At 37.0% G+C, this 72,089-nt stretch overlaps 3 protein-coding genes and 3 long non-coding RNA genes across 6 annotated transcripts in view; 3 read left to right on the top strand and 3 right to left on the bottom strand.

The window, feature by feature from the left end:
* LOC103930329 (ER lumen protein-retaining receptor erd-2.2) overlaps positions 1-290 on the top strand; it is a 2,625-nt gene extending 2,335 nt beyond the window's left edge. The window contains exon 6 of the mRNA XM_009339654.3: positions 1-290. This exon is cut by the window's left edge and continues 75 nt beyond it. The gene's annotated coding sequence lies outside the window, so the exon portion shown is untranslated.
* Positions 291-36,349: 36,059 nt separating this feature from the next.
* Positions 36,350-40,486, top strand: LOC103930328 (5'-methylthioadenosine/S-adenosylhomocysteine nucleosidase). Its single transcript, XM_009339653.3, has 8 exons — positions 36,350-36,518; positions 36,635-36,698; positions 37,170-37,261; positions 38,092-38,198; positions 38,502-38,576; positions 39,517-39,591; positions 39,851-39,943; positions 40,098-40,486. The coding sequence occupies exons 1-8, from the start codon at positions 36,425-36,427 to the stop codon at positions 40,293-40,295; spliced, it is 798 nt and encodes a 265-aa protein (XP_009337928.2). The 5' UTR covers positions 36,350-36,424; the 3' UTR covers positions 40,296-40,486.
* A 1,089-nt stretch (positions 40,487-41,575) lies between these two features.
* LOC125472421 lies at positions 41,576-41,903 on the bottom strand. Its single transcript, XR_007254370.1, has 3 exons — positions 41,855-41,903; positions 41,718-41,774; positions 41,576-41,632 (listed from the first exon to the last, which is right to left on the bottom strand). It is a non-coding gene; the product is annotated as an uncharacterized LOC125472421 (long non-coding RNA).
* Positions 41,904-41,999: 96 nt separating this feature from the next.
* Positions 42,000-42,509, bottom strand: LOC125472604. Its single transcript, XR_007254513.1, has 3 exons — positions 42,302-42,509; positions 42,146-42,232; positions 42,000-42,039 (listed from the first exon to the last, which is right to left on the bottom strand). It is a non-coding gene; the product is annotated as an uncharacterized LOC125472604 (long non-coding RNA).
* Positions 42,510-45,588: 3,079 nt separating this feature from the next.
* LOC125472347 lies at positions 45,589-46,090 on the bottom strand. Its single transcript, XR_007254280.1, has 2 exons — positions 45,945-46,090; positions 45,589-45,787 (listed from the first exon to the last, which is right to left on the bottom strand). It is a non-coding gene; the product is annotated as an uncharacterized LOC125472347 (long non-coding RNA).
* Positions 46,091-60,287: 14,197 nt separating this feature from the next.
* On the top strand, positions 60,288-60,722 carry LOC125472423. Its single transcript, XM_048573839.1, has one exon. The coding sequence runs from the start codon at positions 60,288-60,290 to the stop codon at positions 60,720-60,722; it is 435 nt and encodes a 144-aa protein (XP_048429796.1).
* The last annotated feature ends 11,367 nt before the right edge of the window (positions 60,723-72,089 follow it).

Here is a 72,089-nt window from a genome sequence, read left to right as displayed (position 1 = left end):
CGAGCACACTGCCGTCAAAGACGTTAAAGTAGCTAGGCAATGTGGCTGGTGAAATTGTTGTTTTAAGTTCCCCTTTTTAGCTCTCCACAAAGGTTCTAAGTTCTCTCTTTTTATGAAAAAAAAAAATCATGACTGGGGATGGAGTGGGTTGTTTGTAAAGTCGGAGATGGAGTGGATTTAATTTAATATTTATAATTTAGACATGAATTTTTAGAAATCGGTTCATGGTTTTTTTATCGAGTGCTAACATTTTGCTAAAAGTTTACTATATGTTAGACTTGTTTCTTTCACCTGATGACATTGTTTTACAATATAACAATGGATAAAAGTCGCAACACAACCCAGGATCATTCCCCATCCACCATCCCCTTCCCCTTCGTTTGTCGTCATCTTGCTCTCTTCAACGATGTGCTCAAGCACATACACTGGTGTTACTGTTACGGTTGCCATAATCAGCCAGAGCGCATCTGCCCGCGTTTAGCCTCTCCGGTGACAATTCTCCGTCCGGTCCAAGATTGCTGGTACTTATGGATGGACAGCCCAAAACATCTTCATGTACTCCTCGTTGAACACTAACCGATGTTGGTACAATGATGATATGTACATTTTGGCAACAATGGCCAAACAAATTCTCTACATCGATGACTCAAAGGCCGGGAGGGGAAGAAAAGTTGTTCAAAAGATTGATCATAAAGGGGTGTGATATTCTGGAACGAGATCTTGATGACGGCAATGACGACAACTTTGTTGGCCAATAACTCGAAACTTTGACAGAAATTGGTCTAGAAACACTCCGGGATACAAATCTTGTCCAAAAACTATTTCATGTAGTTGGAGTTGCTAAAATCGAAATACTGATAGAGTCAATTACAATTGACATCGGTGATCTGCTAAGATACAATGCACCTGAGGGCCGGAATGATGATCTTGATGTACCAACCGACGAGAAGGAATGGGATACCGAATATGATGAAGGCGACGATAGTGATAATATTGATGATAGTTCCGACAAGGATTAATGTAAACTTGTGAATTAAATTCAATTTATATTCTACTTATTCTATTTTATTTTTTACGTAAATAAAATTTAACTTATTACATTTGTAATAACATGAGGGATAAATGAAAAAATTAAATAGAACTTGCACGACGAATAAATACAATTCGTCTCGCAAAGCGATTTTGCGCGACTAATAGGACTTATTTGTCGCGCAAAAATACTTTACAAGATGAACTTTATATATTCATCACGCAATTGTTATTAATTCTGACTGGCCGCCAAAATTGGGCACGTATTAAAATTTTCGAACCTCCGTGACGAACTTTTAATTGTTTCGTCGAACGAGTCCTTTTTGCGCAATGAAATTACTATATTCAACGCGCAAAAAGTTTTAAATTTAAATTGAAATGAAAGCTTGGGCAAGCGAATTAATTTTAATTTTGGAACTTACACGACGAATAATCATTATTTCATCGTGCAAAGGTTTCGTTATTTCATATTAAAGAGGCGGTGTTTTTAAATTTTCATCAAATGTTGCGCTTCATTGTACAAAGTGTATCGTATTAATCTTACAAAGGGTCCTCTTTCTTCCATTTTCTGCAAACACTCCGTCTTTGTTGCGCTCTCTCTCAAAAACACCTCTCTCTCTCTCACGCACTCTCTCTCCAAACCTCTCTCTCACGACCCCCTTTGTTTTGGGAATCCTCTGCCCCATCTTCGCCGCTGCACCACCACCTCCAATTTATAAATCCTAATTAAGGTAATTTCAATTTGTTTTTTAGTTTCTAATTTGATTTGTTGTTTTAGGGGTTAGGGGATGTATGGATTAGGGGATTACGGGATTAGGAATTTAGGGATTAGGGTTTGGGGTGAGGGTCAGATTCGACGATGGGTTAGGGTCAGGGTTGGTGTAACAACCCGTACCTAATTATTACGATTTTATAAAGTGAATTTATGAAAATGCCCTTCAAGGCAAATGCGTTGCTTTTGTTGACTGCCTTGTCGAGTTACGTAAGATTCATTTTCTTGGCGTATCCTCGTAGTACTCGTCGCTACGGACATATGGGCGCAAACGGATTGTGATTTGGAGTTATAACAAAGGAGATATTAACATTTAAAGTAGGGGGCATTTTAGTAAATTGGTTATTTTCTAGAAAGCTCCAGATTTTTGGAGCTTAATCTGGACATCCATGTGTGTGGCCTAGATTTAAAGAAAGGAAAGTTGGGCAGTGGAGATGAAATATAAAGGAGAGAAAGGAGGGAGGAACCGGACCAATGAGAAAGAAGAGAAAGAGAGAGTGACCAATGGGAAGAGAGAGCAAGGAAGGGAAAGGAGAGAGGGGAAAAGGAGAGGAACCGGCCAGGTTCCCTTCGATCGGCGACACAAGTTGTAACAGGTGGGTTCTCCAATGAATTTCACCATTTTTCTGATGAAATGGGCCAATTCATGATTTCCAATCATCAATTCTACTCTTCCTCTACCATTTCCACTTCAAATTTGAGAGGATTGGGTTTGGAATTGAAAGGTTTTGCACTAGTGGGTGCGACGGCTATGGGGTGGTGATCCACCAAATCCGAAGGTACCTCAGCCAACCACCACCATCAATTGACTTCCCTTGAGGCTTGGAACAAAGCCCATGCATTGGTTGGGGCGTCAGAGTTGTTTTGGGAGTTGTATCAAGAACACCAAATTTAAGGGTTTCCGGCAGGTTTTCATGAAATTGAGGCTTTTGCTGGCCAAATTGGCCTTAGTCATAGGTATGAAAGTTGCTCCACTCATTGAGATCTTCATTCCTGTAAAGTTTGAGAATTTTTAGAAATAGTAGAATTTTCCAATGAGTCGGGGCGGCCGACCGCCACTTGTGGTGGCGCGTGGACCAAGACATCCCCTAACCTTCCTAGGCTAAATTTTAATACCTTGATTCCATTGGTGAAGTCCGATTAATGAATTTCCGTCATTTGAACGTAGTTTCATAAAGGTCCGCCGCTTGATTATTATAGTAATCGATGATCCGACTGTTGGATCGTCACCAAAATTTGATACGTTATAATACGTAATATTTGAGGATATTAGAAACTTACGGATAGGGAATCTGATGTACAGATCTTCCCGAATAGGATATGTAAGTTATATGTTCTATTGATGAGAATTCTAAGACATGATTTGATAATTGTTTTAGGCGCCGATCATTCGTGACGCTCTGATGTTTGTGTTAGGGAGTTGTAGTGCGGACTCCAGGTGAGTGGGCTTTTGGTTTTCTATAAATACGTATATATATGTTTTCCATTTTTCCCAGAAATTGTTTTAAGTGGATTTACGTTTTAAGTGCCATGTCATGCTTGCATTTCATTTTATTATATGCATTGGTATGTATATGCATATTATTGTATGATGCTACGGAGGCTAGGTAAGTTTCAGGTGAGTACTGTATGATGTTAGTGGTTGCATTGGTTATGGTTATACATAGAGGCATGTAGAGCTCATTATCCTGCATCCTGGTGTTAGTGCTCCCGCCCGTGGGCAGGGCATAGTCCTTCATGTGATGTTCACCTCCCGCACTGCACGCTCACCTTGGATCCAAGTTTGGTGCACAGCTTTGTCATACGTACCACATTAGGTGGTTTCGACTCGTAGGTGATCCGCGATTATTCGCACAGCCTTCACGTGATTGTAGCACTTGAGCGTACTTATTTACACCCAGCCTTGTCATACAGACCACAATAGGTGGTTCCGACTCGTGTGCAGGCATATTTAATGAGCTATAGGTTTAGCCGTACAAGTCACGTTAGGTGACTCCGGTTGGCATATCATTTTACATTGATTTATTTCACCTAGCTTACTTATTTTATTGCTGAGATACTTAACATGGCATATACTCGGTTTTCACTAATCTCGAGCATGCTTTCTATATATGTATGTATTATTATTTTCTGAGAAATTATGCGGGTTTTACGGCGAGGGGCTATAACGTTTTCAAAAGGTTTTTATTAAAAACTTTATTTTCAGGCCCACTCACCCTTGTTTTTGCGCCCCTCTAGGTTTTAGTTGTTGAAAGTTCGTATTGATGAGGATTTGTGGCGAATCTCAGTATAGGTGGCTACCTCTGAGGTATGATCCTTACCCACACTATTGTACTTTACTTATGCTTTGACGTCGCGTGTGAAATGGGTTCATCCCCGCTCACGACGCACTTTTGTCTCTAGGCACTTTTAGGTTTAAATTTATTCACATTTTCCACATCATTATACTTTATGGCTTCGTCATCTTCCTAGTGTCGGTTAGCACAGCTCGATTTGGAGTCCTAGTGGACATTCTGGGTCGGGGTGTGTCAGTTGGGGTTGGGGTTGGGATTGGGATCTAGGATGGGTTTCTGGTTTTTTTTTTTCTCTATTTTTGCAATATTTTTTTTTTTTTGCGTTTTTTAATTTTTGTTAATTATTTTAATTTAGTAATTGTTAATTTTCTTATTCTTGGTTTAGGAATTTTGTTTTATTTAATAAATTTAAGATTATGATCTTAGTATTAGGGTTAATTTAATAAATTTAGGATTAAGATTTTAGTTTTAGGGTTAATTTCAAAAATTTAGGATTAACATTTTAGTTTTAGGGTTAATTTCATAAATTTAGGATTATCATTTTAGTTTTAGGGTTAATTTGAAAAGTTTAGGAATAAGATTTTAGTTTTAGGTTAATTTAATAAATTTGGGATTAAGATTTTAGTATTAGGATTATTTATCCTTCCAATCTCAACCGTTTGTGTCATCTTTACGGACCAGAATAATCTCACAATGCCCTAGGCACTTACCCTATCTAATCTCAATTGGTTTTTACTTTCACTTTTGGTGTCGTTTATCCTCACTATTGTCCCTCACAACTGTAAATCTTCAAACTCTCTTCACCAGGAAACTCCCCACCATGCTTGGAAACAACTCCTCATTCCATCACTTTGGTGCTTAATCACCTCTCCCTCGTCGTAAGACTTGTTCCCAAATTGCTACAGATGCCTTTCATAAACCCTCTGTTGAAGCAATTCCAACCTTTCTCACCACTTGCTGCGAAAAAAATTTCTTCAAAATTGTGGCTGCTTGGAAAGTTGTTCCTAAGTGTAGGATCATTTGGGATGATCTACTTGTTCATGATGCCATCCTCTCTGACGACCTTATGACCCACTATAACTTGCACAAGGTAAACTTACCTCCTTTTGTCTTCAATCTGTCAATGGTCCCAAGAGTTTTATGTTAATGTCCTTTCAAGTTTTTTGAGTCTGGTGGCCAAGTTTAGGTGCTTAGAATGTATGTTCCATTTGGTTCCTTGGTTATATGTGAGGTCCTAGGTCTTGAACCCTTATCCACTGCTGATATGTGTAATTTTGACCTCATCACTTATCATTACGACATGAAAACTTGTCATCGTGAAGCTTATCTAAATGCATCCATTCTTTTTCAAAAGGTCAAGTGTCTAAGTCTCGCCTCAAGCTTTTCTATAGGAATTGGTCTGATTTTCTTTGGAGAAACATTTTGGGTACTTCCAATAATGGAAATTCCACTTTAGAGTCAGTCAAAGTGTTGCACGCAATGTTGAGTTTGTGAGATGTTCCATTTAGGTATTTAATCTTTAGGTCTATTCTATCTAAAATCAAGTGTCCTAGTAAGCAACAAAGAGGCTTTACAATTCACTTGTGTCTTATTACTGTATTGTGTCATCGTATTGGTGTTCCATCTCATCTCAATGATGTTTGTCCCAGGTCCACAAAGGATTTAGACAAAGGTCCTATTGCCATGAGCAACGTGATGTGTGCCATTGCCTATGGTGATCCTCGTCCACCTCTTCCACCTAATGCCGCTTAGGGAAGAAAGATTGCCCATCTTGAGTCCGAGCTTAATTTACTTCAAAAACAATTTGTTGAGTTTTAATCATCAACGGGTCAAACTGCATCCTCACCTCACATGAGTCACTTATCTCTTGCACAGTCCTATAAGTCGTACTTCTCAATCATCAATGAGACCACCCTCTTTTGTGCCTAAGCCTTTTGTGTGCCCTTCTAAGTTTGTACATCAACGTCATGCGGCCCCATCATCGACTTCTTATTTCTTTATTGCCACATCTAGTCATTCTGGTGTTGTTGATGCAAAAATGGTTGGCATCTATGCTGCCAAGAGTAAGGGGATCTCTCGTGAGGTTCATCAATTTCCCTCTCCTCCTATCCCCAAGGCAAGGCATATAAGGTTTACCTATTATGATAACGAAGATGATTTTGTTGATCCTGCCAAAACTTCCTCCTTTGAAGGTATCATTAAGAAACTGGTGCATCAAGATGGCCCTTCTCAATATGAGGAGCTCTAGGTTTATGGGGGAGCAAGTTTGTGAATGTAGGTTTTTAAGAGAGCACATATTATGTGGGAGGTCATTTACAACTAAGTTGTTTTTTAAACAATGGTGTTTAAATTTCAAGTTGAAACTCTCATTTTGTAAGTTATTGGGTGTGCTACTCTCAGTTTAGCTCTATTTTTCTGGACAAGTTACTTGCTTTTCTTATTTTGGTATCGAGAATTGTACCTTGTGCTTAATCTTCATTGTTATGTTATGTTTTTGTTGATGGTTCTTATAAACTTCTGTTTATTGTGGATATCATGTACTTAACAACACTGGATAAATGATTAAATCCTTTGTCTCTGCCATGACAAAATGGGGGAGAAAAAATTAACATTAAAATTGTGTTGCATTGTTACAATTTACATTCCTTGCAAATGCTTTACCCATGATAACTTTTCACTTGTTCTTGTCAAGAGTGCTTTTATGCATGATTCATTCTTTGGGTTCTCTTTTACGCAGGATTCATTCTTTGGGTTCTCTCTTGAGTGAGGTTGAGTAAACTTAGTTATAGAGTTTGGATTATTTTGTCAAGAAAAGTCAAAGAGGGAGATTGTGAAGTCTAGAATTATTGTTTGGCTTCCCTTGTCATATCTTGTGAAATGCTACTTTTGGGATTATGTTGTTGGAAACATTTTCTCAAGAGCTTAAATTCTCACATTAAAGGTTTGTTCAATCATATGCATTTCATGGTAATTTTTCTAGTACATTCTGTTTAGTGGTTCTGTCTCGTCAAAACTTTTCGTTGCTTTCACGCGAGATAGGCACACACTTTAAGACAACACACATGTGCCATCTAACAACTTTTTCCCAAGAGTGTTTCTCAACCTTAAAACTTTCCCAATTATGTTTGCACTTGACACGTGTCTTCTTTGTTCCCCTTGTTTGAAACATCAAGCATTCTTTAAAAGCTCAATCTAGGGTTTCATTTTTAGAAAAAAGTTGTTTTAGTTTTGAGCAGCCTCTTGTGTTCATCATCAAAAACCCTAGCCACAAAATCACATTCATCCACTAAACACCCAAATCGTTGCATATTAGGGTAGCATTGTCTTTGTGATTTTGTTTTAAGTTTGTGGTCAAGTTTTTCCAAGTTTCAAATCTTTAAACTGACATCTTTTTACATTCACGTCAGTTTTATCTTTCAAGTGTTTGACTGGTGAAATTGACTAGACATTGAATCTAAATTTACATCAACTTTATCATAACTTCATTTGCATAAGTGGATTTGATTTCGATGCCACAAGGTGAAGAGTTCAGGAGAAGTTGCCACTTCGTAAAGACCGAAAGAATCCATCTTGTGTAAGGTAAGGTTGCATAAAGGCACAAACTGCTCTGTAGATTAGGATCTGGGAATTGATCTTGTGTGGTTAATTTGTAATAATCTTGTTTACACTAGTGGATTGGACTCAGTGGAGAGTCCCCGGTTTTTCAACCCAAATATGAGTTTTTCAGGTCAAAAACATCCTGTGTTGATTATTGCTTTTCTTGGATTTATATTTGACTTCTTGTATATGATACATAATCACCTTGACATGCACATAGACTTCTCCATGCAACTAAGCTTAACAAGTTTGCGTTTACACTGAATTAGACCTTAGTTAACTAGGAACATTTCAATAAACCTAGTTTTTAAACTGACTAATTCCGCTGCTGGTTAACTGACAAACCTAATCTTAACTATGAGTCGAACTACAATTTGGGTAGTATTGTTGACTAGTCAGTCAAGTATATATAAAATTTGGGTAAATTACACAAAACTACCTCAACTATGAGTCAAACTACAATCTCATACCTCATGTTATAAAAATTACAATGTCATACTTCATCTTACGAATTTGTTGCAGTGTCAGACATCTATCAGTTTTTTGTTACTTTATCTATTAAATGTTGATGTGGCTTACGGCGGGTCCCACTTTTTAGCCATAATTGGATTACAAAACCAATTAAATATTAAAAAGTCAAAGAAAATTATTTAAATATTTTATTAAAAATGTGGAACACACCCTTTACACACCTATCACCATCACCAAATTAATCTCTGTAACCAATTTCAAACAAAAAGCCCCAATTCCACCCAAACCTAACCCTAAGTTTCAAATTCTTAGCCTTAATGATCCTCACAACAATGTCCACACCACCACCACCGCTATCACCCACAGCCTCAGTCTCCACCACCATCGCTGTTGCCCATGGCCTTAGTCTCTGCCTTGCCCCCAGTCCTAAATTTTGAATTCGCCTGTTTCAGAGAAAGCTTTGGGTTTTGCTCAAGGGTTTGTGGGTTTTGGCTCAAGGGACGGGAGGCAATTGCGTTGGGGTTTTGGGGTCGAAGGGAGAATGGGTTCGATCGGGTTTCTAGGGTTTGGTTTGGGGTTTGGGAGAAGAGGTGGGGACAAATTGGTTTGGGGTCTAGGAAAGTAGCTTGAATGAGAGAACCATTTGGGATTGGAGGCAAGAGAAGAGTTCGAGCTGGGTAGTGCGTTAAGAAAGGGTGGTGATTAGTTGGTGAGGGTTACGGTGGGGAGTGGTTTTGATTTCGGATTGGGGGGTGATGAGTGCGGGGAAGAAGTGAAAGGGTGATAAGGGGTGGTCCCACATTTGGTTATAAAATATTTAAATTATTTGATTTTTAATTCTTTAATATTTAGTTAATTTTTTAATCTAGTTGGACTATGAAGTGGGCCCCGTCCCATGCCATGTCAACATTTAATAGAGAAATTGACAAAAAAACTAACAAAGGTCTGACATTGCAACAAATTCGTAAGATGAGGTATGACATTGTAATTTTTAATATATGAGGTATGAGATTGTAGTTCAACCATAGTCAAGATAGTTTTGTGTAATTTATCCATAAAATTTTAATTGCAGGTTAGTCCACTTGATACCAATTTCATCCACCACTCAGGCTCACGACGTTTGTTTTATAGGATGAAGAAGCAATGTCAGGTAAACATATATTTATTTTAATTTTTAATACATTTTAATCTTTAATACACAACTAATAACATATTTCTTAATATTTTTCAATTGCAGGTGAGGTGGTTGAAGTTTTCTAAGATTGACATATTCAATGAGCTTGCCGAGCCGGCGGAGTAACTTGTGAGTTCATATTAATCTTTGAGTGGGGTGCAGCACCCTTTTAGGGTTAGATAAGGCTTCTAGAAATCATGTTTTTAGGTCCACTTGCAGCTAGGATTAAGGTGGAACAAGATTAGGTTAGGATAGGATAAGATAAGATAAGGTTTTGGATAATGTTGGATAAGGTTTTGGATAATGTTTCCTCTTTTGAGCTAATTCCTTATCCACTTTGTCTTGAGTTTAATTTCTTCATCTTCTTATTAGATTTCTAGCCTTTTGAACTCCAAATTCGTCCATCCATGTTGGCCCATATACAAGCTATCCATTTAGTGCCCAAAACTGCTCCTAAATGCACCAAAATGCACTTTCTTGGTACTTTAACCCTTTGGACCTACAAACACACGAAAATGAGTTGAAATACTACATTAACTAAGAAATAATAACACAAATGCACAAGAATAAGCTATCTAAGTCGCCTAAATATGCTCCTATCATCTACTCTATCAATGGCGTCACATCGCAAACCATAGGAACAGTGAAATTGATCGTTCAAGTGAAACCATACAACTTGGTGACCTTCCAAGTCTTAGACTGCGCATGTCCTTACAACGCCATTCTTGATAGAAATTGGTTGCACAACATGGGAACCATCCACCCAACCAACCACTAACTACCTCATTATCTAGCCCCAATTGAAATTTACAAGAGGCAGAACACCGTGAAATGCATAAAAGCTGAATCGTCAAGAAAAAAGACCCCCACCATTGAGAGGTAGGTTCCTCACATACATATCCATATCACCTAAACAAATACAATCCAAACTACACAGGTTTGATTCCCTTTCAGGGATATATATCTCCATGGAAAATTCATTTCCTTAACATCACATCATAGGCTTATCGTCAAAGATTATCCCTGATGTAATTCTTATGTTATATCCAAAGGTGTTTCCAATTGCATGCTGGGGACCAAGTCCCTAAAGAACTTTCATTTAAAATTCACTAGGGACAAATGAGCAATTCGAACTGAGGGTACAATTCCCTCTCAACGTCACATTGCAAGGCATCAAAACCCTTAAATGAGGGGCAAGAAAAGGTATCATCTATCTAGGCCTGTTACTTAGCCAACTTTGAAATGACTTTTGAAGAGGTACCATCACTAAACACATGGCTGATTGGTTCTAGTGCAAGTGGGAGATTATTGGAAATGTACCCCAAATCCAATCATAAGATGATTCATTACAAACATTTCACATGTTAAACTAAACTAGTTTAATGTGAGTGCAAAGTTATTGTTTAAAGCCGTCTCATTAAATGTTATACATTTAAATGATAAGCCTAATGAATATGTAATTAAGAGAATATGATCTAAAGCAGTTAGATTCACAAAACCTTACTCTTTCATGCACATATGCCAAATGTTCTTGATCATAGGATTGACAAATGTGCATTGACAATTCGGGTAGATCAATAGTGGAAGAGGACAAGTGTGGAGTTATCACACTGTGTGTTGCGGAAGACTTTTGTTTTTAGCTCGTTAAAGCGAGCTTGCATTGGTTGGAACCCATAGGGTAACACTAACTTGATCATGACTTTGTGTATCATGTGCTTATAAGTTGTTGCGGCGCATTGTACGTCGTTTGATGTGAGTTCATAGGAAGAACTTAAGGAATTAGGTAGAGAATTCCACCTTGCCCTTTGAGTGGTAAAATGATGATAATGTTTTTCATGTAGCTTAGAATTGTGTTCCGCAAAATTTTACATAAATCTGACATATGTATCTTTACAATGGCTATCAGGTCCACATTTGCTGCTTTCAGAATTAGCCAAATCCGGCTGCGTTATTCCGTCCATTGTGTGCTAAGTGAATCATTCCAAACTAAGCATTTAGTCGTAGCTTGTATTGGGAATAGCATCTTGTTTTGATCCGATTTATGGATCCTTTTGCATGGACACGCTTCGAGCCTTTCCTAGGAGGAGCTTTCATGTGCTCCTTGATGTGAAATATTCTAACACTCAAATTAAAACCCTATGACTGTAGTATATGAAAGTAGGGATCGTTTTAGGCCGGGGATTAGAAGGGATGCTAATCAACACAATTAAGACTCAAAAACACTAAACTAGACTCTATAGACTCTAAACTAACTTAAAACACTCAAAACAGCAACAAACACTCAAAAAGACTCAATTTTAGACCTAACAAGTGTTTTGGACGAAAATAAACCTTAACTTGACTCAAAAGACTCAAAGAAAACAGATTTTGACGCAAATAACAAGACTAAATGAAAGGGGGATTGCTTTTGACGAATTTAAAACTTAAAACAAAAACTTTGTAGAAAACACTTTGTAAAAAACGAAATTAGGTGAATTAAATTGGTGAAAGGCTAGTGAGAAGGTCCTTCTCCACACATGATATATGCATATAAACCAATTTCCAGTTATTTTTCCTTTAGATTATGAATGACAACGCCCTAAGTTAGTTGCATCACACAACTAACCATCAGATTTTCCTTATTTCATTGAATTAGATGGAATACGCATCTAAACCAAATTATCTTTCTCAAGTTCCTTATATGAAACGCATAATAAAGATATATATCAAAAGTCATTAAGTTTTGTGAAAATCATAAGCATTGACAAGACATTCATCACCATGAAACGCATGAGACTCATACCAAGAATTTACTCAACACGATTGTGACTAGCAACCTCCACTACTTGTGAATATAAGCGAATAACTATTACGTGAAACCCCCTTATACTCTAGCATCAAATTCATGCATGCAAATTAAGACCCACGTACATAAACAAGTTTTAATAACTTAGATAAGCAAATCACATTCATGCCTTAAAAAACAATAACTGGATGGAATCAATTCATATAAAACATATAATCATGGCTTCGAATTCACCTCCAACTAAAAAGAAATTAGTTCCATATGTTTGCAAAACAAAAATAATTAAACTTAAACATTAAAAGCAAAGATAGAATACACCTAGAAACAATCCACACTCCAATGGCAGATTTCGAACCCTCTTTGGATGGCAGATTGCACAAGTCTTCTTCTCCTTCCTTCCTTGCTTAAGGCACTAGGGTGATATGATGTGAATTATGGTGTTTGATGGCTGAAAGTATGAATGAATGAATGAGTGAATGGATGCCCTGAATGGTGTGGCATAGGGTTGTATTTATAGGGCTTAAACCTTAGGGAAATCAGATTAGGGTGTGGTAGAAATTAGGTGCAAAAAGGTTTGCACAATCCTAGGGTAAAAGGACTAGGATTCCACGGCAAAGACCAAGGAAGAAAGCGAAAAGGATTGCAGATTCTAGAGCTTCTAGAATAGGGGAAGGCGCCACTTTTGTAGGAATTCTAGAAACAATGTGTTTTGTGGTAGAAATTGGACTTCTAGAAACAATGTTTTTTGTGGCAGAAATTGGACTTCTAGAAGGTATAGGGGGTGTGGCACCTTTGTAGGAATAGATAGGATGTTCTAGAATCTGATTTATGTATTTAAATGTACATCTAATCCCTTCTAAATAGCTAAAACTATGGCACAAACTGATTTGGATAAGATAAGATAGGATAGGATAAGGTTGGTTAAGATAAGGTAAGATAAGGTTGGATAAGGTTCCTTATTTCTTGCTATTTCCTTATCTTCTTTGCATTTGAACTTCTTTCTCCAGATTTGTAGCCTTTCCTAGCCTCTCTTGACTTCAATTTCGTCCATCCATTTTGCTCCATAGTTAAGCTATCCAATCCATGCCCAAAACTGCTCCAAATAGTTTCAAAATGCACTTTCTTGCTCCTTTTGCCTTCAGGACTTAAAAACATACGAAAATAGCTTAAAAGACTTTAATAAGTAGTAATTAACTATCTAAATGCAAGGAAACATAGCTAAGTAGCATAAATATGCTCCTATCAAATCCCCCCACACTTAGCTTTTGCTAGTCCTCTAGCAAAACGAAATAAACAAAACAAACAAGACACAATCTAGACCTTCCAACAATTGCCTCAGGGATTTCCAATGCAACATGACATATTAAAGATTACTACTCCCATAGATTTTACCTATCCCTACCCTTTAGCATATACTTAACCATAGTCACTACTTACTAGCTCCCATTTAATCAATTTAAAACAACATTTTGAATGTAGTAACATGCCTTAGAGAATTCGCTCAATTCCTCACTGGATACACTCTATTTTCACACAGATTTTCTGACTACACTCCCTACACTAAGTATACGTGAGAAGATTGATGTAAACATGTAAACTAGCACTCACATAAATTATAATCAAAGAAGGCAATTTCTGGAATTATTAACATGAATATATATGATCTCATGAATGGAATGTCACTACTTAGACGCGAGAACCAGGGATACCATATGCTTGTACCAATTTTAAACTCCACATATTGAAGCACATAACAATCAAGATCGAAGTCAAAGGATTGTAACGGGGCTAAGGTATTGGCTGACAAAGAAAGGTAAGGATAAATAAAAGTTCTTAAAGTAACAGTAAGCAAAGTAATGAAATAAACACTTAGAATTCACTTTTGAATGCAAAAATCAATTTTGAACACCAAGGGAAGATTCACACAACACTTAGGGTCAAATTCAAACTTTTGGACCCTTTCTTCAACAATCAATACTTGTGAGTTCATTCTCACTTATTTTCAACTCTTTTTCCTTTATTTTCTTCAACTTTTGCTTCTTCTTTTTTCACGTTTTTTTTTTCCATGCCCTATTCTTTTTCTTTGGCACATAAATCATCCAGCCCCCTAGATTCCCACAAAAATCCTTCCCCCACACTTGTTTTTCTGCAAGTTTTATATGGAAAGGAATTCCCTCTAAGTCATGCTTTACTATACTTTAAGAACAAGGGTATGGATAGTCCTATTCTAGGTTAGGTAAGGATAATGTGGGCTAACAAAGACAATAGGCTAACAAAGGCCCAAAGGGGTTAACATACAATACATATGCAAAGGGTAAGGCTTTTTGGCTCTGGTTTTAACTAAACAACTTCATCTTGTTTTATGTTATGCACTCAATTTTATGCTTTGAATGAAATGCCCATGAGTTCTAGTATTTGGAACTATAGTGATGAAACGCATTCTAAGTAGCAACCAATCAAAGAAATAATGAGATCATGCAACGACTTTAGAAAACAAGGAATCACAAATTTATAACTCTCCAAAGAATGTTTAGGCTTAAGTCTCTCAGGGTTGTAGCGTTAGTTTGAGTTTCTTCCTTCAAGCATATTACAAAAACTGATTTTTTTTTTCTTTGTGATTACATGTGAATTCGTAAATGTCAGCTACAACTAAGCATAAACCAAAGAGTATATCAAACTTCCATCCATGTTTGTAACTTACTTTAATAGTCATGCAATTAAAAACCAAATCCTCATCATTGTGTTGGAAGGTACCCTAAGACACAAACAAACACACAAAAACGACTCTTTTTGGGTTTTCTAAACAAGTTTTAATAACTTAGATAAGCAAATCACATTCATGCCTTAAAAAACAATAACTGGATGGAATCAATTCATATAAAACATATAATCATGGCTTCGAATTCACCTCCAACTAAAAAGAAATTAGTTCCACATGTTTGCAAAACAAAGATAATTAAACTTAAACATTAAAAACAAAGATAGAATACACCTAGAAACAATCCACACTCTAATGGCAGATTTCGAACCCTACTTGGATGGCAGATTGCACAAGTCTTCTTCTCCTTCCTTCCTTGCTTGCGGCACTAGGGTGATATGATGTGAATTATGGTGTTTGATGGATGAAAGTATGAATGAATGATGATGCGTTACGAATGTGACACATAAATTAAACCCTATTTGTGACAATTGTAGTAATGATGTAAGTAGGGATCGTTCTAACCGGGGATTAACTAGGGGTGCTAAACACTTGACTCAAATAAATAAAACTCATCTTTAAACACTTAATTCACTTAACGAAAACTCAAAATAAGTCCACAAGACTCCAAATACTTAAAAACACAAAATAAGATAGATTAAGACTAACAAAATATGGGGGGGGGGGGATTGAGGTTTTGACGAAATTAAACTAAAATGCACAGATTGTAATTAAGGGCAGAATGTAAATATGAATGTGATGAAAATATGGATGAATGCTAGCTAGAAGGTTCTTCTCCACACATGTTACACTTGCATACAAGATGATTTTCGGTTGGTCTTTCGATGAATTATGAAACTCAACACCCCGGGTTAATTAGGTCTGCTTAAATTAACCGTCAAGTTTTCCTTAAGTTAATGAATTGGATGATTGCATACGACAACCCAAAGCATTCCCCACAAGTTCCCTACATGAATTGCATAATAGAGATACAAGCAAGAATCATTAAGGTCTTTGAAAACCATAAGTGTTGACGAGGCACTTGTTACTATGAATTGCATGAAACTTATGCCAAGAATTTACTTAACGCGATTGTTTATAAGCAACCTCCACTACTTGTGAATATAAGTTCATAACTATTAGGTGAAACTCACTTATATTCTAGCGTCATATTCATGCATGAAAATTAAGCGTGCACTCTCAATAAACATACATAAATAGGTTATCAATCAAATAGTTAAACAAATTGAATCCACAACTCATGAATTTCCAACCAAAGGTAATCAATTCATATTGCAAGCGTAAACATGGTTTCGAATCACCCCCTAGCTATGGGGGGTTTAGTTCCTCATACGTACAAAACAAAGATACGTAAATTTAATCATTGAAATCAAGGAAAAGAAAACACCTAAAAATTCCAACAACTCAAACTTGAATTGTATGAACGTTTAGGCCCTTCTCCTCATCTTTGTTGCGGCACAAGGTCTAAGGATAGGTTTTGGATTGGTGTTTGTATGGAGGAATGGTTGGGTAGTGTTTTGGAGGGTTGGGGAGTGGTGGAAATAGAAGAGAAGAATGCTGGAAATGGAATGGGGAGGCACGGCAAGGAAGTTTCAGGATGTGTTTTTGTGTTGAAGTGTGTATGAATGGAGGTGTGGAATTGAATGATATGTGTGATGGGATTGCATGATTTTATAGGGAGAGAATGGGAGAGAATGTGAGAGAATGTGGCTGAATGATTAAGGAGGGAATGCATGTGGAATGACAGCTAGGTTGGTTGGTGGAAAGCTGAAAATGGGTGCTGTTTTGCACGGCTAAGATGGAAGTTTGGTGCTGGAAATGCATGTGTTTGCATGTGAATTAAAACTAGAGTGAATGATGATGAATGCATGTGGATTAAAGAGTGAATGGTGGCTGCAATAATGAAATGGAATGCTGGAAAGTGGATGTGAAATGCACGGCAAGGTGTTGATGGTGCTGGAATTGTTATGCACGGTTTGAAGTGATTGTTGTTTGTGTGAAGTGTGTGTGAATGCATGTGAGTGGCAGCTAGGGTGAATGATGATGAATGCATGTGGATTAAAGAGGGAGAATGTGGTGCAATGATGAAGTGGAATGGCTGGAAATGCAAGGGTATGCACGGCAAAGGGGTTGTGGGAGAGTGTGGTTGAATGATGAAGTTTTTAATGGGAGTGACAGCTAGGGAATATGGAAGTGTGCAGCTGCAATATGTAAAAGAACGACTAAATAATGTATGTAGGGTGCAGCTAGGTTGGTGGAAAGCTAGAATTAAAAGGTTTAAATGTCCTAAAACTTAAAGGAAACAAGGATCCCTTGCACGGCAAGGGATGATGATAAAGGGAAAGTTTGACATGGTGCACGGCAAGGAAGAGGAAAGGTCAAGGGACCTTTGTTTTGTGTCCTAGAATGCATATGAAGTCTTCAAAGTGTTTGGGACATAAGGTCAATTAGAATTTAGGAAATGTCACACCAAGATAGGAAACCCTGGGCTTAACTTTCCTACTTCAAGTAGGAAACCTTCTTTGACTAGGATTCCTCATTTGATTAGGAATCCTCTTCAATTTCGTCCATTCCTTTTGCTCCAAACATAAGCTATCCATTCCAAGCCCAATTTTGCTCCAAAATGCTCCAAAATGCACCTTTTTGCTTCCTTAGCCATATGAACCTAGAAACACACGAAAATGGCATAAAGGACTAAAATAACTAAAGAAACACAACGTAAATGCACGAGAACAAGCCAATTAAGTCGCATAAATATGCTCCTATCAAATGAATGAGTGAATGGATGCCCTGAATGGTGCAGCATAGGGTTGTATTTATAGGGCTTAAACCTTAGGGAAATCAGATTAGGGTGTGGTAGAAATTAGGTGGGAAAAGGTTTGCACAATCCTAGGGTAAAAGGACTAGGATTCCACGGCAAAGGCCAAGGAAGAAAGGGAAAAAGATTGCAGATTCTAGAGCTTCTAGAATAGGGGGAGGCGCCACTTTTGTGGGAATTCTAGAAACAATGTGTTTTGTGGTAGAAATTGGACTTCTAGAAGGTATAGGGGGTATGGCACCTTTGTAGGAATAGGTAGGGTGTTCTAGAATCTGATTTATGTATTTAAATGTACATCTAATCCCTTTTAAATAGCTAAAACTATGGTACAAACTGATTTGGATAAGATAAGATAGGATATGATAAGGTTGGTTAAGATAAGGTAAGATAAGGTTGGATAAGGTTCCTTATTTCTTGCTATTTCCTTATCTTCTTTGCATTTGAACTTCTTTCTATAGATCTGTAGCCTTTCCTAGCCTCTCTTGACTTCAATTTCGTCCATCCATTTTGCTCCATAGTTAAGCTATCCAATCCATGCCCAAAACTGCTCCAAATAGCTTCAAAATGCACTTTCTTGCTCTTTTTGCCATTAGGACCTAAAAACATACGAAAATAGCTTAAAAGACTTTAATAAGTAGTAATTAACTATCTAAATGCAAGGAAACAACATAGCTAAGTAGCATAAATATGTTCCTGTCACTCCTAATGAGATGCCTCAGGTTCATGTGGTTTGGGTTCAACGCGAAGTTATGGAGCTGTGTTATGGAACCATCATGGGTCTTTGTTTTGTTCAAAGCTCCGATCGAACTCGAAACGAAATTTTAGAGTTAAACTTTATGCCTTTTCTAAAGGTGACCGGCCCCCATAAATTTCTTCCTAGTTTAAGACTCTACAATGCTGGTCAGAGCGATTATGTTGTTGTTGGAATTATTGGCTCCACCATAATAGTTTTGAACTGAGTTTCTCCAATGCTGCAAGATCTGGAAATAAGAGGGGATGTGTAATGATCACATATCCCTTTCGCAAAACAATAACAAATAGTTCGATTGTGTTCTTAGTTATTTCATGTTAAAGTGATTTGAACTTTTCAAAGCAATAAGATATTGAACGGAATAACTAAAGGTATTTGAATTTGGTACCATGCAGAATATCCTATATAAAAATAATAATCTGCTGGACTGACTAGTCAAGTCCGCTAGTCAACTAAGACAGAGTTGTTAGTCAAGAAATCAAGGATTTAATAATCGATTTCAAATACCATAAGCTATCCTAGTCAGTAAAACCTCAGTTCGTTCTAAGTTATTAATGTGTCAAATGAGCATGATTGTGAGCACATACAATTATATAGTCAAGAGATACATGTAGCATGTATATGTATGTGAGATATGTGACACAAAATAAATAACTTTGAACACAAGATATTTTTGGCCGGAAAAACCCACCTTTGGGTTAAAAAACCAAGGACTCTTCACTGAGTCCAATCCACCAGTGAAATCAAGATTCTTACAAAGTAACCACACAAGCTCAATTCCTAGATCCTAATCTATGAAGCAGCTTGTACCTTTGTGCAAATGGACTCCTTTCACGAAGTGGTAGCTCCTCTTGAGCTCTTCACCTTGTGGCACCAAGATCAACACACAAGCTATACATATAATGGTATAACAATGGTATGCAAATTTGGATCCAAATTGTCTAGTGATAGGAGCATATTTATGCACCTTAGTTTAGCTTGTCTTGTGCATTTAAAGTGTTTTTCCTTAGTAAAGTAGTCTTTTAAGCTAGTTTTATGTATTTTCAGGATTTAAGGGCAAAGTATGCAAAAGGATGCATTTTGGAGCATTTTTGGAGCAAAATTGGGCTTGGAATGGATAGCATATGCTTGGAGCAAAAGGAATGGATGAAATTGAAGACCTAAAGGAGGATTTGGAGTTACATCCTTTCCTAAACTAAGTAATAAAGCCTTAGGATATTTTCTGCCCAATATTTCCCACCATAGCAGCACCCTACATGCATTCACTCTTCATAATTCACTCACATGCTCTCCCATCATCATTCCACACCTCCATTGCAGCCACCAACCAACCTAGCTGTCACCCACATGCTCTCCCATCATCATTCCCTCTTTAACCCATTCAGCCACATCCATGCACTCTTCATGATAGCAGCCACCAACCAACCTAGCTGCCATATTCCCTCTTTAATCATTCATCCACCTATAAATAAACATCCATTGCAGCCACAAAACAACCATTCATTCACCAATTCATGCCAGAAATTCATCCCCTCTCTATAACACATCCATTCTTCATATTTTCTGCCCAAAAATAAGCCTTGCCATCCCCTACATCCATCCCTATCCTAAACACATCATTCTACACCATCCATAACCCCCAAAATTCACAACAAACAACAAACCCTTGTGCCGCAACAAAGAGAAGGAGAATAGGGCTTAAACGTTCATACAATTCAAGTTTGAGTTGTAGGAATTTTTAGGTGCTTTCCTCTCCTTGATTTCAATGGTTAAAATTACTTATCTTTGTCTTGTACGTATGAGGAACTAAACCCCCCTTGGCTAGGGGGGGATTCGAAATACATGTTTATGTTTGCAATATGATTCGATTACTTCCAATTGCGTTTCATAAGTTGTGAATTCAATTTACTTATCTATGTGAGTTACATTGATTTGTGTGTGTTGGTTGAGAGTGCACGCTTAATTATCATGCATAAATTGGATGCTAGGATATAAGGAAATTTCACCTAATCGTTATGGAATTATATTCACAAGTAGTAAAGGTTGATGATCTCAATCGCGTTAAGTAAATTCTTGGCATAAGTTTCATGCAATCATAGTAACAAGTGCTTCGTCAATGCTTATGGTTTTCATAGAACTTAATGATTTTTGCTTGTATCTCTATTATGCAATCATTTAGGGGACTTGTGGGGAATGTTTTGGGTTGTCGTATGCAATCATCCAATTCAATAACGTTAGGAAAATCTGAGGGTTAATTAGTGCAATTCACGGTTAATCTGGGGCGTTGAGAATTCATGGTTTATTGAAAAGCAATTAGAAATCGTTTTGTGTGCAAGTGTGACATGTGTGGAGAAGAACCCTCTAGCTAGCATTTCATCCATATTTTCATCAAATTCATCTTTACAATCTGTTTGAATTACATTCTGTGCATTTTATTTAATTTCGTCAAAAACTCAATCCCCCTTTGCTTTAGTGTCCAACTTAGTTAGAAAGTGTCTTAGTTTGTGTTTTTAAGTGTTTTGATTCATTTTATTACCCAATTTCGTCCAAAGTAGTCAAAGTGCTCAAAACTGCCCAGAAAGTGTTTTTAAGGCTGTTTTGAGTGTTTTGGGTGCTGTTTGAGTCTTTTGGTTTGTTTTAGTGTTTTAAGTGTTTAGTTTTGCATTCTTTGAGTCTAGTTTAGTGTTTTAAACTTTATTTTACGTTTTTGAGTCAGTTTCCAAGTGATTTTGCAATCCTTCCTAATCCCCGGTTAAGAACGATCCCTACTTATACTTATACTACAATTGTCACAAGAGGGTTTTAATTTGTGTGCGTATAATTCTCACATCATTTAGTCAGTTTCTCCAGTCAAACAGTTGTAGGAAGAAACTAACGAGAATCCTAAAATAGGCCAATTTTAAAGATTTGAAACTAGATACACTTGACCAAAAATTTAATGCAAGACCAAAGACAATGCAATGACTGGGTGTTTAATGCATGAATGACGGTTTTGCAACTAGGGTTTCATAAATGAGGAGGAGGAAGAAGGTGGAAGCATAAATGCTCTATCTCTCTCTAACTTTTCTCTCTTAACCATATAGTCTGAAAACCCCAACAAAGAAAAGAAACCCTAGCCAAAGATATAAGCAAAATGGATGTTTCATTTCAGCTAGCAAGGACAAGGGACACGTGTCACACTACAAAACAGTATGGGTAGATCCACGGTTGAAAGTTGGTAACCAGTAAAAAGGTGTCAGTCAGCCTATGTGGGCAAGTCTTAATTTATGTGCCCAATTGCTGGAAATATGTGCGCATGGCTAACTAGACAACTAAACTAGTCAGAATGAAACATGAAAGTAGACGTGAAATGCACATGTATGAACAAACCTTTTGAAGTGAGATGTGGCACATCCTTGAACATTTCTTCCTGGTAGACAGTCTATAAACAGACAAAAGCATAAAGCTAGAATGAGCATGTGGTATATTTACAATGTTGACAAGGAAAGCCAAACCAAAAAGTCTAGACTTCACAATCCTCCCCTTTGGCTTTCCTTGACAAACACCCCAAGCCTAAAGCTAATTTCACTCACCCATACTCAAGAAATGAACGCAGGAATGGATCCTACAAAACAACAGATCTTGACAAGACCAAGTGAAATTTATCATGGGTAAAAAGGCTTGCAAGGGATTTAAACATAAAAAAAAAAATTTCTCCCCATTTTGTCATGGTAAGACAAAGACAAGGCAAAATACCACAAGCAACTTTCAAATTTGTAGCAAAATACAATGCAAGAACAACATAAGCACATCGAATAAGGAATTAGCAATAAATCATATCAGCATGTTCAAGCAAAGTGAAGGAACCAGTAAACACATGTAAGTGACCCAACTCCCCCAGAAAAGACATATGCAATGAAATTGAACTCACCCAGAATTGATGCTCTTCATGAAAACACACTCCCCCATAATCCTAAATTACGACTTCATTTTTCTGACGAGGGACAATGACTCAACAAAATATGAAGATGTCCATTGACGCACAAATTTGAGCATAAGCAAAGAAAAATGTACCCAAACAACTGAAGGCAGCTCATTAAGATGACAGAGATCAAGATAACATTTGACTCTTTGCACCAATAAACTACAGCTAAAGCACAAGCCATGAAAGGGATAAGAGAAGGTAGTTTGAATATCAATGCTTCCAAGAGATATTGATAAGACAAGTGTTTGACAAAATAATATGCAATGTAATTCTGAAGAAACAACTCTTCAAGGGCATACAAAGACAGTAATACAGAGATAAACACGTGCTCGTGATGCAACTGTGATGTGTCAAGGTAAGGGGATAGGATTGGGGATAGCTATCTTGAAATCATAGAACCAAGCCCATAATCTCAAAAGCATTCCCAAAGTTAACCAAGGTTTTAATAATCCATTGACTTTAAGAAACAACACTTCTTACATAATATGGACAATGGACAAGACTTGCAAAAGGCAAGGCATAAACCTTGGAAGAAAAGCTAATTTTGGTGAAGAACTTTGAGTGAGGCACCAATTTGAGAAATGCCAAGGTCATTTGGATGAAGGTGAAATTTTGATGAATTTCCATTGATATTTCAGAGAATTTGATACATGACCTACAAAGGGGGATCTTGAAGCACTACTCATGACATTGCATGGAAGGCCAAAATGAAGGGATTTTCCCATGTGATAATATTTACTTTCTTTTGAAGACCCCCTTCATATAATACTCTCCCGTTTGAATTTTTGTTTTGATTTTAGGGAGAGGACAAAAAGAAGAGAATTGACACATGATCCAGATTATAGAGTAAGTAAAGTCACTACCACTCAATTAGGACCAAAGCAACATTAAATTCAAAAACACCATTAGATTTGGATGATTGGAAAAATGATTTTTCAGAGGCCATCTGAGAGAATTGGGAAAACCTTTGACATCACAATGAAAAATTATCCAAGGCTAATCCACATATTACTAACAACGTATGATAGATAAGAGGTGCATACAGAGAGTAAAATGAGATTATTTTAAGAGATAACTGACCACACAAAAACATGCATAGAGACTAAACAAAATATTCAATTATTGAAAGCAAGGGTATATAACCTATTCAATTCATATCACAAAGACCAATAGACCATCGAAGATCTTCGTACCTTCGATTATCTAGGGCTTTAGTGAAAATGTCAGCTAGTTGTTTTTCAGTTGGCACAAAGGTTAAGGTAATAATTTTACCTTCCACAAGATATCTAATGAAATGATGCCTTATGTCAATGTGCTTGGTTCTTGAATGTTGGACCGGGTTCTTGAAAATATCAATAACACTCATATTGTCACAATAAACAAGAAAGGTGGATTGAGAGATACCATAGTCACTGAGCATTTGCTTCATCCATATTAATTGAGTGCAACATCTACCGGCAGCAATATATTCAACCTCAGCTGTAGACAAGGAGAACGGAAATATAATTAAATTTATAGTTTTGAAAAGGCCAAAAGATGCTTTGTATACATATTCATGTTAGTCTTTGAGTGCTCCTGCATTTAATCTAATTAATATTGATTGAACATCTAATTGGCTTTTACTTAAAACAATGGGAAGACATCTTATTATGTTCTTGACTGGGGGTTAAGAAAAAATAAAAATTGATTTTTGTACTTTATTAAATCTATTAGAATTATATCACATAGTTTTATTTCTTGCTATGCCAAGCTACCAGATTGTTCCCAACATAGAAACCTCCCCTAGAGATGCTATTTTGATCATCAATGCAGCTAGTCCAATCGGTATCACTGTATCCAACCAAGTTGGTGTTGGTGTTATGCGTATATTGTAGCCTAAAATCAGTATTTTCAGCTACATATTTGATAATCCTCTTAACTGTCAATAGGTGAGACTCTTTAGGACAACTTTGAAACCAAGCACACACCCCAATTGCAAATGCAATATCCGATCTACTTACAGTTAAATAAAGTAGGCTTCCAATCATACTTCTATACAAAGTTTGCTCAACATCCTCGCCACTCGAGTCCTTGTGAATTTTGGCACATGTACTCATTGGTGATCTAGCAATTTTTGATCCTTCAAGACCAAATTTCTTCACTAAATTCTTGGCATATTTGGCTTGAGAGATGAAAATTCCATCATTTTCTTGTTTAACTTGAAGTTCAAGAAAGTAGTTTAGTTCACCAATAAGGCTCATTTCAAACTCACTGGTCATCATATCAATGAACTGCTTCACAAGAGAATCAACGATGGAGCCAACAACAATATCATCAACATACACCTGAGCAATCACAACATGAGACTTCACCTTCTCTACAAGCAGTGTATTGTCAACCGAGCCACATATGTAACCATGAGCAAGAAGATGAGAAGAAAACCTATCATACCAAGCACGAGGAGCTTGCTTGAGACCATAAAGAGCCTTCCTCAATTTGTACACGCCATTAGGATTATGAGGATCTTCAAAGCTTTTAAGTTGTTTCACACTTCTTCATTAAGATATCCATTAAGGAATGTGATTTTGACATCCATTTGAAATAACTTGAACTTTAAATGGCATGTCATCAAAATCAACACCTTCAAGTTGAGAGCATTCTTGAGCAATAAGCCTGGCCTTATGTTTGATCACATTTCTTAACTCATTAGACTTGTTCTTGTAAATCCATTTTGTGCCAATAACATTAATGTTCGATGGATGATCAACAAGGGACCAGACTTCATTCCTCTTAAACTAATTCAGCTATTCCTGCATAGCCAAAATCTATTCCTCATCAATTAAGGCAACTTTGACATTTTTGGGCTTAATATGAGACACATAACACACATTGACTACTTCATCAGCAATTTGCCTTCGAGCTCTAACTCATTTATCAACAAGACCCACTATTTCCTCATTATGATGACATCTGGCCCACTTTGTCTTATCCTTAAACAGAATACGGGGTTCTTGGTCAGGCTTGATTCATTCTCTGTGTCATTTTCTGACAACTCGCCTGACTCAACAGAAGTTTTACCTTTAGCCTTCAACGGAAGAGAGAACAAATCAACATTTTCAACATCATGAGCGGGAAGAATAATGGAATCATCAAGTTCAACATTTATGAACTCCATGATGGTTTTTGTTCGTAGGTTGAAGACCCTATAGGCCCTACTGGTGTTGGAATACCCCAAGAAGATTCCCTTATCACTCTTAGTATCGAACTTGGTAAGGTGTTTTCGATCCTTCAAAATATAGCAAACATTTCCAAACACTATGAAGTACTTCAGCATTGGTTTTTTACCTCTCTAGAGTTCATAAAGAGTCACATTAGTGCCCAGCCTGAGAAGCACACGATTAGAGATGTAACATGCAGTATTCATGGCTTCAACCCAAAAATGTTTTGCCAGATTCTTGCTATTCAACATTACCCTAGTAATCTCAATTAGAACACAATTTTTCTTTTCAACAACCCCATTTTGTTGAGGAGTGATATGAGCAGAAAATTCATGTATGATGCCATTGGTTGAACATAATTCATCAAAAAGAGCATTCTCGAAATTAGTTTGATGATCAGTTCTGATTCTAACAAGAGAAGGACAACCAGTCAGAGATTCATTTAGCATTACTTTGTACACAGTGAGAAACTGTTAAAATGTATTTAATTTTTCCCTCAAGAAACATACCCAAGTATATCTAGAGTAGTCATCTACAATTACCAAAATATACTTTTTCCTTTAATAGACAAAATTGGATTAGACCAACAAGATCCATATGCATTAATTGTATAGGCTTGGAGGTTGCAATATCATTTAGTCTCTTATGAGCCACTTTGGTTTGCTTCCCCCGTTGACAAGATCCACAAACATAATAGTCTGAGATTGAAAGATAAATTAAGCCTCTAACAACCTCACTATTTGACAATTTATGAAGATCTTTGAAGTTGACATGACCAAGTCTTCTGTACCACAACACATTAACATCATCAATAGTTTTGTTGCACTTTGAAAAATCACCAACCTTTGAAGCATCAAGAATGTAACAATTGTCTCCAGATCTAGGAAGAACATAAATATTTTTTCCATGTTCATCCACAATTCAATAGTCTTTCTTGGAGAAGCAAACTTCATCTGTCACTTCATCGCATAACTGGCTAATGCTAATGAAACTCGACTTCAAACCTTCCACATAACTAACATTCTTGAGCTGAGGAAGACCAGGGATATTAACAATACATTTTCCAATGATTTGGAACTTGTCACCATTACCAAAGACAACCCCACCGCCTTTGAAGGGTGAAAGAGATATGAAAGCATCCTTGTCCCCAAACATATGATCAAAGCACCCATTGTCAAGATACCTTACATTTGGTTTGGGGGCAGGGAGAACATTAAGAACAATTAAGCATTTGTTAGAGACTTTTCGAACCCATTTGAAACGAGGTCTCACACTTTCCATACTGGATGACTGCACAAGTTGAGCAATTATGTTGACTTGATTGACCAGTCGATCCACCTGATTTTTCAAATATCATTCTTCCCAGAATGAAGTTTCCTACACTTAGGACGAATGTGGCCCAATTCACCACAGTGATGACATGTGGGAATAAATCTAGACTTCGAGCTTGGATTGACTTTTGGTGCCATAGGAAAATATTCCTTCACAAATCTTGATTTGGTACCCGTTGAGCTTGAGTCATTTTCCACGTAACCAATGCCACTTTTGTCACCATGAAGTTTCCCAAGACTCAGCAACTTGTCAATTTTTTCAACCCAATGGTAAGACGAATAACCTTGTCATATGCTTCAACACATGAATTTGGTTCATCAAGTTTTCTTGAGATTCTCGCAATTTTTGAACTTGAGCTTCAACAGCAGCAATAACATCATCTTTTTCCTTTTTATCATTGTAAGTAGAATACTTCTCATTCAGCTCCTCGATATACGCCTCAAGATAACCAATCTTTCCATCCAGTTCAGTTCTGACTAGATGAAGAAACTTGTTTTCTTTCTGGAACTCAACAACCTTCTTGGTCAGCTCAATATTTTCTACTTTTGTAGTACAAGTCTCGTATAAAAGATTATCATACTTGATGCACAATTTATCATACGTCATCTCCTCATTGTCATTCTGCACTAGATCATCATCACTCAAAGATACTTTCTCCATTAAAGCAACAAAAGCAACAATTTTTTCTTTATCATCTGACGGCTCATCAGAATGCACAGACCCGCCACCTTCACTTTCACTTCCAGTAAGCATCATTGCTTTATCCCTTTTCTAACTTGATTCCCTGTTGTTTGCACATTCAGCAACATGATGTCCACTATCACATAAGAAAAATATAGACCAGATTCTCTAGATAAGGATTTTACCTCCTACTTGTGAACCTTCCTTGTTTTATACCAAAAGCAAGCTTTTCATGTGATTGGTACTTTGAGTTTACAGAGGACTCCCCAACCTTTTTTTTTATCTCCATTCCTTTATTATTGAGAAATCTTCTGAATTGGTTGACAAACAAGGCAACATCATCTTCTTGAGCTTGCTCACACGGTACATTAACAATCTTTGCATTTTCAACAATGTGAAGAGAAACATCACTCCTTTTCTTAGCATCATCCTTCTCCATATCCAGCTCCATTTCATAAGTGATAAGCTTACCCACCAGTTTTTCAAGTTTAATCTCATTCAAATCTTGAAATTCTTGAATGGCAGCCTTCTTAGATATGAATATCTTGGGCAATGATCTCAAGATCTTCTGAACAATGGTGGTTTCATCAATAGGTTTGCCCAACCCTAAAGCTTCATTTGTTAACATTTCAACTTTTTCTTAGAACGCCAAGAAGGACTTTGATTTTTTCATCCTCAAGTTCTCAAACTTTGAAAGAGTCAATTGAAGTTTAAGATTCCTCACTTGTTTATCTCCTTCATGAAGCATTCTGAGCTTGTCCCAAGCTTGCTTAGCCGTTGTGCAACATCGAATATGTGCAAATTGAGTTGGATAAATGGTAGTGACAATGGCATTTCTTGCTTTTCTGTTTGCCATGGCAGAGCTAACTTCATCAGGAGACCATTCTACTTTAGATTTAATCACAGATTCACTGTTAATATTTCTTGATGGTGTTTTCCATTCCAGAGTAAGATAGTCAATAATAATTAAGTCTTGAGCTTCCAGAAAGATTTGAAATTTTTCACTCCATGCAGCATAATTAGATTCGTCAAAGAATGGAGGAGTATTGCAAGATGTACCAACACGGTCATGATCCATGGTGAGATTCCACCCAATACCAGTAAATCCTAGAGATCACCCTATGTATATCAAGAGAAAAGCTCTAATACCAATTGAAATTGGCACCAGGCAGAATATCCTATATATAAAAATAATAATTTGTTGGAATGACTAGTCAAGTGCGCTAGTCAACTAAGATAGAATTGTTAGTCAAGAAATCAACGATTTAATAATCAATTTCAAATACCATAAGCTATCCTAGTCAGCAAAGTCTCAGTTCGTTCTAAGTTATTAATGTGTCAAATGAGCATGATTGTGAGCATACAATTATATAGTCAAGAGATACATGTAGCATGTATATGTATGTGAGCTTTGTGACACAATATAAGTAACTTTGAACACAAAATATTTTTGGCAAGAAAAACCCACATCTGGGTTAAAAAATTAGGGACTCTTCAATAAGTCCAATCCACCAGTGAAATCAAGATTCTTACAAAGTAACCACACTAACTCAATTCCTAGATCCTAATCTATGGAGTGGTAGCTCCTCCTGAGCTCTTCACTTTGTGGCACCAAGACCAACACATATACTATACATATGATGGTATGGCAATGATATGCAGATCTGGGTTCAAATTGTCTAGTCAGTTTCTTCAGTCAATAAGTTGAAGGAAGAAACTGATGAGAATCCTAAAATAGGTCAGTTTTAAGATCTAAAACTAGATACACTTGACCATAAATTTAGGTGAACATTAATGAAAAGCTCCCAGTACTGTTCATTTTAACGAAAAACCACATTTTTACACTAAAAAGTCAATCCTGGTACTATTTACTTTACCTTTTATTTTGTCTTTATCGTTAAACCTCTAAGTTTTCAAGCCCTTTTCATTAGTTTTCCTTAAATTTAAGGCAAAACCAAAGACAATACAACCCTATTCTTCAATGATTGGGTGTTTAATGCATGAAGGACGATTTTGCAACTGGGTTTCATAAATAAGGAAGAGGAAGAAGGTGGAAGCATAAATGTTCTCTCTCTCCCTAGCCAAAGATATAAGCAAAATGGATGTTTCATTTTAGTTAGCAAGGACAAGGGATACATATCACATTACAAAACAATTTGGGCAGATCCACGGTTGACAAATGGTAACCAACAAAAAGGTGTCAATCAGCCTATATGGGCAAGTCTTAACTTGCGTGCCCAGCTTGCTGGAAATCTGCATGCACAGCTCACTAGACAACTACACTAGTCAGAATGAAACAGGAAAGTAGACGTGAAATGCACATGTATGAACAAACCTTTTGAAGAAAGATGTGCCACATCCTTGAACATTTCTTCATAGCAGACACAGTCCATAAAAAGATAAAAGCCTAAAGCTAGATTGAGCATGTGGTACACTTACAATCTTGACAAGGAAAGCCAAACAAAAAAGTTTAGGCTTCACAGTACTAGAAACCCTCCCTTTTTCTATTTTTTTGGGCAATATTAGTAAAAACACTATTCATGACCGTTTTAGTCGTTCTAAAATCCTAATCGCCATATGACCTCGATCATATAATAGAGGATGTAATCCCGAGCGCCTCTATATATTTTTATGCTTTTTTTTTTATTCTTAATTTTTAATTAGAAATATTTGTTATTACGAATAATTTCCATGTGGCATAATACAAGGTAGCTATGTGGCTAACTCAGGGGGCAATTGGGTAGAGGGAAATATGGCGTCAAGGGTGACTTTTTTAAAAGAGCCTCAATCTTAGCCACCCACGTGGCAATTTGGTGTTATGCTTGAGGAAGGGGACTTTTACTTTTACAGTTTACTTTTGTAATAGAGGCCCAATCATAGCCTCCCATGTGTCGAAACTAGGTGGTTTCTTCTAGGGAAATTTACTTACATAGGGATTAGTGCCATAACCTTTCACAATCGGTCATCCCATGCATAATAAACTGACAACGTCATCTTAAACACGTACATTGGGAACTCAAATAGTGGGATTAACTGAAAAGAACCGCCTCTTGGCATGGAAAGCTTTTGTGATAATGCTATACCTCCTATGTGCCACAATTGGCCGTCTAATATCAATTATGGCGGCCATTCATTTTCCCTAGGCGAACGGTGTGGCTTCTTAGTTTCCATGCACAAATAACTGCAATAATTGCAATCATTATTTGCTTGTTCATATTGTTCTGTGTGCCACATTAATCCTCTATTTATTTGTGCATCACATAATCTCCTTGCTTTCTCTTCATTCAAACCCTAAGTTGTGAACTACCACTTACTCTTTCACGTCTCCAATGGCTCACAACTTCCCAATTGCTACTACTTTGTCCCGTTCTAGAAGATCATTCTCCTTACCCAAGCTTCTTTCTTGGGCAAATCCCTTCGCAGTTCATAACCCTGGGGAACCTCCAATTGTCCTAGAAACTAACAATTATAAGCTCACATTGGAAAAGGGTGTGACAAGGGTTGACACCAACCAGGTCTCCACCATTAATTTGGAACATATGAAGACCAATGTGTTGATGAGGAAAATGTTTAGGAAACTCTTCGAAAAGGAGGGCATCCACAGAGAGCTAACTCTAATTTGGAAAAATGGTGCTAAAAACACCTTTTTTTTCTAGACCATTTAGGGTGCAAGTGGTTTTGCCTTACAGTTCATTGACAAAGATGAATTTGATTACGTGATGCAAAACCGTTCTTGGTATTTCAGAGGACAGATTTTTCACTTGGAAAGGTGGATGGAGGAGTTTAGGGAATCTAACCCTATAACTTTCTTGACGTTGTGAGTTCAAATCTCTCGAATACCTATCCAGTTTAGAGTTGGTTCTATAAACATAAGGGTTTGTTTCATAAATTGTCACAAACATTCATTTAATATATAGGTTGGTTTCATAAATTGTCACAAACATTCATTCAATATATAAATTGTGAGGGATACCATTGAAGTCATTCAAAAACAAGTAACAATCTGGAAAGAGATTAACAAAGAATCCCCAAATACATGAAATTCATCCAAAACAACTACAAATGTGGAGAAATAATTTTAAAACATCCCCAATCAACCAATTATCCAATACGTTAAATTCATCTGAAACAACTACAAAATGTGTCAACAAATGGAAAAGTTCTCCAACACCACATATCAACAATATAATATTTGTTTATGCAATAACATTGTTCGTCACCAGTCATTCTATACTAACATTGTTTCTACGCTAAAATTGTTAATTACCACTCATTCCACAGATTGTGTACCCCATGCAACATGTCAATTGTCATCCTAAGTCGGAATGCAAAGACATTGGACGACGTTATTACATCTAAAGGAAGTCTAGTGGATAAGAACTCAATCACTTTTAAAGTAAAAATACCACAATCCCCTATGCCATACAACAATTCAACAAGTTTCTCTGACAACTTAATAATTTACCTGAACTCACTAACAAATCAATAAAATTTCAACTCATCCGTTGTCTGGGGACCTTGGACTTACCATGATCGGCTAATGTTCTTTCTTCCCCTCCCTTGACAGGCTTTGGAGGATATCTGGCAACACGTGGGCGATGAGAGCCAATTTTGTGCATGCTTGGCACTAGTGGGTTGGCATCTTCATTGACTATACGCAATTATTCCCCCAGCTTTACGATTCATCTCAACGGCAACCTAATAGTGATCAAGGTTCAGGGGCATATAGACCCTTTCCACATCGTCTAGCCATGATCAACCAAAATCCACCCCCTCCCCCTTCATTGTTTCCAACAGCACCGACTAAAATTATTTGAACAAAATGTATTTTCTGCCTTTAGTTAAGCTTTCAACCGTCCTCGTATGATGGTAGCATTCATAGTAGGTCTATTCACAAGTATAAAATAAACATGTACAACACTTCATCAATACAAAAAGACACTCAATATCACATTTGTCAAACTTTTCAATATTAGGAGAAATTTAGTTGGATACATTACTAGAAACCAGTCTGTTGTGTTAGTGGTCAACACTCTCTGTACCTTTTGAGCCTAGTCCTGATGTTTTAGCAAGCGATAAAACAGCAAGTGAATGTGCTGCAATATACAAATTTTATTTAAACTTTCACCTCGATGCAATCTAAACACATTTATATCACACCATAACAACTAGGGTTTAGTCACTTACATCGGATGACAATGACCTTTCCTTGTCAAGGAACCACCTCTGAAAATCGGTGTCTCCACCGTCATAATCTCAAATTGGGCAACCGGACTAACAAAGTAACGAAAAAACAGTAAGGATCATCATTGTATTCATTTAATGAATGTAATTTCCCATACATAAAATCCAAATTTTAATGACTAACTTACTTCTTCTCGTTCTCCTTCAGCTTCATGAAGTGATAAAAATACTTCATCACCTCAACCATGCAGTTTCTATCAATGGCTTTAATTACCTATTCTCTTTGCACAACATCCTCCTTAGGCTCACCAGCATGGAATTTTTTTGCACTCTGTAATGTCAAATATCAACATTGTAAGGCGAACTACTTTCATTTTCTTCTTCTGCCCCCTTTTGATTCCCACAAAATTGACGGCATCCTTGCGTACAAGACCTTCCTCTTGGTTCCTAAATGCTTACCCTCAAGTGTGTATATAACCACTTCATCGACATCATTGGAACTTTTACATCCCCGTACTAGAGATGGAACACCATGAAAAACTATTGAACCTATCTATATCCTCCACGAGGTAGAGGTTGTCTAGATTCATAGTGATATTGGCCTTTGCCCTAATCAACACAGCCTTAGCAAAGTATACCAAACGTAGCTTGAAGGCATCCTCCTCGTTCTTGCACTCTTTAAAGGCCATTTCAAACACCCTGCAAGTAACATATATTTTTTTGGTGACTTTCTTCGAGGTGGCCTTGGCTTTACCTCTGCCCTTTTCTTTCCTGCCCTCACTATTTTCACCTACTGACCCTAATTTCCTGGGATAATACTACCCCAGCAACCTAATCCTTTCTGGCTCAACCTTTACGTCACAAGGTTCATCACATCGTAGCCCGGTAATGAGGCAGAAGTCCTGCTTTGTGAACCTGGTAAATTCACAACCTATTAAATAAGTTAGTCCATCTAGGTCCTTGATCCCTTGATATGCCACTCTATGGAGAGACAACTCATGGACCAATTGCTCACTAAAGGCCAATTCATCCACACGCTCAAGGTGGCCAAACCAGGATGCCGTAAAGGCACCAAGCTGTGCGTCATTAAAATTTCTCACTATCAATCCTAGCACATGGGGGGCCTGGGATAGGTTGTAAACCCTTCCCCTATAAGAATCTTCTTCTTTGGTTGCAAATTGAATACCGTGGATTGTCATATCATGTACACATAAGAATACATACACAACAACAATCAACAACACATAACCTTACAACAACCTACCATGAAAGTTTCAAAGCTATACATCTACTGTGAATAGAGCATCATGACTTAAGCAATTACAAGTCCCACCATAAATTAACAATAATTTAGATATAAAAATTAATCCCAACTCAAAACTTCAACTTTACCAAAATAACAATTAAGGACCTAGCCTCTACACAACCCGTCAACATCGCTTCATAACTTCACAATGCACCCAAATTTCCCAAAATTCACATGTAGCCACCAATTTCAACTAATTACATCAACAAACATGGATCATTAACCTTCAAACTAACTTAATTAATCATAATTAGCATAAATAACAAAATTAAATTCTAGTATTCCATTTTCAAATTCACCAAATTTGAAATTAACTGTGGGGATTCAAATATGACGTCAGTTATGGTGCAATGACTCTGAACCCAACTCGAATAAAGCAAAAAGCACGTCCTTTCTATGGGATTGCAATGAGGTCGATTGGACACCCCTGAACCAAATTCCCCTAATTTTCTTAAATGCTGTCTAGAATTGCAGTGACGCCAGAGAAGACAAGCACATCACAACTACAAATGGGTTTGGAATGGGAAGCAAGTTTTCAAACAACAATGAAGGTTTTGATGAGAAGGATGTTTGAGCATTCACGGTAGCTGGAGAATTTTGGGAGGAGAAGACAAATTTAAGAAGGTTAATATTAATGTCGAGGAGGGTGAGAGTTTAAATAAACAATAATAATTGAATTGATGCCAAGTACTGCTTTTATTTAGTGATGGGTCATTTATAACTCGATTTCACCCTAGCTCATTTTGATGGATTTTTTTTCAGCCATTCAGATTTGATCCAACGAATCACATTCAGTTTGCATGCAAAGTCCACAACGTGAGGCCTGCACCTTAAAAAGCGCGATAGAAATAAGGTTAATTATTTCCAACCCTTGGGTTAAAACCTAAAATTTTTAACCCAGAAAATTTAGGTTAACCCAGAAACATATTTTCTGCTCCAACCCTTATAGGTTAAATTTTTAGTCCGAGATCATTAAAGAATGAATTTAAGATTCTTAAAGTAAATTTAAAAATAAAAAAAAAATTATGTACACCATCCTAATTTAATTTTATGAACATTTTAACCTAAAAATAGTTAGATTCCGATAAATATTGAAAAATCACTAAACCGACATCATAAAACTCGTGGAATACTATGAAAGAATAAGAAGTGGGGATAAAAAAATTTACTATTTTAGCCGTTGGATTTAAATTTGGACCATTAAATCTTTTTCTTTTTACCGTTAGATTTGATCATATTAGATCTTAGCCATTGAACTCAATAAATTTATAAATATAAAACAACAAAAAATACAAATATACAGTGGCGCAATCCACTAACCCGGGGGGGATTTTGGGCTAAATTTGCCCTAAAAATGAGTTTTGGGTTAAAACTCATATTTGACCCAGGGATTGGAGCATTTTGATTTAAGGACATTAAGTGTTGTCAATATGTATTTAGAAATCAAATTACATGTCATATTTTCATATTTTTTTTATTTATAAATAGTATATGTTTTCCCATTTTATCTTCGTTGTTGTTTTAAAGAAAAAATAGTAAAAAATGTATGAGAGATTACTCACATATGTGCAAATTGGATGGAATATATGCTCCTAAATTATTCAACAAATGTGGCAATATGACAATATGGCATGCGATAACACCATTATCACTTTGGAATGATAGGATGATTGTACGGTAACACCATTATCTCATTAACCTTTCTTCAACTCAAGCAATTGGAACTACGTAGCCTGGCCCATGCTTTAATGTTGAACATCTCAGTCCCAACCCAAAATGGCACACCCATAATTATGTACTCACTCCTCTAACTGTATCAACTATCCCATTCATAAATTTCATTTTGGGTACAATGGGCATGTGCAAAAAGACTAAGTTAGATGATTGAACATAATAAAAAATTGAAAATAATAAGAAATTGTTGTGATGGACACAAACACAATTTATAAAATAATCACTTAAGAAATATAAGAATATCTAAAACAACACATCTTTGGGGTGCGTAGCGCCCGTGATGCAAAAATGTCTCTCGCATGCACATTAGTGCGTGCAGGAAGGCTAGTTATTATTTTATATTAAAAGACAAACCCAAATAACCAACCAAGAGAATGGCAATCGTGCGGATGAGAACACGTGTACCAATACCCTCTAATCGTCGATCATAACCACCAATCAACGGTCGACGATCAAATCCGAGGCGGCGCCTTCTGATTGGTTAATTATCGAATTGTCCTTGACTCTCAGCCTCCGTCTTCTCAAGTCTCTCTGCGCTCGACTCAGTTTGTTTGGCAAGAAAGAAAATCGGCCGAGAAAGTGAAGGAAAAATCCAGAAAAAGAAAAAGAAAAATTAATGGCTCCTCACGGCGACAAATCGGACGCTACCGAGGAAGCCTTGGTTTCCGAAGCTGAGAAGCGCCCCATTTCCACCATCCTCCTCGTCATCGGTATGTTTGCTCCGTTTTGATACTTCCACTCTTGCTATTTGATATTTCCACCTTTTTCAGCTATTATTCCGATTTTAATTGTATAAAGTAATGATTTTTTTGGAGTGAATTAACAGCTATGCAGACTGAAGCGCTTCCAGTGGTGAACAAGTTCAATCTCACAGAGGATCCTGACTCCGTGTGAGTTCAAAATCTCTGGTTTCGACTTTGACTTAAATTTTTTAAATTGGGTACTGGGTGATTCGATTATTTATTTATTTTTGAATATTCCTTGTTTCCACTTTTTCATATGGAAATTTATGTGCTGTTTAATTTAGCAAAAGTGCTTTTGTTGCTCATCAAAAAAGTGCTTTTGATTTGTTTTCAATTTTCAGAAAACAAACAGCAAATAGGAATTGTCCTCATTCTTACTTGCTTAGTTGCTTTGCATATTATTCACGTTTTTGTGGCCCATTCAAGACTATTATGATCACTTTACAGTTCTCTAACTATGTGAGATTGTTAAAATCTGATTTTTTTTTATTTGAGAAATGACCATCTTTGGCTATATTGTGAATTGAAGTTTGAGTATTAGGTACAGTGTTATATATCCCATTTAAGATTTTTTAGTTAGTCTTAATTTTTCTGATGTTTAATGCATGAATGGTGCAGGTTCCCAAACGGGGTGCCTTGGGTTCGGTATCACGGTTCTTACAAAGATCTTCAGATTAATCTAGTTTGGCCTGGAAAAGATTCTTCTTTGGGTGAGTTTTTTACTCTTTTGAGGTTTGGCTTTTCTTGTCAGGATAGATTTTGATAAATTGATTGTTTGTCTTGGTTATATCATGTTGAAAGAGTCTAACTTAAATCTGTTAATAGTATCTGTAAATTATAGAACCAAGCTGCCATGACTGAGAGGATTTTGTGAGTGGCTTAGTATAAATGGTTTGACCTTTCTCTTATAATAGGTATATGAAGGGCTAGGCTTTCAGTATTTTAGGGAAGGAAAACAGCTCAGAATCTAAACTATAAGCAAATATAAAAAGAAAGATAAAGATGATGCTGCGAATAATTGTTCCAATACAATATGTCATTTGTGTAGGACTATCTAGGAAAAAACGAAAGAAGCCAACTTAGCGACCATGAGAATCCCATATACATCACTAATAAGTACAGACAGCTGATAGCACAAGAGGCCTAGCCTGTAGTTAATTAAGGGTGGTGCTATCCACACACCCATTTTTACTTCTCACACACCCTCTCACTTTTTGGCCGTTGAATTGAATAAATTGAAGAAGATCAATGGACAAAAATTAACAAGAGTGTGTGGGAGTAAAAAGGGGTGTGTGAATAACACTACCCTTAATTAACTACCCCCTAAAGTTCAATTCAGTACTCAACTTCTACTGTATCAGTCTATCAAAATCATCCAGTGAGTCCCTGAGATTCTTTCTAAAGCAAGATCAGGTTTGTGTTTGAAATTTTACCACTCCTTGAAAATCATCTTATGTTATGATTGTTTCTTCCTTCGTTTTGGTCACTCTTGTTTAATCAGAACTTAAAAGAAGAGGTGGTTCCTCAAATTTCTTTGCAGGGGTTGATTGTGTAGGCACAGTTTCTGCATCTCTTGTGACCTATGCTTCCATTCAAGCATTACAACCTGACCTAATTATCAATGCAGGCACTGCTGGTGGTTTTAAGGTATACCCACTTTGCTCTTCTCCTTATAGGATAAGTGTTAAGTTTCATTTTTATTTTCTCTCAGTGCACTATTAATTGGAGAATTTGTAGCTTCCTATAAAAGATGTTGAAAATTTTGAAGATTTCAACTGTTACACTGTAGGGAGTCGGGGACCATGATATAATTAAAGGAAATCACAATTCCATAGTTGCATCACCGAGCACACAAACAGACACACACAACTTATTTATTAAGTATGTTGACATGTGTATTCATGAAGCATCTTGACATATTATGTATGACTGATTGATGGATGCTTTCAGGCCAAAGGAGCTTGCATCGGTGATGTGTATCTCGCATGTGATGTTGCTTATCATGACAGAAGGATACCTATTCCTGTGAGTGTTTCTCAGTTTTTGTAGTGAAGTGCTTTCGTGCTTGTTTAAGAGAGCAACTAATCTAAATTTATGTTCGTGCATAAGTTGGGTGCCTTTATTAGTATAGTATAAATTGAAAGCAGGCAAAGGAGGGGAAGGGAAAGGGGGATAGACAATCCCTGAACTTTCAAGCTAGTTTAGAATTAACTTAAAACTTGTTAATTTAAGTCCCTGAATTTAGCAAAACGTGCACCATTGGTCCTTGCCGTCAATTTCCGTTTAAAATTCTGTTAGTATGATGATTTGGCACATATTTGGTCCCCACATGTCCAACGGTCACCTGATTGATTCTTTAACATATTGTAAGGAAATTGTGTGCTTAATTGGACGATAGATGACAATTCCTGTTTGCAGTATTTTCTGATAACAGCAGTCCTTTTACAAATACAGAGGCCCCAAAATCTTAGTCCAGTGACTTTGTATGATCTTGTAGACTGAACTGAATGGTTGCTCTTTTAAAAGTGGCCTAGAAAGATTAAAGCAATAAAAGATTGGTGTTCTAATTGGAGGGGGTAAAGTACTCATAATTTATCGGAAGATGTTAACACTTTAGCCTTGACCCTTTGTTCAATTCAACTAAACTTTTGAGTATCTACTCTTCTGATACTCCAAACATAGTATTGAAAGTTGAGGAGAAAGCCATATTGTGTATTGTCATGTGGTTGACGCCAACTAGAAGCCTTAATCAAATTATGTTTTAAACCACAATAATCTCTCTCATCTCAGCACTATTTCGACTTAGCAGAAGATGCAATATCTATTCCTAGCTAAAGGGAATAATGTTTCGCTACGAACCACCTTCCTGCTGTATTGGAATATTGATGTAGCCATTTGCATGGTAATGACGTATTTGAAATTTTGTACTCAGTTTTTCTCTGCCTTGTATGTATGTCTTCTACAGGTCTTTGATCTATATGGAGTTGGTTTACGGCAAGCCTGTGCGTCACCGAATCTTCAAAAGGAACTTAATCTGAAGGTAATTACCATGCAGAAAAATGCTTGGACTTATTTAAATATGTCACCCCTTAAATTGAATTACTTCCAAATCACTTGATATACTGCTGCTCAGTTTGCGTTTTAAATTGGTGTTCTCCATTATCTACACTAAAGCGGTTAGGCATACGAATGTAAATTATGGTGCAGATTTTATTTATCACGATCTTGGATTTCCTTTTCCCTTTATTTGATAGCATTGCAAGTGCTCAGTGTCATTGACATTTGTGCGTATGCTTCAGGTTGGTAAACTGTCCACTGGAAACTCTCTAGATATGTCCCCACAGGACGAAGCATCGATCATTGCAAATGATGCTACAATTAAAGACATGGAGGTAGTATTAGCATATTCTTCTTAACGTATTAAATCTTAGTATCACTGCTTATTTCGTGCAAAAACTATCGAACCTATCTGTGTTTCTTAAAGTAATTTTGAAGTTTACTTCCATAATCCATTAAAGCAACTCTTTGAAATTTTTTGCGTTTCAGGGGGCAGCTGTTGCTTACGTTGCAGATCTGTTGAAAGTCCCAATCATATTTGTTAAAGCAGTGACTGACATAGTAGACGGTGAAAAACCAACTGCTGAAGAATTCTTGAAAAATTTGGTAGCTGTAACTGCTGCTCTTGAAGAGAAGGTCACCCAAGTCATTGACTTTATTAATGGAAAGTGCCTCTCTGATCTTTGAAGCATTTCGTTCAATCATATTATAGTTATGAAACATTATGTGAAGAAAGAACGAAAAGTTTATCCGTCAAACTGCGATTCGTTAGGTTTCTGCAGATTTTTGTAAGTTGTTATTTTAAAGATCCAGGAAGAACTGATCATAGTTTGTGTAACTATGTATTTAAACAATACTAGCCTTCATGCGAGCGCTCACGCCCGTGTAAAAGACATATTTTGAATCACGGCGTGCTACGTGCAACTTACACGTTTTAAATGTGTTTAGCGTAAATTGACAAAAGGAAAGTCAAATATTTGAAGTAAATGAATAATTTTAAATCATGCTAAAAGAAAGCTCCCATAAACTAATTAAAGCAGCTGAATTCCTATAATAAAATTAGTTTCTATAGAATTTACATTAAGAATAAAGAAAGTAATATTTCATAAACAATTGATTGAATCACATTATTGCTGGTCTATTGTGAGGCTAAGTTCATCCCCTCTCCCTTAGTGTAGACTAGCCTCTCTGCACGCACTAACGTGCGTGCGAGAGGCATTTTTGCATCACGGGCGCTACGCGCCCCAAAGATGTGTTGTTTTAGATATTCTTATATTTCTTAAGTGATTATTTTATAAATTGTGTTTGTGTCCATCACAACAATTTCTTATTATTTTCAATTTTTTATTATGTTCAATCATCTAACTTAGTCTTTTTGCACCTGCCCATTGTACCCAAAATGAAATTTATGAATGGGATAGTTGATACAGTTAGAGGAGTGAGTACATAATTATGGGTGTGCCATTTTGGGTTGGGACTGAGATGTTCAACATTAAAGCATGGGCCAGGCTACGTAGTTCCAATTGCTTGAGTTGAAGAAAGGTTGATGAGATAATGGTGTTACCGTACAATCATCCCATCATTCTAAAGTGATAATGGTGTTATCGCATGCAATATTGTCATATTGCCACATTTGTTGAATAATTTAGGAGCATATATTCCATCCAATTTGCACATATGTGAGTAATCTCTCATACATTTTTTACTATTTGTTCTTTAAAACAACAACGAAGATAAAATGGGAAAACATATACTATTTATAAATAAAAAAATATGAAAATATGACATGTAATTTGATTTCTAAATACATATTGACAACACTTAATGTCCTTAAATCAAAATGTTTCAGATTCATAAGTTTTCAATCAAAGTTATAGGCTAGCTAGGGATAAACTCCTAATATATGAAGCAAAGCAAAATACGGACAACATGTACATATGTAAACATAGCGCCTACGTGTGAAATCAAAGTCATACTTGCCACCCATTTGCTTGCACTTGATGCTTTAGATTTTCATGGTTAATCTGCAAGCAATGATGATAAAATAAGAAGTCTAACTATAATGCACAATCCCAACTATAAAGATTGTAAGCAACTTAACCTAAATACCTTTAAGTTTGACAATTTTCTCATGGCAATACTTTTACTCCAGTTACTTGTAGAATACTGAAAGATAAAAATATTTGTCAAGTTTGAGGTAACAAATTGTAACCATATTTAAAAAATTAAATAATAAGAAATATTACCTTAATCTTGTACTTCAACCTTTGTATTTTGAGACGGGTGTGATGTTTGTAAAACTGACAAAAAATGCAATTTTATTTATATTTGAAAATTGAATGCAATTTGAATTTATAGTATACTTTTGTATGAAAATAAGAGAAGACTTACCGTATTTAGAAAAGTTGTTTGGCCACTGTTAATCTTTTTTCTGCACCATAAATTGTTTTATTTTATTTTATAATTTGAGGTAATTAATTTGTAGAATGATATAGAGAATGCCATTAAAAATAAATAGGTAAGAAATGGTGTTGTACCTTATTTGTTGGACTTTATTCCAAATACGTATGATCTGAGGAGTTGTTGAAGGTTTTAATTCTTCCACAGCCTTTTTCATGCGCCACCTATACATTGAAGGTATATATAATGTTAGATTTCTTGTAACAAATTTGTATATAATTTAGGATACATACTGCTCATGCTTCTTCTTTTTCCACTCTTTGAGAATCAGTTGGCTTAGATCAGTAGTTTTTACTCCGACAGATATCTCCCAACCAGGTGTAAAAATAGAGACACGTCTGTTTGAGATCTTATCAATAGGTTCCTTCTTCATTTTTTGTGGGTATTGTTGTAAATATCCTAAGAATGAAAACAAATAATTTTTAAAATTACCATAGCACACGTATAGCACATTAAGATAATTAAAAGTGAAACTCATAATCTGACCGAAATTTTAAAAACACACAATGAAGATTTCAAAGGAAGAAGTTAAAAGAACCCATATGAAGCTAAACCTGGATATTCATACAATTACATATTATGCTTACATGAAAATGTGTAAAATGAGTACAACCATGCAGGAAAAAAAGTGAAAAAAAGAAGCTTACACCTAGATTAATTTCCTTTTTACGCCTGGGGAGAGGGAGTGGGAGAAGAATGGCAAAGCAAAAAAGCGAAAAAATTGAAATTAAGAAGAATGATGACTCGGGCGTTGCTTAATACCCGTTTTATCCTACGTTGGAGTGTGAGAGTCTGTAAAACCAAGCAACAACTGTTGATAGCAGTTGTATAACTTAGGGGAAAATTAACATTTGAATTTGGATATGGGAAAATAAGTAGGAACGGAAAAAATGGGATTATACGAACGGGGAAGTTAGTGCTTGTATAACAGATGTTTTTGAACTCTAATACTGTTCAATGTAAATTTTTGCTTGAAAAACAGACAAAAATGAAGAACAATTGAGCCCAACTCTACAAATTCAATATAGCAAATGATAAGATCAAATCCATTACCTGTTCTCTTCACATGAACTACTCCCATTAGTCACAGCACCATCAATGGACTGCATGTTTTGTTGCGGCTCTGGCGCTTTCTTTCTACCAAACTTGGCATCCTAAAAATACAAATAAATTTATTAGTAGAGAAAACAGAAGCAAGCTAAACAAACAAAAGAAAGCAGTACTCTGTAACGCAAAGCAAAACCTAAAATTTAAAAGAAAAAACCCAAAACCACTGCTCCCTTTTTGTATTGAAAATTCATTTGCTCTTTTCTTGAAAGCTTTTAGTCGAGTTTATGAGGCCACGTTGTTGAAATTTTGTACCCACTTTTTGCTGGCGGTTTATTTCCTCTCTATAACCGTTCCGCTTTGTTTGCAAAGGCAGAGACGTAGAGGAAATACTGATGTGGGAGTGGGAAGTTATAGGGGAAAAAGCAATGCTATGCGTGTGAAGGAAACGTGGAGGTTTGAATCACACGTTCAATTTTTTTACTTTTTTTTTTCCTCTTTTATTTATTTTATTTTACTTTTAAGTTTGACGAAAATATCCATCATGAAATATTCATAAATTCTAGGTAGCTTTGTATTTGAGGTAGTTTTTTTATTTGTTTGAGGGGCTTTTTAGTTCAATTATTTTTGGTGAAGCCTTGAGACACCAAACTTGACTTCTAGCTTTCAAATATTAGTTGAAACATCCTAATCCATCTAAATTAGTCGGACCATATGCAGATATTAGTATAATTTATTAGATTTTTTTTAATATAGATATTAATATTTTCTCCTAAAATGGAGGAGAAGTTATTCCGTTTTTGTTTTGTTTTTTTTTTTTTTTCCAGCATAACAAATTTTAATTTTTCTATTTAATATCTCTCAGCAGTTATTCACCATGTGGCCTTTTTTTCACTTTATTTTTTAATATTTCTCTCCTAAAATGGTGTTCTCCACTTTATTTTTTAATTGATTTGTTTTTATTAAAGTGTTGATTTTTGTTTTTTTGTTCGGTTATGGTTTTTTTTACCAATTTGTCCTAGCTTTTTGAACTTTTAAAGGTTTGATTGTGTAGATAACAAAAGGACTTTCTTGCCATTTTGAAATGCTTCACCAATTTGGCCTTCTCCCTTTATATTGAGCAACCCGCAATCAAATATGGTTTTTATGATGATTATCAATGACTTTCGTGATAAATGAAACCTTACTTTAGCCTTTGTAAGTTTGGATAATTAGCTTCCTTAACTCTAAACCTCACAATTTACTTTTAACTTTTTAATGCTCAATTACTTGGATTTCTAGCCTTAGTTTAGGTTTTTAGTTCAAGTTGTCAAGAGAGGTCGCAAGGTCATATTATTCAAGTAACGAAGAACTTCAGTCGCAGCAAGTTTTTTTTCTTTTGAGATTTAATTAGCCAACCGTCAATCCTTGGGTAACAAATGAGAGAGTGGCGGCTCAGATTTTGAAAAATGTTAACTAATAGTTGTTAGATAATATAAATGCAACCGGTACCTTACAATGTCACAAATTGAAAGTTGGTTCAGAGGATTTCCTAAGGAAGATCTTGAGTTTCAGTCTCCCAGTCAATTTTGTTATAATTATTTAATTTCTATTTAAATGCAAAGAAACAAAGGAAACCGTTATGCTTTACAGTTTGTGTTCTTTCTTGCAAAACTGCCCATTGCTTTACAGTTTCATCCCATGTTTATCCTTTTGAATATTCCGTTGGAGGAAACTGGTGAGCATGTGGAAGAAGATGGATGATTTCAATCCAACTGGAAACTGAAAGGTGCAAATGTAGCAGGGGTGAAACTCTTTCGAATTTTTCTCTTCCTCTTCATAGTCTTCGCCATCCTCATTGTCCTCATAATCTTCATATTCATCGCCTGACCGACCATATTTCTATGCCAAAACAACAAATATCAATTGTTAAACTAATTATTCCAAAATATCGTGATAAAAAATTTACATACAAAAAGTCAACAGTTGAAGATTGGAAATTTGGTTACATCTCTATCATATCCCCGCATTCCCTTTTGAAATAAGCAATTACTAATACAGAGCACCTGAAAATCAGCACACAAAAAAAAAAAACTCTAATTTCGATAATGCTGAACAATTATGAATATGGAAAAAAATCACACAAACAATCCCTACTTTTTATCACAGACTTAATATGCAATGGCCTAAAACAATGCAAAATCTAATCAAGTTCATCAAATTCAATATTAATTATACATCAAAGACACAATCTTTTTGTATCCTAAACCTAAAATACCATACAAAGACCATAAATTTTCAGAACTTCCAAGCAGCAATTCAATCTCTCAATTCATAAACAAATTCTTCCAGAAGAGAGTGATGTGGGGTAGGAGGAGGAGGGAGGACGCTTCGTGCAAAGAAGCTACAAATTAAACTAAACAAATTAATTTTTTTTTTGGTCGAAATTAGCAGAAGACCAAACTTACGCAAAAAATAAAAAAAATAAAAAAAATAAAGAACGGTCTGGCCATTGAAATTGAATTACTTGTCCAAGCCGTTTTGGCCCAGCATACACCATATTCAAAATATGCACATCGGCTTCGAACTGCAAATGGGTGTCGGTTAACATACAAAATAACGAAACTTTATTCGGATGAAGATCTTAAAACACAAAGCAATTTCATATTGTTGAACAGATCGTTAGTTTAAACCTGTAGCAATTCATAACATTCACAGCTCTTCATCAGAAATGAACAACTACAAATTTAACTAAGAAAATTAATTTTTTTTTTAGAATTCAGTCGAAATCAGCAGAAGATCAAAATTATCCAAAAGAAACGAACGGTCTTGGCATTGAAATTGAATTACCTGTCCAAGCATTTTTTGCCTAGCATCCACCATTTTTAAAATCTGTAAATCAGCTCCGAGCTATAATACCTTATCGAAATTGAACAAAAATTGAGCAAAATGAATAGGAAATTTAAGACGATGAAAGTGGACGAAGAAGAAGCATAAAACAGACGATGTGAGAAACGGCTATGTGCGGTTGAGTTATTTCTCCTTTTTCTATCAATATTGGGGATTAAGTAAGCGGTTGTGGCCTCTTGAACGTGCGGTCGGTTACAGTTTCCATTGTAGCAACTGCTTGTAGAATGTCTTTCATCTTAAGGGTCACAATTTGTTTGAATGGGGGATGTCTTTCATCTAACGGTTGTAAAAACATCTCCGAATATTATATTGTGTGTATTACAATTTCAGCCCTATTATAGTTGCGTATTACGATTTTAACCATATTCTATTAAGATGATTTTGCGTTCTTTTTTTTTTTTTTTTCCTAAAGTGAGGGCATTCTTGGCATTTTGAATGCTTCACCAAACTGGCCTTCTCCCTTTATATATATAGATGAAATTATTGTAGGCCTATCTGTTTTTGTTATTCAAGAATGCAAGAGAAAGTCACATTTTTAACACAAAAAAGAAAAAAAAAAACACAAAGTCATGGACTCATCTTTCATGTTGGTTGTCACATAATACTACGGTCTAGTGATATTTTTTTTTTTACTTGTAAATGAAAGGTTTTAGTTACGATTCTCGTCAAATACGAGTTTGAACCACATTATTGATAGTTCATTATAAGGCTAAGTCTACCCCTTCTCCTTATTGTACATAATCATTTGTTAAAAAAAAAAAGATAGGCGCTAGCCGGGAGTGTAGGCATCTAGGGGGCCTAGACGAGAGCCTAAGCGAACTAGGCGAATTTAGGTAAATTTATTATATATTTCTTAAGTGTGAATTATCATCCTTATTTCTTATTGATATTTTTTATTGGTGACACATCATTTAGTATGTAAATTTAGTATACCTAGTATTACTATATCACAAGCTTTTAAAAAGTTAAAAACTCCACGTAGTGGGTGGTTTAATAATTAAAAGTCATTTAATAACTCTTCATGTAACTTGTCCACCCCACCTCTCTCACATCACCAAAGGTGGAGCCTAGATCGTTACCATCTTTAAACCCCTTGGAAAGTGAAAAACCCTTCATATTAAATTTTTATCATTTCTTCTTCATCCTTAAGAACCTCAAAATGGATTTGAAATCCAGCTCGCGCTGCCACGAATTTAAATGTCAAATAGCACTCTTTATTTTCCCTCATCTACACACAGACAACGAGCTGCAGAAATTTTGTTGAGGCTCTGTTGATACGATACAAGATTGGGAGTTGCAGAATCATTGCGAGAGTTGTAGCGAGTTTAGGAGCTGCCACGAGATTCAAGCCGCCTAGCGCCTGAATCTTTCTTACCTTAACTGAACGTTTTGGCCTAAATCTGGTTGGGGCTCCATGGCCCAGCACCTAAGCGGTCGGCTAAACCGATTTTTAGAACACTGGTTTGTAGGACTATTGGTATGGTAGTTTTAAATGTGTTCCCTTTTGTATTTTCAAATTTCAAATTTGTTTGCAAACACGAAAATTCCTCCAACGAATAATAAAAAATGTGTACAAAATAATATTTGTCTAATAATGAGTGTTTAGGGTTTAATTTCTGTGTAGCTATTCTTTTTGAAAAATATTCCTCTGATTCGATCTCCAAAGTAGAATTCGATTCAAGGGTGGTGAACACATGGTGCTGAATCGGGCTTGTGATTCTTAAAGGGCCATCAAGGCTTACTCTGGCCAAAGATTCTTAATCATATCATAGAGTACTCTCCCTCAACTGTTTGAAAGTTAAAGATCCATTGTTGTGCATTCACCTACCTCTATGGCTAAGTAGCTTAACCCTAACTATAACGGGGACACTAGGGGTGGGCACTTGAACCCGAAAACTGAAACCAAAACATGAACCAAATCGAACCACACCGAACGGTTTGGTTTTGCGGTTTCAAAACAGTTTTGGTTTGAAACTGAACCGAATAAAGGAAAAACGGTTTGGTTGCAGTTCCGACCATCTAAAACCGAACCGAAACAAAAACCGCATAGCTTTTTTAAATGTTAAATTCTAATTGGTTATTTCATTGAGTGCATCCATTTAGTATGGACTCAACCACATCATAACATGGCCACATAATCTCTTTCTTTTGTTTCTTCTAGTCGTAGTCTGTAGACTCTGTACTCTTTCTTTCTCGTTTGCAGCTCTCGGTCTTCCATGACTCTCTCCCTAGACTTTCTCTTTTATTTTGGGTCAATGATGATGTTAATGTTTTTGCTCTTGTTGTGTTCAAATTAGCTGACACCTTTGGGCTTCACATGCATGCTTTTTGTTTGCGTGCTTTGGAAAATAGTAGCATGAGGAGCAACTATACGAAACGATAAAATGATAGCTTGAGAAGCAACTATACAAAAGGTTCTAGTTCACAAGGATCAATGATTTCTCATACATTGGTTTTAAATTTACAACATGCAAGGTCTTCTTCAAGTATTAGCTTCTCAAGTCTGTTCACAAGTTCAAAGACTTTCTAAACCTTCGGCTAGTAAGTGTGTAAAAGGAAAGGGAAAGACAAATGTTTGAAACTTGAATAATGCAAAGTAAGTTGAAACACCAGAACTTTTTTATTGAATTGGATGAACGCTATATTGAAGACATGCTTGATTGAATTTTAATATTGTATGCATGCTTGAACAATGCAATAATAGAAGTGTATATCAAAGGAAAAGTAAATAAGATACAATTAGGTAACCATAATAGCTTTTTCAAACAATGAAACCAAACCAAAACTATTTAAAACCAAACCGAACCGAACCAAATGGTTTGGTTTTATTTTGGTTTTAGCTTCAAAACCGCACCAAACCAAACCGCGCGCATCCTTAGGGGACACCCTCTAATGAAGTGCCTTTGACACAGTTAAAGATCAAGTAACCACAAGACAACTATGATGCCTCATGTCAAATGACTGCATTGCATTATCCCAACCATGAGTTCTCATGTGACATAAGTATGTAAACTCCTTGCTAATCGCGTTTAGTGGACTCATTCTCTATTGAGCACCTACATACTTGTCTTGGTGTCAATCACACCAATGACTCGAGACCAATCACTCTCCCGGAGAGAAGATATAGCATGTACTGATCTTAATAGGTCATCAATGTCCAATTGGCAATCCTATGATCAAGAACGTTTAGGATATGCAAAAGAAAATGGTCTCATGAATCTAACTTTTTTAAATCACATTCTCCTAATTACATATTTCTTGAATTAATCGTTTAAGCGTATAAAATTCAAGGAGACGGCTTAAAATAATAATCTTTGCCCTTAAATTAAACTAGTTAGTTAAACATGTCATCCTATTATTGGGTTTAGGGTACAATTCCAACACTCATCAGTTACACCCTTGACAACCTTTGCTACCATGTCTGTTTCTCTTAAGAATAAGTTCATAGTATTTATAGGTAAAGAATTGGGTTTGCTATGGAAGACCTAATTTCAATCCCGTAATTTGTGGGATTAGGTTCTAATTTGATTTAATTTGAGCTAATTATTTAATTCAGCTCTTAACTAAATTAGAATCTTTAATTTAAGAAATTAAATTGTAATTGATATAATTTGATCGAATTAGGGTTAATTTGTCCCCTTTTGTATTTGATAAGTTAGACTAGTTGGTTTAATTTAGTTATTAATTAAATCAGAATCGTAAATTAAATCAAAATCAGTAGTTTGGAATTAAACCAAAATTGAGGGATTTGATCAATTAGGGTTAATTTGCTCTTTTTTACTTAATTTGATTTGTTTCACGGATGGCTCAGACATCGACATGTGTCACTCTTGATGACTCGTTCGACTTTAATACGTCACACGTATGTGTGCAATTTGGCAAGACCCATGATGTGCACCACATAAGCCCTAGCAAGTCAAAATTTAATTTGTTGGTGAACATTTATTTCAACAAAATTTCAATATGTATATGGCAGTAAATCTCCACCATCTTCAATCTTGACGAAATTGTACGTACAAAACAAATAACACCTTTAATCAAAGACCAAAGTTTCACACACCCACGAGGTGGGGGGTGGGGGAGGTGTTTGGCCAATGGATCTCCGATGCCTAAGTCAATAACTCTGAAAAAAGTGAAGTTTAGGGTTTGTATGGCTGCGAAAGCTTACCAAAATCTGGAAGATATGAGGTATTTATAAGGAGGTGGCCGGCTTAAGTGTAGGGTTTTGCCCTATGTTGGGGGAATTTTAGGTCAAGGTGGACTTGGGCTTTGAGAACATCCTATTGTCTCCATTGGTTCGGTTTCATACCAAAACTTGGAATATCTTGAAAGAATTAGCACATCTGAGGAAATATCTTGGTTGGATCAATGACTTGAAGATAATATGATTAAGCAAATAATGGCTTGCTCAAGTAAGGCATGGTGTGGAAGTTAGAAGTTCATCACTTTAACATGTTGAGAGAGAGTTAGCATGGTTGCATGGCATTCTTGGCTGAACGATTTGGACTTTCCTAGGGTGATAACAAGGCTTACGATGGCTAGGATTTTTAGTAGAAGGTTGTGGAAAATACTAAGGTTGCATGGATCATGATTCTTAAGGCTGAATGGATGTTTATGGGCTAATGAAGTTCTCTGGGTATGTTTCCTGGGTGGTGCTGCTTGGTTCTGTCCCCGTTCTCCCTTCTCCTACTTAATGGATCATGCCCTCCTTTTGTAAGTGAATGGTCCTGCTCTAGGCTTCAAAGGGATCTCCTTTTGTGGTTTGGTCTTCCCCTTCCTTTCTCCCTAACTTTCCTACTATTTTCCTTTTGGTGTAAGTTACATGTACTGTTGAAACCTACATTTTGCTTCCTCTCGAGGTGCGGCTTTCCTGGGCTAGCTTTCTGCATGCACTACTTCAAGTAACGTGCCTCATGGCTCTCGGGCGTCGATTGTCTGTGCAAGCTAGGAAAGGAAAGTCAACATTAAATGCCTGACTTTCTGGGCTTAGAGTGCCTTTAATGTTGGAATCTAGTTTAGTCCTAACTAAGAGGGTTGGCTAGCTAGGAAAAGAGGCAAACTAAGCTAGTTCTCTCTCAAACTTACCCATGCGGAATACAAAGGTTATGGGCTTGGACTTTTGGGCTCCCAAGCAACCCAAAGTCTTTCACAATCTTGACTTCACCTAGGCCCAATGAACTTCCGCAACCATACACACCACAATTCACTTGAGAAGCCTCGGGCATGTGACTTGGGCTTGAATAAAGGGTTGCATGACAATTGGGTTTCAAGGCTTGGTCGGGCTTGCGTGTGACAGTTTTTGGCCTCAACACCCTACATGTGGCGGACCAAGGTTATGCATCCATAGGAGCAATGAGGAAATAATATTCCCAATATATCAATTAGGAGATAATATCTTGGGATGACGATGGAAGTGTCCTTGATTAATTATGATAAAGATTCCTTACTTGTTTGAGTTGATCTTCAATTGGGAATGTGTTAAAGATATTATTTAGTAATTAATCCTATATTCAATGCCGTTGACTTTTCCATGTCATGAGCTAGGGAGTGTTGAGGTGTCGTCGTCCGTTGCTTGAACTTCTAGGGGTACTCAGCTGTGTGTGGGAATATAGGCGTGCCTTGCCCATTTGATGAGGCCAATCTTGTCTTCTTCGAGATACAGTCCACATGTCTCCTTCAGGATTTTTGGGATCATTTTTGGCTCCACAGTCTACAACATTCTATGTTAATGATATTTTTTTGAATTAAGTACCTAAAACCCTTCAACCTTTTAGTGTAATTCTAAATTGGTCTCAATCTTTTTAAACATTCTAAACAAGTACCTAACCTATTGAAAATGTCACATCCGTTAAAAATCTGCTAAATTAACCAGGGTTTACTTTGTCTCCAAAATCAATACAAAGTCATGGAAGCATAACCTCCACCACCCCATTAGGCCATCACCTCCAAACCTAATGCAAAACTACCAACTCTGCCCTACAACTCAAGTCATCAACATTGGGAAGAAGGTCATGGAGGTTGCTTAAATGGTATGTACTGCCATGATGCGGCCATCACCATCTTCACCGCCCACAAAGAAGAACTTGAAGCTTTCCGAGCCAAGAATTGATGAATGAGGAAATCGCATGAGTAGAAACATGCTCCTTGAAACCCTATCTGAATTTTTAACCCTCTTCTATGTTGGAAGATTGCCCTTCTGATGTAATTTCAATTTGGTTCCTTTTTCAATTCAATTCAATATCTGTTTGATCATTGGGTTCCATATTTTATAATCTATGTTTGAAATTTAGATTTTGAAGCAAGCAATATTGATGTTGATCATATATACTCAACTGGTGGGTTTTGCATATAATCTATGTTTGAAAAATTTACTGGGGCTTAGCGGATGTGATATTTTCAATAGGTTGGGTAATTGCTTGGAATGTTTAAAAAGGTTGAGACCAATATGGAATAACACTAAAATGTTGAGGGTTTTTAGGTACTTAATCCTATTTTTTTTATACAACAATATTCTATTTTAAATTGGAGAAGAAGAATCAAGTAAGGTTACACAATAGGTTAGTCGCTAATTAGGTATTGAACTCAACACAAATATAACACGTCATCATCATCTATGTGAGTTGAACTTGAAAGCTCTCACTTATAGCTAGTTATAAGTGAAGAGAAATATCATAACCCCATAATAATAAGTGGTCTATGTTGTGTTTGGTTATCAATATCGTAGAACACCTTAGTATTAATGTTATTTGGTTTAGCCAAACTTGCTATTATTTTGTAGTGTATTTAATAGTAGTCTTTTAGAGCTTATTTGGTGGGCTAGTTGGAATATGTTGTGACCAATTAAATTGGACTTGAGTCCAATCCTTCGTTTGTTGTTTAAAAATACGAGATTGACAGAACTTGACGTGACGATTTATAAATCCACAATAGAGTGGGTTGTCTAATCTATTTTTATATATGGTTTACAAGTTCTATCTTACATTGCTCTGCCAATCCAATTTTTTACCTAAAGTCCACTCTCTTCCAACCCACCAAACAGGCCTTTATAATAAAGGGTAAACGTAGAGTTTGTATTTAGATGTGGATGAATTCACGAGTCAAGCACGTATTAGGCTTTTATGGTTGAAAGACCTCGTAGCAAGATTATAAATAAATAAAAGAACCCCGTTTCGTGAGAGAACTGGTACTATTACTTTATGGCAGAAAGTTTGCATAAATACCACCTGGACTTTTAGAGCGATCAGTGAGCAAATACCACATACACTAAATTTTTGTTTATAATGATACGAAAGGACAAGAGACTGTGAAAGAGGATGCATGCATGTATATATTAATTAAGCTGAGATAGACACTAATTAATGATGATAATTGAAGAAAAATAAAGAACAAATTATGAATTAAATAGCAACAAATTATATATGATCAGGAAAATAGTGTGATTAACATTATCCATTGGCATTAGTGTTACATCGTACAATCAGCAAAAACATTAATTGGAAGATAATTACAGTTCACATATATGTAAAAATCCTGTGAAAACATGTACTAAAAAGTAAAGTATTTGTAATCAAGAAAACCATCAAGACCACAGAGCTGCATGGAATGACTTATGTATGTTGTTGAAGAAAAACAACTCACACACACTCAAAAAGCAGGCATATGGGGAAAAAAGTTCATATTTATTTTTTCATGAGTACCGTGTAAAAACTAAAGTTTGGGAGATGAAAAATATCAAAAGAAGGAAGAGGAAATGTGATGGTTTGGGTTTTGGAGTTACCATTTGGCAATGTTGGGAAAGTGTCTGATAAGGGCATCTCACAGTTTTCACCATTGAAATATACTCTTCTGGGGAAGCCCCGTCCATTTTTGAATGTGAAGGAGTCTGAGTTCTTTTCCAGAAGTATCTCTGTTGAGACTGAACCAACTTCATCCTCAGTAGTTGTAATCAGCTCTTCATTGAAGTAGGGTATGCCCCAGTAGAGAGCAGCTGCATCTGCAAGAGTCCTTATTGGTTGAGAAACTAGAATTTGTTTGATTAAAGTTGTAATAGAATATATGCGGTAAAATTCTATTGTCAGACTTATGTCACCAGACAGAATGTAACTTCCAACCGTCAAAAGTTGCCTATTGACTGAGGGTTTGGACTATCTTGTGAGTCTTGGCCAAATCATAATCAATCTTCGGACTCTCTATCTAACACCGTTGCAAGGTAACCTCACAACATCATGATTCAACGTCATGTGAGAATGTTGAGGGGAAAAGAAAAGGTTGGTTTATAAAGTATTTTGTCATATGATTTGAAAGGATACATGAATAGCAACCCATAATGGCAAACACGGTACATTATGTAGTTATTCGACTATTTAGCAAGACAAGACCGAATTTAGATTATAGATGAGGTTGATTCTATTTAAATTTGTGACCCAGATTCACAATGAAACACGATATAAACATATTTTATCTACTTAAACTTAATCTACAAAACCAACTTGATCATGTTCAACATTTCTTAGTTTTACTATCAACATTATTGAACAAAAAGTAAAGTAAGTACCTCTAAACCTAGCATGAAACATTATACTGTTGAAACTGTATGCTTTTGTTTCCTCGCTCAGACCAGGGTGCTGACCCAGTACATTCCAATTTGAGAAGTTTTTCATATAGTTGTAGTTAGTAATTGTAAGTTTAACTCTCCAGTGAGTCAAGTAGTTAGTCTTAACATGCCAGTGAACACGAATTGGGCACATATGATCAGTTCATTTCACCGTGTCGAGACCATCCCCAAAATCAGATTCTACTGAGCGTTGCATGTTATCATAAAGAGGAGAGAAATATAGAAACGAAGGATTAGTAGCATTCAAATTAACTTGCAAATTTGCAGTATAAAACTTAACAGCGCACCAAATGCATGTATCCATCTTTTTGTCTGTAACTGTTATGCATCCACGGCTACACTTGGGGCATGATTTGATCCCAGGATTGTAAAATGAAGAGAGTGAAACACAACAGACTGGAGAATCGTTGGCTAAAAAACTGGAATAAGTGCATGTTGCTTTCCATGTTCCTGGAAACAAGTAATTGGTGATGTATTAACCTGACTATATATAATCAACGATTTTGATTCACAAATTGTCAAGCAAAAATCTCACATTCCATATCAACAAGTATATGTAGGGTACATAATGTTCTCTTAGTAGACTTGTTTCTAAGCATATGCGATATACCTACATTAAAAGACTTTAAACATGGACCACACATACGTTCTAACAAAATTGACTCAATCCAGTTTTCCAGTCTTTGACATATGCATTTTATGTTATCAATTAGTCTGACAACAGAACAATTTCATTTGTATATATGCATGTATTGGCCAATTAAAATGCTTACTGAAAACTTGACGTTGGCGTCTACCCCCAAAATCCCTAGAAACTGTCGGATCAACATTCAAAAGAGGTCCACAGGTGTAACCAAGACCTGGTGCCTTCAAAGTAAGATTGAGAGGTGGATGTCCGTCAAAAGGTTGCCCTCCCAAGTTTCCAACATTAATTCCAAAGAAAGAGAATGACTTGGAGCCCAAGCATCAAGTACACCGCCCGTGCAGCAGTCCTCTGATTTGTTTCTCCGACAAGGCATCTGGCGTGAGATAAAGTATTTCAGGATTTTTCTTGCAGGAGTGTGGTATATCATTCTTGTGTACCGAGCAATTTCCTTGATCATTAGCAAACGCACCGCTCATTGACCAAATCACCTCATTCTGTTGCCAAACCCATCCAAGCTACCAACCAGGCTTGTCCACATGACGATATAGAAATTTTGGATGGTTACTTTTGCTTGCAACAAAAGTTTCTGTTACTAATTTGCATATTGGTATTATGTAAGTTCGAAGACTTGAGAAATCCAAAAACAAATATACACTAATATGATAAAGATGTTAAAAGGGAAATCATCAATTCTAGATGTAAAATTGCAGCCTTGTACTTTTCCCAATAGTATTAAGGGTCCTATATAAGTGCTATGTGGATAAGCACATGAAAAGGGCTTCTTCAATAAACACTTCCAATTGCTTTTCCATTAAGGACTAGCTGCTCGTTAGGAATACTTTTAAAATTACTGAAACCGTATTTGGTAAAATTGATTTTGGGTAGTGCTTTTTAGAAGAAGCACCAAATATGTGTTTCTTGCAAGAACCGTACTTAAAGTGCTTTTCCAGAATCCACATGGATTTTTACTAAGAGTTGGTTTCAAAAACAAATTCATCAAAAGCTCTTTTAGTCATTTATAAAAGCACTTCCAATAAAAATTTAAAAATGTTTCTAATAACAAAAATGCTTATGAGCAGAAGTGCTTTTGAACAACTATAAATGGTGCCTAAAACAATCTTTTCCCACAGATATAATTGAACAAAAACTCCATGTAGGGTTTGAGTAGAATCACAGTATAGTATACTAACCAGACAACCATCATCTGTCTAATCGTAAGTGTCGAAAGTTATCGTGAAATTTCCATTTGGATCTAAGGGGCACTGTTCTAACGACGCTAGGTGGCTAGCCATAGTCCTAATTAATGTCTAAGCGTTTGAAATTTAAGAAATGGCACCTAGACTTGCTAAGGCGTCCGCCTAGACTGCCTTGGCACCCACCTAGCCCATCCAGACCTGCCTAGGCACCCACCTAGGCACCTACCTAGGTTGCTGAATACTTAAATGAACACACCTTATATGCTTATTCCCTATGTTTTCATTATATTCCAATACTTCATAATATATATGTCATTCTATTATGTAGTTTATGATGAAATTATATATATTTTAAGTATTAAATAGACACTTGTTTACAAGAAATGTAATAGATTTACTTAAATCCACCTAGTCTGCCTAGACCTCGCCGCCTAGGCACTAGGCCCCAACCTGTCATCTGACTAGCGCCTAACGTCTTTTAGAACCTTGCTAAAGGGTCATAGCAATCTGCAAACCAAACAAAGCATCATCTAATTTAGCCAAAACCATTCCCACCCAAGATCTGAAACAAGAAGCAGCACATAGGATTATGATCAATATGATGGCTCATGTTCATGCCTGATAAATTGCACATAGCAAATAACAACATGGACACCATTGCAGAAGGCCACAAGCAAAAATGGATGAGAGCCATGTTTGGGTTTGGGAATAAGCATAAGGTAGAGATGGAGGTTGTTATAGAGAAATGACTAGCAACCTATTACCCGAAGTTGACTTTATAAACATGAAGGAAAAGTTCTACATTAATCTAGAAGGAAACCCAAATTCTTGTAACATTCAAGATTTCGATTGCTCGAATCAAACAAGAAACATCGGAAATATTAACTGTATATGAGCAGAAAAATCCAACTGAACTAGTTCCTTGGAGATGATGAAGACCGAAGATACCATGCTGTACACATTCTGTTTGGGTTAATATTTGAACATTGGATTTAGATGAAAGCCCAAGGATGCCAACTAAAAAGGGACTTGCTTGAAGCCCAAAAGCAAAGTGAAGCCTTCTCAGCCTAGATATAAGCCACATGCTTACCATTGAAGTGACAAGTGATGGAGACTAACCTGTTACCAACCAAAGAACACTTTTCAGTGGCATTACAAGTAAAAAGCTGATGACTCACTACCCTCCAAGTGCTTTCGGGCAAGAACAAAATCATAACAGTCAGGCTAATTTGCCTATAAAAGGAGGAAGAGGCCCTAGAGACAAGGACATTTAACCAATCAAACAAACAAACATACAAACTTTGCTCTCAAGCTAGATTTGCATCCAAATGCTGAAATCAAGCCAGATTCAGTCATTTTTAGTGACAAGCTATCTCTTGTCCAGTTTAAAGCTCTTTAATCTCCCTCAGTGGCGTAGTATCAATTCCATTGTGTAAACTTGTTTATCACCCATCCTTTTTTAGCACATAAACCCCTGTTAATTAAAAGAGAATCAAGTGCAAGAGGTTCAACCTTGCGAGACAAGGTGAAATCTTGCCCGAGGCTCTTTGTTTGTTTTCTAAATTTGTAGATCTATTACTTAATGCATTCTCCAGTATGTATTCAAGTTATTTCCATCAGTTTTCCTATCTTAAGAGTTCCATTTCCATATAGATCTGGTTAGTTTAATAGATGTGTTGTCATTAAAATCAATCAAGAACCACGTAAATGGCTTAAAAGGGCCTGGACTCCCTTCATTTAACATACAAGACTATGAACTAAAAGTCCTTATTTACAAGGCAAAAAAAGAACTTAATGTGGACTTAACCCACCAATCCTTTGATAACAAGAAGTCCGAGTAACTTGGGGCGCAAGTAATCGACTAAAAACACACTTGTTCTACATCTGCTATACTGAGATAGCAGTAACACTCCTAGCACTTAATTAGTTTTGATTATGAGCCTCAAGGCCTATACTTAAGGCCCCACGAAAGCACCTTTCAGAATTAACTATATCCTCTTCTTGTAGCACATCAACAAGTAAGAGCCCGGCTACACATCCAAAGTGCCAATCCCTTATGGAGCTGTGCTGAGGTCCAAGGATCCTTCTGCAGAGAAATCTATGCCTGAACATAGTTTTGGCACGCCCAGTGGGACATTCATAGTCTTGTATGCTAAGAAAAAGAAGGAAGGAGAAAACTTTCAGGTGGAACACAAAATATAGGCCACCCTAATGTCTACCAAGATCAAGCATGACATATCATCTAGAGGATTTTCCTTCCCTGCAAGGACTAGCTATTCTAGAAAGCCCGACTTCATCCGAGAAGTCAGGAAGGAAGGTAACCAATGAAGATTTGCAAGCTACCATGGTACAAGTGCTGAAAAGTATAAAGAAGATCACTTTGAAAACTAGAGGTGAAGTAACCAGACTCTGTTTCTTAAGTCTGCAAAGAAGATTACATCCGGAGTACTCTATTCCAAAGAATGGTTATGCTAGGGAAATGATAAGGAAAGAGAGCCCTGAGAAAGAACCAGTTATCCCCCTATTTCATGTGCTTGAGGAAAAGAGGGATAAAGGAAAAAACAAGGAAAGATTTGGAGCTAAAAGCGAAGTTGCCCGACCCTCTATTATTTTCACTGGGTAGCAGGGGGCAAAGCGGGCAAGAAAGAAAGAAGTATAGGATACCGTAGTTAATAAGAGAATCCAGTGGAAAAAGCGAGCGTACCAAGGTAGACAAGGTTCCTCCTTATAGGCCCCCACCATTAGCCAGTAAATGAGGGAATGCCAAGTGGAGACAACCTGACCCAAAGAAGGAAACCTTTTTGGGCAATAATCGCAGCCCAAAATGAGGAGCCCTACATATGCCATACAACAATACAGCTAACCAGCAGCTTAGAGATGAGTTAGCTGAGTTGAGAAGGATGGTGGCCCAGAATGCTCAACCTCGCCCGCTGTTTAGGATCACTTACCAAAAGCCATACCCAGAGTATATTGATGAGCAGCATCATTTTCCACTCAACTTCAAGATGCCTACGTTTCCCACTTTTAGTGGGGGAGAATGACAGTGTATCATTTAGAGATCACATCTTCAAGTTCTCCAACCATTGCATGACATTCGAAGACAATCCTAATTATAAGTTAAGATTGTTTGGGAACTCATTGGTTGGCCTAGCATCTCAATAGTATTCTCTTTTGCCTCCCAATTCTATTGCTAACTAGAGGCAAATGAAGATGGCTTTCTATGAGCAGTTCTATGGGATGGAGCCCGAGATGTCTATCAATGACTTAGTGGAGGTGAAGCAACACGAACATGAATCTACATAAGACTTCATGATGAGGTTCAAAAGGACAAGAATGAGGTGCCAATTCTCTATCAATCATGCCCAACTTATATCCATTGCTCAGAAGGCTTTGAGGCTGCCTTTAAGAAAAAAGTTTTATGATGTACAATTTAATGAGTTGCAAGAATTGGTAATTGCTACCACAAAGTATGAGAATCTGTTACTTGAACAATAACAAATGAAACACTCATCTAAGGTGCCTCTTTTCTACAAAAGTAAAGTCGCAATTCACCAAGTAGAGTTTGAAGAGGTAGAGCTAGAAGAAAGTCATGGCCATGGAAGAGAAGGGGTGGACATGTATGCGGTAAAGATGACTACCCCTTCAAACCTTTAATAGTGAAGGGGTTAGTCCAACCAATCAAGGATCAGAAAGTGGTGATGAATGATGGTGGATTTATCCTTATGAACCCTAAATACCAGAGTTCTTCTTTTGATCTAACCAAGGCCTCGGAGATCTATAAATAGTTGGTGCGGGCAAAAGTGATTGTGCCCAACAACACCAAAAAGATGCCTAAGCCAGAAGAGCTAAGAGGAAAGAAGTATTGCAAGCTGGGCTATACCTTCAATCACTCCATAACCAACTGTGTTCAATTAAGGGATTGGATACAAGACCTAATAGTGAAGGGAAAGTTGTTGTTAAAAAAACCACAGGCCAATATGATGATTGACACGGATCCCTTCCCAGAAGCCCTAATAAACATGATCAACCTAAATTGGGCTGAAAACGGGAAAGGAAAAGCCACCTGGGAAGTGAAAGCAGAAGGAAGACAAGTTGACAGACCAACACAAGGAACTATCAAGCTACCTGAGAAACCCAAAGCAGTTATAGTTAAAGGGTTAGTGTTGTGTAACAAGTGCCAGTGTGAATGTGAGTTAGAAGTGCCAGCATCAGGAGTTATTATTGATCAAAACTTGATCAGAAGAAGAAAGAAAGAGGAATAAGAAGTCCACAGAAGTATCATGGGGTCAGTTGAGAAAGAAACTTCCAAAAATGTTTTCCAAAGGTTGAGGGGAGATTCTCAACCAAAGGGCTTATCAGAGGTATTCAGAAATTATGAAGCCTCTAAAAAGGTGAAGGACAGAGAAGCCAAAATACCAAAATGGGTGGATTTAAGGCCCCCCCCCCCCCCAACCAAGTTACAATGATGTCAGAATGAAGGGAAGAACAAAGAACATTATATCCCCATTCACCAAGAAACATTATGCCCAACTCGGGCGGAAATGGTATGTAGTAGGAAAAGATGGGAGGCCTGTCAAAGAAATGGGAGCCTCTATGATCAGGAGAGTTTAGAGGCAGTACAAAGCCCACATGAACTCATTAAAAGTCCCCACCGCCTCAGAAACTTTTGAAAATGTGAAGTTTGAGAAAGTACCTTATGGGGGAAGAAATCAACTTCATTGGAGAAGCAAAAATGAGGTAGAAAAGGCAAATAGCAAGACTGAGAGAGAAAGAGATCATATGCCACAGAGCCCTTATCCTAGGAAGTACAGAATCCTAAGAAAAGCTCAAGAGGACATGGTAATGATACCAACACCAAGATGGATCCCGGAGCCAATATGTTTTGGAACTATCTCGCCTGAGAGAGGAATGCCTCCATCGTTGCTGGTTGATACTCTTTGTGAAAACCTAGTGCAGACATAGAACTTTAGCATAACTTGGGAAGAAAGGTTGCCCGAGCTAATGTTTCCAAAAGAAGCATAGGCTTGGTTAGATGAATTCATGGACCATATTGGGGGCAAGAAGGAAGATCTACTTGGACCTACCAACTTCCATGTAAACATGACAGTTGTTCTATCTGCCATGTTTTGTCCTAATAAACATGATCAACTTGCCACAATGGAGGGTGATTACTTTGCAATAGAACCTATGATGGCACATGTCAGTGTTAAAGAAGTGGGAAAAGAGGAGTCGGGCATAATAGGTTTGCCTGAGCTCACAAAAAATAGTCCGAGAGAGTATACTCGGACAAAATGGTCTTCAGTTGCCCAAGTTTGGTTTTAGCAAACCATCTTAAGCCTATATATGTAATTGTTTATCTGGAGGAAGTACCCTTCAAGAGGGTTCTGATTGATGGAGGAGCTGCGGTCAATGTGTTACCATATAAGCAGATGAAAATGTTGTCTAGAAGTGAGGAAAATCTCATCCCCACAGATCTAACAGTTTCCAGTTTCTCTGGAGCCATCACTAAAACTCATGGGATATTGCCCCTGGAGGTTGACTTGGGCTCTAAGCAAATCATGCTAGGCTTCTTTGTTATGGATAGTACTTCCACTTATGGAGCTTTACTAGGCCAAGATTGGATTCATCAGAGTCTCTATGTACCTTCCACCCTACACTAATAGGTAGCAGTTTACCACGAGGAAAGAGTCATGGAACAAGGATTTTGGGAAATGGTGGAGGCCAAGTCACCGCCATTATTCCACACTGCCAATGTGGCAGAAGCTAGCTTTTATAATCCTATATTGAGATTCTCCAGTGCTTAGGAGCTGATGAGAAGGCCGCCGACTAACATGATGGTCCAAAAGCTTTTGGAGTAAGGATTGTTCCTCACAAGGGAAGAATGAGATAGACCCCATATTGTCCCAACTTCCCAACACCAGTAATGTCAAAACAAAGAAGAAAGAACCAAGTAGTTGCAGTCAGGTCTATTGGTGTATGGGAGAGAAAGAAAGCAAGAAAGAGAGAGCTTAACCGAGGAACAAGAAAAAGAAGCTTCAAGCAACCAGAACAAAAGTGAAGAAAAGTTTTTTGGAAGAAAGTTTAAGGCAGCCATACAAATGGCTGAATGCATATATGACTTGGATGGGCCTGAAGACTTGCTCAAGAATCCAGAGTTAGTTGAATTTTTGTGTGCAAAACCTGACAAGCCACCACCAGAGGTACAAGACCCCTTAGAAACCACTGATTTAGGGACTAAGGAAGATCCAAGGCCTATACAGATCAATGGCCTGTTGGAAGTTGAAGGTTGGGCAAAGATAGTCAATCTTCTGCATGAGTTTAAAGACTGTTTTACTTGGCATTACACTGAGATACCAAGTTTAGATTCAACCTTAGTAGAGATTGGGAGGATGTCAAACCTATGAAGCAAGCACTATGGAAGATGTCAAATGAGATTGAAGAAAAAGTTAAAGAAAAGATTGGGAGGCTGGTAAAGGATGGATTTATTAGGCTTGCCAAATATGTCGAGTGGTTGGTCAACATTGTACCTATATTAAAGGCTATAACTAATGTGGTTTGATGTTATGTTGACTATAGAAACATTAATAGAGCTACGCTTGAAGATGAATATCCTATGCCCATGGCTGACTTATCCATAGATGCAGTTGCTAAACACAAAGTCCTATCTTTCATGGATGGGAATACCAGTTATAATCATATAAAAATGGCTACAAAAAATATACACAAAATAGCTTTTAGGTGCAGAGGTCATGTTGGAGCATATGAATATTTGGTAATGCCATTCGGGCTAAAAAAATACTGAAGCAACTTATCAAAGAGAGATGAATACCATTTTTCATGACTTGATCAGCCATACCATGGAAGTATACATTGATGACATCGTGGTGAATTCTAAAACTAAAGAACATCACTTGGTAGACCTTAGACAAGCCTTAACAAGAATGAGGATCCATAAGCTAAAAATGAATCCAAAGAAATGTGTTTTTGGGGTAAGGTCGGGCAACTTTTTGAGACTCCTTGTTCATCAAAGATGTGTAGAGGTTGACAAGAACAAAGCTCGGGCAATAATGAAATCACCTCCTTCTACCAACAAAGTACAGTTACAAAGGCTGCTAGGTAAAATCAAATTTCTGAGGAGATTTATTGCTAACTTGGCAGGCAAGATTCAGCCGTTAAATCCTTTGCTAAGATTGAAAGACAAAGAAGAGTTTGAGTGGGGCCCACCACATCAAGAGGCTTTCGACAGCATAAAGGCTTACTCTCCACCAGTGCTCATGCCACCTTAGAGAGGGAAGCCTTTAAAACTTTACATTTCTACCTGAGAGAAGTCAATGGGAAACTTGTTGGCTCAAAATAATAACGGTAGAAAAAAAACAAGCAATCTACTACCTCAATAGAATCCTTACTGAAGTAAAAACAAGATACACACCATTGGAGAGGTTGTGTTTGGCTCTATACTTTACTACCTGCAAGCTAAGGCATTGCATGTTACCTTGCCACATCCACATTCTTGCTAAGACAGATGTGATCAAGTACATGCTGTCAAAGCCAATGCTAACTAGAAGGATTGGAAAGTGGATTCTAGTATTATTAGAGTTCAGCTTTCAATATGTGCCTCAAAGAGCAATCAAGGGACAAGTAATTGCAGACTTTTTGGCTGAGCACCAAGAGTCTCAATAGGAGATTATCAACATCCCAAGAAGTCTAGAGGCTGCTAGTGTGTGGATCCCATTAAGTCAAGCTTTCTCAGATAGAGAAGAATGGATCCAGCAAGAGATAAAAAGAATAACTAGCCTCTGGATCACTCCTTGGAGACTGTATTTTGATGGTTCTTGCACTCAAAATGCTGCTGGAGTTGGGATTGTCATCATTGATCCCAGAGGTTCTCACCATTGTTATTTATTCATCCTAGATTATCAAGAGATTACCAACAATCAAGTAGAGTATGAGGCATTGATAATTGGCCTGGAAATCTTAATAGAGTAGGGGGCAACTGAAGTTGAGGTGTTTGGTGATTCAGAATTGGTAATCAATCAGTTAAATGGAGAATAAAAGTGCAAACACATCACCATGGCAGGTTACTATTTGGCATTTACACAACTATTAAGCTATTAGGGCACTAAAATATAGTCAGCCATATCCCCAGAGAGTCAAATGCAATTGCGAATGAGATGGCACAATTGGCTTCTAGAGCACAGATCTAAGAAAGGAAGTTTGAAGGGGATATAGAAGTTCAGAAAAGAAATCTCCCGTCTATCTTTGAAAGGGGATTCAACCTAGATGTAATGATTGAAGAAATGGAGATAGAGGATTGGATGACACTTATTGTTCAATATTTGAAAGATCCATCCTTCCCCACAAGTAAGAAAAATAGACGACAAGCAACTAAGTATGTTTTGTGGGAGGAAAATCTTCTAAGAAAGACTCCAGATGGACTGCTGCTGAAGTGCTTAGGCTAGGAAGAATCAATGAGGGTAATTGCCGAAGTACATGAAGGAATCTGTGGGGCACATCAAACTAGAACTAAGATGAGATGGTTGCTTAGAAGATATGGCTATTTCTGGTCCAAGATGGAGAAAGACTGCAAAGCTTATGCCCGAGGGTGTGAAGAATGCCAAAGACATGAACCTCTCCAACATGTGCCCTCAGTACAGTTGAACCCTATGGTCAAGCCTTGGCCTTTTAGAGGGTGGGTAATAGACTTCATCGGGCAAATTTATCCAACTTCTAGCAAGGGACACACGTTCATAATTATAGCCACGGATTACTTTACCAAGTGGGTGGAAGCTTTAGCTGTAAAAACTATCACTTCAACTGCTGTCAAAAAGTTTATTGAAACCAAAATCTTACACAGATTTGGGGTGCCCGAAACAATTGTCTCAAACTGCGGGCGTAACTTTTATTTCAAGGAAGTAGAGGAGTTTGCAAGTAAGTTCAAGATAAAGATGATTCAGTCCAGTCTTTACTATCCTCAATCAAATGGTTAAGCAGAGGCCAATAATAAGATTTTGGTGAACATTATTAAAAGAATGGTGGCCGAGAGTCCAGAGAAGTGGCATGAGAAATTAGGAGAGACTTTATGGACTTATAGAACTTCCAAGAGGATAGCAACTGGAACTACTCTTTATGCTTTAACCTTCGGGCAAGACATTGTACTCTCCATGGAGATTAATGTAAGTTCTATCAGAATTTAGAACCAATTTGGGATACAATTAAGGAATACATTCAGGCTATGTGTTAAGAAGTTAAGGACTTGGATGTAGCACGAATTGAAGCTTTAAATAAGATTCAAGAAGGAAAGAGAGTTGTTGCCCAAGCATACAACAAAAAAGTAAAATTAAGAACCTTCAAGGAAGGGGAGTTAGTATGGAAAGTAGTTCTACCTTTAGGAGCTCAAATAAGAGGCTTTGGGAAGTGGAGTCTGACTTGGGAGAGTCTTTTCATTATCAACCAAGTATTAGACAAAGGAGGATATTACTTGGCAGGTGTGGAATGAAGCTTACAGAGGCATCCAATTAATGTTAAGTTTTTGAAGAAATATCACCCAACCTTGTGGGATGTTAGGGATTGTTACATTGAAGAAGTTTATACATTGTAAGAGATCCAAAAGTCAACTTATATGCTCATCATAGTTGAGTTTCAAGGAGGAAATGCAAGCCAAAGTGGATTAAAGAAGTCATTTTCAATTCATTGAATATTGAAGTTACATAAGAATCAGCACAATAGTTTTACATCCTTAATTAAGGCAGCTATCCTAGAATGGTATGTTTGCATAATAGTGAAGATTCTACCCGACTCCTCCAAAGCAATGTTACTATTAGCTAACTGTGCATCAGCATCTTCAACTTCAACGTTTACTTTCTTGACCTCTTAAATCTTTTAGTGAAGCTGGTTGGTTAAGGTCGCTTGTTTAGCATTAAGTATAGACAATTGCTTCTCTAACCTCTCAATTTTAGAAGACACCTCTATAATCCTTGCCTCCATAGCAAAGCCTTCTTCCATAAGTCCTACCAAAGTCTTTGACATTGATCCTAAAACCAACAAGGTCGTGGTAGTTGATCCTAAAGCATACACATATGATGATGAAGTGATCAAGAAAGCAGAAGCTATGGGGAAGTCTGGGCTAATGGATATCAGTGCAAAGGAAGATAGCTTTATATTCACAAGTGGAATCTACCGGTGTGATTAAAGCTGCTTGGCTACTTTTCCATGACATAGAAGTCCTAAAACAAAAGCTGGACGCAGTACGCCTTTCTGAGGATACTGTAAAAGCCAATGATCAGTCGTGGTTAATGTCCAAAATTCTACCCAAAGGCCTCAGCCTAAAGACTTGTGCCATATCGAGGATGGTTAGAGACATAGGGCCCATCCTGAAGTCAAAAGTGTTGGTGCCTGAGTTCCAGAAGAGGAGAGTCGCAGTGAGCAGCTTGGGCTTAGCAATCACAATCAACTTGGACAACATTATTAGCTCATAAATTTAGTTATTCATCCATTTCCTTCTAGAGATAGGCTCGAGCTCATTTATCCATTGTCTATGCCTCATCCATCATGAGTGAGAAGCTGGGACAGTGGTTTGACCATTTAGAAGATGAAATGCCCAACTTAGCCAGAAATGGGTTAGAGGTATACCAATTCTCCTTGGGCATATTGTTTTCTACAGCTACAAGGACCTGAGAAGTCCGTGCAGGCCCCAAGAAATGTACTCCTCCCTCCTCGAAGAAAAGTTCAGTATGGAGGCCTGCCCGAGGATGATGAAGGTCGTTGAGCAAACAGCATATGGTGGAAATCCCTTCACCAGTCTCACAGGGAGATTGAGTTCGAGCAATTTTGGGTGCCATTGGATGATTTCGAGGAGAAGATGGGAAGAAAATCGAAATTAAGGTGTAAGAACTGAAGAATGAGAGAAGTTTCTAGAAAGTTTGAAAGCTCTGAGAATTCTGGGATGTTCTGGGAATTCAAAGGTTTGAAGTTGCTAAGGTATTTAGCTAAAGGGTCTAAGTAAGAATTATAGAGTAAATGGGTACTTAATGATGGAATTCATGGGTTAGTGCAAAGGTTTAGTTAACAACGACTTTTTTAAATGGTGCAAGTCCCGAGTAAACGAGGGCAACGGTTATTTAATCATTATTAGCATCTTGGGTTGTAGACTTAACAATGATTAAAGGGGGCATTGTTTGGGTTAATATTTGAACATTGGACTTAGATGAAGGAAAGCCCAAGGATGCCAACTAAATGAGGACTTGCTTGAAGCCCAGCACCAAGCCCAAAGGCAAAGTGAAGCCTTCTCAGCCAAGATATAAGCCACATGCTTACTGTGGAGCCAAAAATAATCACAAGGCGACACATGGATTTTTGGACAAAAGAGGACAAAAGCACCCTTGAGGCATAACAGGATTCCTATGAGCGAGCAGTGGATAATCATCCCTCAACCAAGTCAAAAGTGCCCAAAATAGGTAACGATTCAAAACCTATCTCATCAAATCCCTTCTACAAGGTAACTCCCAAAACCTATTTCATTCCATATATTTTTTTAACCTTATTTTCCCTTTTTAGCTAATCAATTTGCTAATTATCTTAATCATTCCATAACTCCCCAAATATTTTCTTTCAAAATATATTAATTAGTCAATTAATAGATTTATTACCTAATTAATCTATTAATGACTAATTAACCACAATTTACACCCAAAAAATACCTAAATGGCCGGTCCCTATTCTCCTAATAGAGCCGGCCATATCCCTATATATAGCTCACCATTCTCTCCCAAAAACGACTCCCAATTCTCTTGCTAAAATTCTCTAAAATTCTCAAACACTTTCTCTCTAAATTCTAACTTTGGCATCGGAGGTTCTTCGGCCAAAGTCCCCCGCCCATCCATCGTGGGCGCGTGAGGCTCTTGGCCTTGACCAAAGGTGTTAATTGTTTTGTAGATGCCATTTTGTCCAAGATCAAGGGGGAAGAAATTTGCATCCACACTTACCATTGAAGTGACAAGTGATGGAGACTAACGTACTACCAGCCAAATAACACTTTTCAGTGGTATTACAAGTAAAACGATGATGACTTACTACCCTCCAAGTGCTTTTGGGCAAGAACAAAATCACAACAGTCGGGCTAATTTGCCTATAAAAGGAGGAAAAGGCCTCAGAGACAAGGACACTCAACCACTCAAACAAACAAACATACAAACTCTGCTATCAAGCTAGATTTGCATCCAAAAGCTGAAATCAAGCCAGATTCAGTCTTTTTTAGTGACAAGCTATCTCTTGTCCAGTTTAAAGCTCTGTTATCTCCCTCAATGGCGTAGTATCGATTCTCTTGTGTAAACTTGTTTACCATCCATCCCTTTTTAGACATAAACCCCTGTTAATTAAAAAAGAAGCGATTGCAAGATGCTCAACCTTGCCAGACAAGGGGAAATCTTGCTCGAGGCTCTTTGTTTGTTATCTAAATTTGTAGATCTATTACTTAATGCATTATCTAGTATGTATTTAAGTTATTTCCATCAGTTTTCCTATCTTAAGAGTTCCATTTGCATCTGGATCTGGTAAGTTTAATGGATATGTTATTATTAAAATCAATCAAGAACCACGTGAATGGCTTAAAGGGGCCTAGACTCCCTTTATTTGAACATACAAGACTATGAACTAAAAGTCCTTGTTTACAAGGCAAGCAAAAGAACTTAATGTGTACTTAACCCATCCACGACAATCCTTTGAAAACAAGAAGTCCGAGTAACTTAGGGCGCAAGTAATTGACTAAAAACACACTTGTTCTACATCTGCTATATTGAGATAACAGTGGCACGCCTAGCACTTAGTTAGTTTTGATTGTGAGCCTCAAGGCCTACACCTAAGGCCCCACAAAGGCACATTTCATAACTAATTATGTCCTCTTCTTGTAGCACATCAACAAGTAAGAGCCCGACTACACATTCAAAGTGCCAATCCCTTGGGGAACTGTGCTGAGGTCCATGGATCTTTCTCCAGAGAAATCTTTGCCCGAACACATTCATCCTATATACTTTTAACATATTTGGAAGCTCCCTCTTGTCTTCAAATTCCCTTTCAACTAGACTTACTAAAAAGAAGGACTGCATAAACTTATGCATCAACCTACATGGGATTAAAAAAAATTAAGTAAACTCAAACTGTTCCTGTTAATCATGTAATTCATTGAAGCATACTGGTGACTTTTGATGGATATATCCATGTATTTAGATTAAAAAGCACTCATTTCTTGAATATCAGAATGCTCTTCTTTTCCTAATTGAAAAAGGATAATAGTACTATGTTACATTTATACAATAAAAAATAAAAAATAAAATAAAGTGTTGAAAGAGCCCTTCATAATATATATATTTTTTTTTCATCCGATAGTGTTTTTTAGTTCCACAGCCCAGCTAAGTACTAACTAGGCCGGCCCATCATTTATTGTTCTAATGAATCATAAATTCTCTTTGCATACCATTTTTCTTAAACAAATCATTTAGTTCACACGAACATTTCATATAACTCTAAAAGGAACCATAGATTGATGTTGACACACCACGATCCTGATAACCTCCAAACACTAGGATGGGCATGTGCTGGCCGACACTCGAGGGTGACGAAACCATTTTAACATGTATGCAATTTATAAAGAAAGAACGAACATAAATAAAATATGTAAATTTATGAATAATGACATATGCAAATGTGGAAACGTGTTCAAAGCATACAACTAATCAAGAATACTGTGAAAGGAATATTATAAATAGATACGAACAAAGGAATGGGTCCTAGAGAACTTGAAGATACCAATGTGGGAGTGCCTTGACGCCAGGATCGTATGCCTCGATTCTAAGTCCTTAAGGGGGCACAAAACAAAGCGTGAGTGGACCAAAGTTTAATATAGATAATAAATATAATAAGAAAAACCATTTTTCTTTCGAACATACTAACCCCCTATTTTGAAAACACATATAGGATAATAGGTAAAAGGTTTTCCAAAAACCCTAGCATGCCAAAAACATTCGTAAACCATGTATGTAGAAAACAGTGCTCAATAATGGTAACATGCCCAAAGAGAAATCCATAAAACCTTCATAGTTCATAAAATAGTGTACTTAACTAGGGGTATCATAGTCGCCTGAGGGTGAAGGTGTATGACACTGGGTTACGCTAATGAAGAAACATGATAGGTCAGATCACTCGAAGGTGAAGCTGTATGACTCTGGGTTACGCCAAAGAAGAAATATACATAATGTGGACGCAAATTTCTTCCTCCTTGTTCTTGGACAAAATTGCACCTACAAAAAAAATAACACCTTAGATCAAGGCCAAGAACCTCACGCGCCCACAATGAATTTGGGGGGGGGGGATGTGGGAGGGGCTTTGGCCGAAGAACCTCTGATGCCAAAGTTAGAATTTAGAGAGAAAAACTGTTTGGAGAATTTTGAGTATTTAGGAAGAGTGTAGACCTAGGTTTTTAGAGAAAATGGGGTAGTATATATATAGTATGGGGGGAGAAGGTGGCCGGTCCTTTGTGGTGTTTTTTTAGTGTATTTTGTAGTTAATTGGTAGTTTAATTAGCCATTAATAGATTAATTAGGTAATAAATCTATTAATTAGCTAATTAACATAATTTAAAAGGAATGTTTTGGGGGTTACCTTGTGGGGAAGATGGATGAAATAGGTTTTGAATAAATACGTATTTTGGGCACTTTTGACTTGATTATGGAATGATTGTCCATTGCTCGAGTGTGGGAATTCTGGTGCTCCTCAAGGGTAATTTTTTCCTTTCCACCCAAAAATCCACGTGTCGTCTCTTGATTATTTTTGGCTCCACAAATGCCCCTACACCTACTAGGTTGCTCGCAAGAAAGGGCAGCAGGTGTAGAGATATCCAACTTTGATGCAGATTCTCTCTTGGTAAATCACCTTCAAAGCCTATTTAAGCCTACCTTAAGTAAGGGATTAAATCAACTTCGGAGGGCAATTATCTATCCTTATAAGAAAAAGAGAAAGCTAGAGGATATTTGTTCCCCCTCCCCTAACACTCTTCTTTGGTTGCCCGTGCAAAGAATTGTTTTCCGTTGATTTCTTTGTCTACTTCGCGCCGCATTGATGTAAGAAAAAAATTAATGCTCCTTGTCTTCTTCTTGAGAGGTGCTGCCACGGGACAGTCGTCGGGATGGTGCAGCACGTCGATTGGCAGGGGCCAGGATTCAGCTTGGTATGGTCCAAGGAAGTGGTGTGGCAGGGGCTATGGCTTGTGCTGTAAGGCTTCATTGAAGCTAAGGATTGGCTAGGCATGGGGCAAGGAAGTGGCGTGGCCTAGGCAACGGTTTGGGCTGCTTGCCACAAATAAGGAAACTGCTTAAGTTTGATTTATCAGTTGTTGTAGATGGAGCAGTCAAGGATGAAGATGCCAAGATCGGAGCTGTTGAAGATGAAGTGTCAAATGAGCAAACTGTTAAGTGAAAAAGTGGCTGCTGCCCCCTGGCCATTTGTTGCCTAGTTGATCTTCAAGCATTTGATCTTTTGAGCTGTGTGGCTTTCTCGCACTCGAGAGCTTACCCAGATGGGTGTCAAGGAATTAGTTTACCCTTTTGCACTGAAGAGCAATTAGTTTACCCTATCGCATT

The sequence above is a fragment of a genome, unplaced genomic scaffold, assembly GCF_019419815.1.
Source record: "Pyrus x bretschneideri cultivar Hongxiangsu unplaced genomic scaffold, Pyrus_bretschneideri_v1 Contig7, whole genome shotgun sequence".
Classification (NCBI taxonomy): domain Eukaryota; kingdom Viridiplantae; phylum Streptophyta; class Magnoliopsida; order Rosales; family Rosaceae; genus Pyrus; species Pyrus x bretschneideri.
Note: the sequence above shows the minus strand (reverse complement) of the source record. Positions and strands in the feature narration are given on the sequence as shown.

Bases quoted from the DNA above. Each gene is read 5' to 3' on its own strand.
- LOC103930328 (XM_009339653.3), top strand. From the start codon at position 36,425: ATGGCTCCTCACGGCGACAAATCGGACGCTACCGAGGAAGCCTTGGTT. The intron at 36,519-36,634 runs GTATGTTTGCTC...GTGAATTAACAG, and splicing joins CACCATCCTCCTCGTCATCG to CTATGCAGACTGAAGCGCTT. The intron at 39,592-39,850 runs GTAATTACCATG...CGTATGCTTCAG, and splicing joins AAAAGGAACTTAATCTGAAG to GTTGGTAAACTGTCCACTGG.
- LOC125472423 (XM_048573839.1), top strand. From the start codon at position 60,288: ATGCCTAAGCCAGAAGAGCTAAGAGGAAAGAAGTATTGCAAGCTGGGC.